Raw genomic sequence first — 72,089 nt, forward strand, 5'->3', positions numbered from 1 at the left:
GTCGTTGTTGATTCTATAAGCTTATCATCACAAAATTATTCGCATTTTTTTAATAATGTTTTAATTGATATACTCTAATTAATGCTAATAAAAATTATATTTAACTATAAATCTATGTGAAAATGATGTTATTGTTTTGATTTTAATTTATAACATCAATTATTGTGAAAAATAGCTTGCTCCTAGGGGCAGAACCACTCCCAAGTGTGAGGGGCCGTGTCCCCCACAATATTTTGAATTTTATTTATTTATTTATAGTATGTAAAACTATTGAGCATTTTAAAGATATAGCTTATAAAAATTAGAGTCGGTCCACCAAATATTTGAGTTATTGCAATGGTGCTTTAAAAAAAATATGTTTTGCACCTTATAATTTAAGATGGGTAACAAATTGAACCATGTAATTTCATAACTAATAAATTAAACATTGAAATTTCAAAAAAAAAAAAAAAACCCTATAATTTCAAAAGTAAAAAATTAAATCTCAAGTTTTCAAAAAGTAACATCAACCCATTGTGTTTGAGGTTTAATTTGCTACTTTTTGGAACCCTTAAGATTATCATGACTAAAATGTTAGTATCATAACTTGGTCTTTTTAAATAAAAATTCTCGATTCTGCCCTTGCTTGTTCCTAATATTATTCTAAATTAATATTATGTATACGTCTATTCCACGTCATTGGTGGACAACTGGCCAACACATGGAAAGTATATTGATATAGCTATTTTATTTTCTGCAACCCAAAAATAAATAAATAAATAGTTTTAGAGCCTTCTAAGAAGGTCACTAAACTTAAATTTCCACTAGGATCTAAACATGTGCAAGTCTCGCACAAGAAGATGCTTACATATGCACCATTTTATTTTTTTCGAGTACAAGTGTACAACGCATGCATAGAACCTCTAAGTCAAAGCGCTATATTAATGGCCACAAAGAGTTTTCTTTTTCCAATGGAAGTAACAAAATGCAAATTTTCAAGCATTTGATCTATATAATATAACACTTTGTCTTCCACATTGAACGTGCATAGTTTTCTGGCATAAAAAATGGGCCGTCCTTTTCTTTATTTTGGCTAGATCACATATGCAATTTGTGATTGTAGTTCATGGTTGTGTTGTGTAAATCTCTACGTTAGTTTTCTCTATCTTCTCTTTACTTTCGCTAAAACTGTGTTTGGTTTGAGAAAAAGGGAGAGAATGGAGAATAAATAACCCATTGTCTTTTGTTTGGGTTGAAAAGAATAGAAGGGATAAATGAAATGAGCCGAGAAAAGATTTCTATAGTTCTATGGATTCCACCGATTTTTTATTTTTAGTTTTCTATCAAATCCATAAAATTACTCTTATATCTTAAAAAAAAAAATTTGACTTTTTTTGATGAAATTACATTTATATCCTTTTTTTTATATAAATTAAAAGAATAAAAGTGTAAAATACATTCCATTTCTTTTGTTTCTCATTTTCTTTTCTTTCTATTTTTCCTTTCTCCCTCTATACTTTGATTCTCTAGGTCCCATCGTTGCGTGGTTGTCCTGTAAGAGCCATTGCCAATTAGGTGACCACACAAGCTATAGAAAACAATCACCTACTACTGCCCCTTCCATCTGTCTTTGCACTCTCCAATTATCTTACTATATCATTAGTGGGTTCCTATGCTTCACATATTTCACAAAAATTACACTGTCTTATATGCAATTGTGAACACCATATCATGGTTCCACTAAATATTTATAAATTTTTTCATGTGCCCACAAATAATTTTGTCGGTTATGGTTTTTTTTTTTTTAGGAGTATAGTATGTAATCTATGAATAAAATAATTAAGTAAAGGTCATAAGATAAGACTAGCTAGTACAGTAGCCATTGTTTTTGTGGAAACTTCTATGGTGGGCTGAATTCTATTTGACATTTAATTGGTGATTCTGAGTAATTATTCAACATTCGTACAGCAACCTTTTTTTTTTTTTTTTTTTAACGAGGGTTACTAATTAAATTTATGGTTGACTGATATGATTCACTGTTAATGTGAGAATAGACAGTGTCACATTGCTACTTGGAGACAACTTTTTTTTTCTTTTTCTTTTTTTCTTTTTCTATATTCCTTGTACTACTAAGTTAATTTATTGTTGAGTGGTAATCTAATCCTTCATATACTATAACTTTCTTTTTCAAAACACTTGGTGCAACTAAATTATTAAGATTAACCCCTATTCCTTATAAAATTAACTAGTGGACTAAGCACTCTGATGCGTAACAATAAGATTAAACCTAATGAGTTGCATTTCAACATTGCTTGTGAAAGCATTACAATGGCCGATGGGCTAGTTCCTGATTATTATTTTGAAACAAGAAAAATTGAACTGAATGGGTTAATTTCCCCTGAATGAAAATAAGTAGTAGTTAGTGAGAATGTTAGAAACTTCACACATGAGACATTTTGACATAATCTTCATCGCCAAGAAATGTACTTGAAAAGTTGATACACAATCTTTTAATCAAATCTAAGATAGTACTTCTTATATTTTTGTTAAATTAATTGAAACCATAACTTTATGAAACTATAAGTGCATGATTCTTCTTACCTTTCTCTCCAACAAAAAAGAAAAAGAAGAAGCATGATACAACCATTGAGGAAAAGTACATGATCTTATGCTTCTTAAGTGTCTGCCACTAGGGTTTCCCAAATATATTTGTAATGTAAGTGCAACATATTAGCAAGACAATAGTGACATTCACTAGTTCCTTAAGACATAGAAGCTATATGTCATAATTGTTTATGCAACATATCAAACTTCTTGCCCCCACCATGTGAATTTCATCAAGACCACTCATTTCCAAGATGCTAACTTTGTTTGCTTCTTTTGTTTGTACTTTATTTTTCTTATTCCTCCTTTCCCTATTCCATGGTGTGATGCGTTGGACACCAACAAACTTAGGTTAAAATAGCAAGGTTAGAGCATTAAAGTGTAGATAATCAATCAATCAATATATATATATATATATAAAAGCAGAGATCTCATGTGGGAAAACATGAGATTCTGCCAAGTGGCACATTGTATGACATCCTTCTCATTTAGGCTTCCACCTCATCTAAATTTAGCATTTATGTTAAACTATTAAGTAACGGCAAATGCATTTATTTCAATGTATTAATAAAATTCAAAGAATTTGTATACATTTATAACTTTACATGCTTTGAATTGATATTGATGGATTCAAAAAGTCATGGGAAATGTAAGAATAAAATTTAAAGAGTTTTTATACATTTATAACTGTGTCATACCCATTGTCGAGGGGGCCATTATTGTGCTGAGGATGTCATATGCTCGGACAGTAAAGCCACGTCAGTGGCACCTTACCAGAGGAGGTCATACTGTAGAGAAAGAGCTTCAGGGAGGGGGTTAGCCTTGACATGACTAAAGGGATGGTGGCTGCCACCACATTTAATGCATTCCACCAAACCTCCTAGCTGCATTTATGTGAAGAAGACCCCTGAATAGTGTTGTCTTAGCTGCCCCAACTCACAAGGGGTTTGGGAAGGTGTCTGATGGGACAAGCACTCAAGTAAAGACTTGGACGATCAACAAATGGAGGGCCAAGATCATCTAAAGGGAGCTATATGATGTAAGAGACCCTCTCAAGGGAGAGGGGATTAGAAAATCTGTAGAGAACACATTGTAGAAACAAGAACTGAAATTGTATCCAAGTTCAAAAGAACTATATTCAAGAATCATTCTCTTTGGACTTCGCCAAGGAAGGATTTCCTTGCTTAGAACTTGTCTTTCTTTGTTTTCTCAATATCTTTAATCCATTGTGCGTGTTGCCTGATCTATTAAAGCCTAGCTTTTAAGTTTACTTTTTACAAATTTATTGTGTTGGCCTCTTTGGGCCTGAATCCTTCTACCATTTGGGCTTAGAAACCAAAACGCCGCCCTTACAATAACTTTACATGCTTTGAATCTATAGGGATGAATCTAAAAAGTCATGGGAAATGTAGGAATCAAAAAAACTTTTCAATTTTCTGCGTAAGACTAATTTCAATGTGGAATTGCAAGAGTTGAATTCAATGAATTGGGCAAATATTATTTGTCTCCACATTTGTCCAATATAAATCAAGTCATGGGAAATGTAGGAATAAAATTCAAAGAATTTGTATACATTTATAACTTTACATGCTTTGAATTGATACGGATGGATCTAAAAAGCCATGGAAAATGTAGGAATCAAAAACACTTTTCAATTTTCTACATAAGACTAACTTCAATGTAGAATTGCAAGAGTTGAATTCAATGAATTGGGCAAATATTATTTGTCTCCACAATTGTCTAATATAAATCAAGTCATGGAAAATTTAGGAATAAAATTCAAAGAATTTGTATACATTTATAACTTTACATGCTTTGAATTGATATGGATGGATCTAAAAAATCATGGAAAATGTAGGAATCAAAAAAACTTTTCAATTTTCTGCATAAGACTAACTTCAATGTAGAATTGCAAGAGTTGAATTCAATGAATTGGGAAAATATTATTTGTCTCCACATTTTTCCAATATAAATCCTCATTTCCATTGGACTTAAAAATTAAACTTCCATAATTTTCTCACAATATCTTTGTTTTTCTTTCTGAGAGATATTTTAATTTTCATCAATATATATATAAAAGTAGAGACCTTATGTGGGAAAGCATGAGGTTCTGCCAAGTGGTATATTGTATAACATCCTTCTCATTTAGGCTTCCACCTCATCTAAATTTAGCATTTATCTCAAACTATTAAGTAATGGCAAATGCATTTATTTCAATGTATTAATAAAATTCAAAGACTTTGTATATATTTATAACTTTACGTGCTTTGAATTGATACGGATGGATTTAAAAAGTCATGGGAAATGTAATAATAAAATTCAAAGAATTTGTATACATTTAAAATTTTACATGCTTTGAATTGATAGCGATGAATCTAAAAAGTCATGGGAAATGTAGGAATCAAAAAAACTTTTCAATTTTCTGCATAAGACTAACTTCAATGTAGAATTCACTACAACAAAATGTATTTTTAGTGACGAAAAAATTCATCACTAAAAGTCTAGTTTTTCGTCACTAAGAACCTTTAGTGACTAAATCGGACTTTTAGTGATAAAACTCATTTTGTCGTTGAAACCCTGTCACTAAAAGTCCTGGTGACGAAAAATTTCGTCACTAAAAGTCCAATTTGTTTAAAAAAAAAAAATTAGCGACAAAAACGTTTCATCGCTAAATGTTTTCCTCGCTAAAAACACTATTATTCAGTAACGAAAATATTTTGTCACTAAAAATACCTTAGTTTATTAAATCATATTTAGTTACAAATAATTTCGTCACTAAAACTATGTTCGGGTACATATAGTGACGAAAAAGTTTGTTACTAAAACTATTTTTAAGAAAATCCAGGCATATATAACGATGAAAATTTTTGTCACTAAAACCATTTCTTACAAAATTTTGCTACATTTAGCGACGAAATATTTCGTCACTAAAACAATTTTTTGTTGCTATATTTGTAACGAAAAAATTCGTCACTAAAACTTTTTTCTGTTTTTACTTTTTTCATAGCTTTATATTAACCTGTAACTTGTCATTACACTATTAAAACCTCACATTTGAATAACACATTTATTTTAACAACACATTTATAAAAAACAATCCATACATTCCATAAGTAAAAAATAAAACTTAAGTATCTAATTCAAACTCCTTCAATACAATAATTGTTTGCAACACATACAATAACTCAAGATATTTTATAACAATACAAAAAGTGTAGCATAATATAATTAGAACTAACAAAAGATGTCCTTATATGTCTTCAAGGCCTGCAGAAATCTTTTATACAATTCTCACCAAGATTCCTAACACTTAGGAATTAAGCAGAAAGCTCACCAAAATGGCTTTGGCTCGTTTGGCTTTGAAGAGTTTGCAACAAAGAGTGTTGGCTTCCCCTTCTTCTGCTTATTCTTTGCTGGGTGAAGGTATTTGTGCAAAGGCAAAGGTGGAGAAATGAGATTGTTAGGAGGTTTACTACAATAGCTAGTGATAAGGTAGCTATTGAGAAGACTTCAGATGGCAAAGATGTTGCTATTTCTGAAGGTAATAAAGTCCAAGTTATTCCCAAGGAAGCAACGCAGGAGGTGGCTTTGGAAAAACGACGACCTTGACTTTGTTCCTGCCATTTACTTTTATCTACTTTCTAGGAAACCCAACACTAAAAAGAGCTAACTTCATTTAGCTACCTCAAAATCCAGTTTCCCTTATCAATTTTCTAAAGAAGCAAAGGGAATTCCAGTAGAGCATTTCGTCAAACACTTTATGTGCATTCACACAATACATGTGAATCACATAAAGACAAAACCATATCTAAATTTAAAATAAACCTAGTTGGCTCCTTCATGGCTCTTCCAAAAAAAAAAACAGCACAATCACATATTCACGCAAACTATAAATGTATAACGTGAAGAAAAAGCATCAGAGAAATATCATATCAAATTTTCTCATCCTGTTTTATCGAAAACCAAACTTCGTTTTAGCAAAAGAAAACTCCTTGTTTCTCGACAACTTCCAAACAAAATTTAAACAAATGAAAAAAGAGCAGAATATATGATACAAAGAAAGAGAGTACCTAGACAACGGTGGTGAAGGAAGAGAGATGAACAGCGGTGGCTAGGGAAAAGTGAGCTTGATGGCAGCTAAGGGACTCGACGATGGCAACGGCTTAGAGGCTCAACAACGGTGGTGGCGGCTTAAGGACTCGACGGAGAACGATGGAAAGACCGAGAGAGTGAGAGTGAACAACGAAGAGAAAGAAAGAGTGAGAGTGAACGGCTGATGAAAAAAAGCTAGGGCCAGACTAAAAAAACTGAAGCAGCATATTTCTAGTCACATCTTTAGCGACGAAATATTTTCATCGCTATTGCCTACTTATTGGTCGCAAAAGGTATCAAGATTTTTTACACTTTTAGTGATGAATTTAATTTCGTCACTGTAACATACTTTTAGCAACAAAGTTCAATTTCGTCACTAAAGAACCCAGATTTTGTCAAGATTTTTAGAGACGGAATTCAGATTTCATTGCTACAGTATACTTTTAGTGACGAATTGTGATTTCGTCGCTAAAACAATGAAATGAAAAACCATGATTATTTTTAGCGACGATTATTTTCCATCGCTAATTCTTCCTTATAGCGACGAAATGATTTTCGTCGCTAATACTATCCAAAGCAATACCTACAGTGACGAAATATTTTGTCACTAAAAATTTCAACTTTTAGTGATGAAATATTTTGTTGCCATAGATTAATTAAATTCCCGCCAAAGTTTTCCTTGTGGCGCCCATTTTTCAGATCATAATAGCAATGAAAATTATTTTTCGTCGCTAAATGTTATCATTTTTTTCATTATTAGTGACAAAATTTATATTTTGTCGCTAAATCTGTATTTTTAGCAACGAAAAATATTTCCTCACTAATTTTCGTTGCTAAAAATACATTTTGTTGTAGTGATTGCAAGAGTTGAATTCAATGAATTGGGCAAATATTATTTGTCTCCACATTTGTCTAATATAAATCAAGTCATGGGAAATGTAGGAATAAAATTCAAAGAATTTGTATACATTTATAACTTTGCATGCTTTCAATTGATACGGATGGATATTCAAACGAAATACATTGGGGGAAAAATTCCTCTAATTCATGCAACCAAGAAATGTCAATTAGCTATAAAAACTTCTAGAATTTCATGATACAACAATAGAAAATAATGCCATAGTGATGCAATAATGGGTCCGTTTGGATTGAGCTTATTGTTGCTGAAGCTGAAAACTGAAAACTGAAAACACTGTAGCAAAATAATTTTTAAATGTGTAAATAGTGTCGTGGGACCCATAAATAGTGCGTGAACAGTGCATAAACAGTGCGTGAACAGTATTTTTTGTCCCCTGCACAGTACTTTTACTGTTCACGTGCAGAGGAAAAAAAAAAAAAAAGTAGGAAAACGTAGAGCTGAAACGCAAGTTTCAGCTCTACCCAAACGGGCACAATATCACATTTTAACCTCCAAATTTTAATTGAACTAAAAGTAGCCAAAAATAGATCCTTACCAAGTATACGCATCATAATAAAAACCAAAAATATAAATTGGCACATAATATGAATATATAAGCCTAAATAAATTACAATGCTACATAAGTAAAACCGTATACATAAAATCTAAGCAAAATATTTAAGACGAACATAATATTTTGAAAATTAAAAAAATCTCTCAGAAAGAAAAACAAAGATATTGTGAGAAAATTATGGAAGTTTAATTTTTAAGTCCAATGGAAATGGGGATTTATATTGGAAAAATGTGAAGACAAATAATATTTGCCCAATTCATTGAATTCAATTCTTGCAATTCTACATTGAAATTAGTCTTATGCAGTGCATGAAGTTCTACCATGTGGCGTTCTAATTTTGCATTTAGCATTTTTTTGCTTCTTTCTTTAACTTTTTTTTACCATTACCCAAAAGTTCACATTAACTTATTTTTACTATTATCTCTTTAATTGTCTAACCTTATACCACACCTTTTTTTATTTTTCATGTCTTTTAGTATACCCACTATTTTAGTATTTTTTTTTATAAAAAAAAAATAAAATAAGTAAAAACTAATAGTAATAACTAACCAGATAAGACCCTAAAGAGAAATAGAGAGACACGAAAGTGTTGTGGATTGTTAAATAAAATGCACTATTTCACTATATATTACCAAAATAAAAGACATAAAACTAAACAAAATATTTGAAAGAAAGAGAAAGAAGAATCTAAAGGGTCACCACCTTTGTTATACTGGCCTCCCACTACCATCAAGAGGCCAAACCCCCTACGAGTATTTTTTTTTTCTTTTTTCTTTTTAAATTAGGGGTTTAAATATGATTTAGGTTTAGGTAATTTGGTTGGATAGTTTTTGTTTTGGGTATATAAGTAGAGATAATATTTGGTGTGCAATGTAAAGTCATATTCTACCATGGTTTAATTTTAAATCAACTATAAGACACATGCATACACACTTGTCCACACCATATCTTAGTGTCGCACTATCAATAAGTGGAAGACAATTAGAGAGTTAGGCATACTTTTATTTCATGGTATGAAATATGTGAACACAACACACATTAGTTGATTTTCATGGTCCCATTACTCTTTTGCATTTATTTTTGGTTTTATGATTCTTTAAAAAATTAATATTACCTCAAGAAGGCTACAAATATACAATGAAACTACTAAACTAATTTTTAATATATCAAAATGTATATGTTTCTTTATTCTAATTTAGTTTACTTTTTCTTTATAGTATATATACAACATTATCTAAAACCGTCTTACATAAAATATCACAAAATTATCTGTGCATCGCACTGATAACTTACTAGTTACACTAAAGGCTATTCACATTTGGTCGAGGTTATATCTAGCTAAAACATAAAATAATACACCCAAATTTTTGAATTTGTCATTCCTTTATGTTTTAAAATTAGATTAAATTAGAGAAATTTAGATAACTCTCATGATTATTGACATATGATCAAGTTTATATCTAGCTAAAACATAAAATAATATACCTAAATGAGTTTATTTGTGAATTGATTATTCCTTTATGTCTTAAAATTGGATTAAATTATCAAACGAAAATTGGATTACTCTCATAGTTATTGACATCTAGTCGAGTTTATATTTAACTAAGAACATAAAATGATACACCCAAATGAGTTTCTCTGTGAATTAATCATTCCTTTATGTCTTAAAATTGGATTAAATTAGAGAAAACTGGATTAAATTGAATGGTAGGTGGTAAATGATTTTATTAGTCTGCAGTAATAACAATAAAATAAAAACTGAAGAAGAATCAAAACTGTTCACTATGGGCAACAAGTTGACTTATTGGGATCAAACAAATCTCCGCCAACAAATCATGGGACCCATACAACACCTAGGCACGAATTTTAGGAACCATTTATTTATTTGAGAATTCAAATCCAAAACTGAATTAACGTTCCAGATCCATCCCTCTAAGTCTCTGAGGAGCGACAGTCACCTGCGGCGCAAGCTAGTGTTGCCCACAAGAAGCCCTACCCTCCCAAGCCATGCAATTCTCAGATCCATCTCCTTTCTATTCTCTTCTAGTCTTCTAGAGGAGATTCTCAAAAAAAAATAATACTAATAAATATTAAATAATACAAAATCTAGAGGAAAATAAAAAGCTAATAATTAGAGATTTCAATATTTATAATTCAAAATTATATATAACCAATATTAGCTTTATAACTTTTTTTCAACTTGTGCTACGGTGATAAATTTTGGTTCAAATAATAGGCCTAACAGTAATAATATTTTTTATAATGTTCTATACTTGTGGTTTGAATTTCACATTCTCTCTCCTCCCATTATTTAATAATAAATAATAAAAAGGTTTGTATGTATCAACTTATTAATTATATATTAGACAACCTCAATTAAATATTATTTCATTAGATAATAGATAATAACTAATTTGATTATATATTTTCAACTTTCAAAACTTGAAATTTACACCATTGAATATTACAAATAATATCAATGTGCCCTTCTGTCACGACCCATCACATTTTTGTCATTAACCCGCTTAAAAATGTCAATTTTCTTTTCTTTTTATCCAAAATAACGTTATTTTTGTTAGGGTTAATGGCATGATCCTAATGGATGTTAATAGAAAAGACAAATTAATATTATTATAATACTAGAAGATGTAAATTGTAAGTTTTTATAGGTAAATAATTGATTCAGTAAATAGAAAATATGTGTTAAAAATTAGATTTAACTATAAAAATATATTGTATTTATTTTAGAGGAAAACTTAATTATAATTCTTTAGTTAATGTAACTTTTTTTTAGAATCTAATTAATTTAACTTAGTTTTCTTAGTTTTTTGATTAAATTCAATTATGTGATTGTATTTACCAACAAACCACATGATTAAATTTAATTGTATTTATAGAAATGTGTTAAATTGATTAATATAAGCACATGATTGAATTTAATTTGAGAATCCATACAAAACTTAGAGAACACTATCTTTTCTTATCAATAGCTAAAAAAGAAAAGAAACAAAAATGTTTTCTAATTTTAACATTTATTTAGTAAAAAGTTTTCCTCTAATCATAATTTTGTGTCACGACTTTAATATAACAAACTGTAAGTGACTATTAATTACTTTTATATGAATTCATTACATTTTTTTCATTAATCATAATTAACCAAATCAAAGATGTGAAAAATTATTGTATAGTTTGAAGGTATACTCCCTCCTTCAAGGAGGGAATATAATCCCAAACTATTCAATAATAACTCATATATGTAACAAAAGTTGTGGCTATTCTCCGTTTAGCAAACGAGTAGGATGATGTGATGATGTTATGTTGTGATGCAATTACATTAAAAATTACCAAAAACTCACCCAAGAAATTCGAATCAAGAGGGCATTTTCACAATTTCAAAACCAGAGAACCAATATAAAAGCCGGTAGGCTCACCTCTCTCAACTTTAGCTGCAAAAAACACCCAGAAGTGACCCAAAAAAAAGAGTGCAACAGCAAACCCATTTCCCTCACCGGAATCTCAAGAGCTCCGGTGACCACTGTTTCCACTTTCCGGCCACCCAAGTATCTTATACTCTCTTCCTCTCCATCTCACTAGCTCAATCTTTCTGACCCCCCCCATATTTCAAAGCCAAAAACCTTGACCTTTTGTTTTGTTTGCTTTGCTTTCTAAAGCTTTAAACTAAACTCTCTCACTCACTACTCCCAGCTCCACAAAGTGAAACACAAGTGGCTTGGACAAGCAAGACGAGCTGGGGAAGACAGGAGCCTCAGGTGTGATGGGATTTTGTATATGTCCGTTGGAGACGCCGGCGAGGTTGCTTTGGAGCACCAGTTTTTTCCGTCACAAGATTATGATCTTCTAATCCTATATCATACATAATATATATTGAAAAAAAAAAAAAACAAAACCAAAACCAAATTCTACAACATCCTACTCCAAATCCATCATCACCAAAAACAAAAAAAAAAACCCAAACTTTTTAAGTACGTAGATATACCTTCCTACGTACTAAGCTCTTTTCTTCTTAATTTCTCCCTCTTTTTTGTGTGTGCCCCCGTGTCTGGTCGGAAAAACACACGTGTCAACACAGGATTGGATGATGGAATCCAGCCGCCTTTTCTTCGACCCTTCCGCCTGCCGTGGCAGCAACATGTTGTTCCTCGGGAATGGTGATAATACTTTTCGAGGTATTTTTTTTTTAATTCATTAATTATTATTACACATGTTTGTTTGTTTTAGACTTTCTGTTTGGTTAGTAAGAAAGCTAAGGAAAGTACGAGGAAGTGAATTTTAGACCGTAAAAGTAGATTAGGACATGTTTTGTGTATTTTTCCTTGGATTCTAAATCATAGTGTTCTTTCTGGTCCCGGAAAATGAAAAAAAAAAAAAAAAAATGGTCAAAATTCCTGATATTTCTATCTGTGATTCTCATAATAAAACAAATACTAATTATAAAGTTTGTTAGTTCAAATATCTTAAAATCCCAAAAAAAAAAAACCTCTTCATTCAAAATTCAACATGTAAAGAAAAATTAAACAGTTAAATTAGACCTAAAATTCTTATTTGTTTCCTATACTAGTTATGTTTTATTTTTTGATGATACTAATAATTAGGTTTATTTATTTATTTTGGGTTTGTGTTGGAAGGAGGAAGAGCAATAATGAGCATGGAGGAAAGCTCAAAGAGGCGATCCTTTTTCAGCTCACCGGATGAACTGTTCGACGAGGAATATTACGACGAGCAGTTGCCGGAGAAGAAGCGCCGCCTCAGCCCTGAGCAGGTTTGTGGATAGTAATCTTAGCTGACACGCCATCAGTCCCAATATGCTTGAGATCTTATTATACGTATCTACTTTCTTCCAAGAGCTTATATTCCTTTATGATATGACATGTTCGCATGTTATGTTATATTACTTATGTTCTCAAACCTTATCCGCATCACATTCACTTCGTAGGCAATTGAAATATGTGTGTCATGTGATTGAGGTGGCCTATATTTGACCAACTTTTGTGAAATATTTTTGGGATTAAAGATTATTCTTGTCGACATGTAAAGCTTGTGTCAAGAATATAGGATAAAAAATATTATAGTATTAGTTAAGAAGGAAGAAGCATAAGGTACTTGGACCTTAGAACCCTCTACTCAGAATTGATTCTGGATTTGGTTGCCAAGGAGGTAAATAAATGAAGGTAGTCAAAAAGTTGAGTACTGAATAATGAGAAGATATGCTAATTGGATGAGCTGAGTGATTTAGTGAGTATTCTTTGCTAACTTTATGAGAATGAACATGTTAAGGTGCATCTGCTGGAGAAGAGCTTTGAGACAGAGAACAAACTGGAGCCAGAGCGAAAGACCCAGCTGGCCAAGAAGCTGGGGCTGCAGCCAAGACAGGTGGCTGTATGGTTCCAGAACCGCCGGGCACGGTGGAAGACAAAGCAGCTCGAAAGGGACTATGATGTCCTCAAATCTTCTTATGACTCACTCTACTCTAATTATGACACTCTTGTCAAGGAGCATGAGAAGCTCAAATCTGAGGTATATATATAGATATATGCTCAGCATAAAGCTTACTTTTTAAAAATTAAAAATTAAAAAAAAAAAACATTTTTTTTATTTACCATTCATTGTGCATACTTTGAGATCTGTAAAATTATCTAAATTTCATATAGGTATCATTGTTACTGCTTATAATTGATTCTTATACTTGGGTTTTCTCTTCAATTTGAAGAATACTAACAGATAAAAGCAATTACATACTATTTGAATGTCAGTAAAACCATCTACTAGCATATGGAAAGCTAGAGGAACAGAACTTGGACAATTGTGTTTATTGGCCAAGTTCGATGCCTTCCTAATCAAAACTCCATCTTGTGATTGAGAAACCTTAGCTAGAATAGAAACATGATTGGAACCTGCTTGAAGAGGGTCCTACCAATGAGATTCTGCCCTGTAAACAAACATGTGTTTTCAACTATAGCATCTGTTCTAAACCCCACCTTGATTTTAATAGGCAATTATAGAGTGACTAAAGGAATATACTTTGGTAGCTTTATTTATATATGCCTTTAAGGCTCATTCTTTATGAAAAGAATGACCAGGTAAACTTGTTCAAAATGAACACAGTGACTAGTTTTTTGTTTTTTATGAAAGGAATATCAGGGTCAGTATTTTTCACATGCTAAGATTGTATATTATGATTGAAGTAACGTTATTTTTACATAAATTTATCACTGACGTTACTTTTATTACACACCAATTACTGTGAAAAATGTTGTGTCGCTGCTAAGTTTATGTAATGTGATTTGCATAATATGACAATTGGACTGCAGGTGGTTTCCTTAAATGAAAAACTTCAAGCTAAAGGGGTGGCTGGAGCAGATATTTCAGCTCAAAAAGCTGAGCCACTTCCGGGGGATATCACCAATGTTTCAGCCCTCCAATTCAATGTGAAGGTTGAGGACCGCCTGAGTTGTGGGAGTGCTGTGGTAGATGAGGATGGTCCACAGATTTTGGACACTGGTGATTCATACTTCCCAAGTGACAACTATCCTGCAGAGGATGATGGGAGTGATGATGGCCACAGTTACTTCGGCAATGTGTTTGTAGCTGCAGAACCTCAACACCAGGAGGATGAAGAGCCTTTGGAATGGTTGGAGTGGCCATAAAATGTGCTTAAAGTTAAACTACTAGTTGGGTGTGTTTTAGTCTCTTTGTAACATGTCGCATATTCCAATAGTTGCTTAGTAGAAAAGTATCTGCAAACTATTTGGACTAAAGAGAAAAAAAAAAAAAAAAAAAGGTGAGGAAGTAAACGCTTAGTTTAGTGGCTGAGATCCTGAGAATGGAGATCTACGGACTAAGTTAATTAATAAATAAAGTCAATGGCGTCTTGTATTATCCTTCTATGTGAATGAGAAGTAAATGACTTGTTCCTAGGTTTTATTCTTCTCTCTCTCTCTCTTTAAGAACTGGTTAATTGTGGATGCCTTTGTTGTTGAAGTATTAAGAAGAATTTTACAACTTTGTTTTCTAAATGTAGCAAAGAATAAATATATTTTCTTTTTATGAACCCACCACCATTAACATGAAATTTATTTTGTACCAATCATAATAGCATGATTGACAGTGAAATTTTTTTGTGCCACTAGATTTATTGCTAACTAGCATGTCCAGGGGTGAATCCCTTGAAATTTTTTTTTTTTTTTTTTTTAAATGAAAGAAAGGAAATTCTTACTCCCCTGCTTTATGGTGTGTGATTCTATGGTAGCAACTTCTGGATGTTACTAAGAAGAGATAAAGAAGCAGGGATGTTCCAATGCAAGAGGCTAAAAAGCTAGTTTACCACTAATTTTGTCCTACATTTGAAAATCAAGAATTTTCAAGGGTTAGAATGAATATGAAGATGTCTACTGCTTGAAATTGATTGCTTTATAAGAATAGCATTTTGGGTTCGAAGAGAGGTGAACTCTTCATTTCAATCCCCCAGAACAATATCATCCCAATTCCCAAAAGGTACAAATATAAAAGAGGATATAGCATTGGTGTTTGAGGATTCAATATTGGAGGTCATAAACTTACTATTTCAATTTTCCTAAAATAGGTTTTTAGAAATAAATTGAAAAAAAAAAAAAAAGTGTCCACTCAATACCTTACAGCCAATAATTAGGTTTAAGTCTTCTACTACTCTAGTATCGTGTTCTTATATGGTTGGATTCTCTAGTATCATGTTCTTATACGATTGGATCAGGTTATAGTCAAAAGCATGTTTAAGTGGTTACTATTTTTAAATTTGTAAAAAGTTTGTACAAGTTCAGAGGTTTTCATTCCCCCACCTCTAAATATTAAAAATAACTTAATCAATTCATAAGTGACTAAAAATGATAAAACATCAAATAACCCAATTAGTAGGTAGTGTCTCACAAGATTAATACAACTTACAATTCAAGCCAAATAATTTCAACAAATTACAACCCCAAAAAAAAAAAAAAAAAAAGATTTGAATTTAAACTTAGTTTTACTTGTTCTTACCGTATCAAAAGGCTAAAAAACAATTCATCCAAAAAAAAAAAAAATCAATATTTCCTAATTTGATAGATGATTGCTAATAGAACACCATTCCATTGGTTTTTGAAGACATGATACAATAACAGCCCTAACATTACTGTATAACAAGAGATTGGAGGGGACTGTTGAAAAAAATGCTTAAATTACTACAATTTTTACCCTAAAATACTTATAAATTAACGTGACAATATATGTGATTGGTCAACTTTAAAAATATAATAAATATATATTTAATTATGTTATGTTTAATTATGTTTTGTAATTGATGATACATTAAGTATGATTGGTCCTCCTCGCACGCAAGAATTTTTGGAACCTATAAGAGGGGTTTTCTCTTAGTGTATGTTAGTGCCGTGATCTCAACGTGTACTCAAGCTTGAATATGCACTCAAGCCATATTCCATGTTTTCTCTTTTTTTTATCAATAACTTTTTGTTGATTTCAGTATAATTTGTAATATCTCTGGCATTACTCGCACTTCTTTAGTTTCTTACTTTTAGAGTTTCTCAAGAAGCTTACTCCTTTGACTTTTTGCCTAGCCTAATAGGTCCTAAGATCGGTTGAGTCAATTCAAAATGAAGTGATTCTAAATTTGTGATGCATGTCTCTGTAGTTGGTGATTCATTTTTATATCTAATCAAAATTATAGAATATAGGAAACGCCACAGAAAGCAAATTTAGTAATTGATAGCAAGTACCAGAAGTTTTACAATCTCACATTATAACCATCAAGAAAGAACTAGGATAGGTTTTAGCATTTATAGTCAAGCGTGTTACTCGATAATAATAATCAAATGTACGTGTTAAAAAAAAAAATTTTTGAAAAGAGATGAGGTGGTGGGGGAAGAAAATATAATTCAGAATGACAAAGACACATCTGAGTGATGCTGATTCTTCTTTAGCAAGCAACATAAGCAGAGCACTATCTACGGCCATAAATATGTCATCCTAAACATTAATATATACATGTTGACAGTAAAATATTTCATTGACGTAATATCCAATTGACCAAATATGCAAATTTTGAAATGGGTATACATCAAAATCCAGAGAGAGGCCACTTCCATCACTTCACGGTGCCTCTTAGAAAGGTAGTAGAACACTATCTAGACACACCTACCGACTCTGATTTTTCTTCTTTTATTCCACCCACAAATAATAGATGCCTACGCAACCAAAAAAGAAAAGAAGAAATAGAAGTGGGAGGACAAGAGAAGAGGCAACTTTTATGTTGGATAGTATCATTCAAGAAATGGCCTCTCATGGATATACATTTATCTATATCTTTCAAGATTTTTCACTTTCTATAGGGGAACGAAGGCCATGGACGAAGTGTCAAATTCAATTGGACACTTTCATGTGAAGGGATTCAACACCACGTCACAAACCCACACCCACTTCCAACTTGCTATTTAACTTTTCTAGAATCAGTTCTTTCCTTTCCAACACACCCCAAAATAAGAACTTTTTATCATCTTGCCTTGTTCTTTCATCCAATAGCTTAGATTTACTGCTTTTTGACCATTTCCTCAAAATTTTATTGATAAGCTAACCATATTCAGGGCCTTGGGGGGCTGCCCGTGGCCTTGGCAGCATGCCCATGGGCATGACATGGCTTTGACAGCGTGCACACTAAGCTGCCATGGCCTAGGCAGCGTGCTCACCGGCATGACATGGCCTTGGTGGGCATACCACACACCGACTAGACTAAAATCCATCAGGGTGTGGGTGTGAAGGAGTGGAGCCAAGCATTGGGATTTTGCAAGCCATACCAACCCTTGGGTTTCCACACTTGAGGACACACCTGACCAACCCAAGTGCGTGAGCTTTTTAAGAGAACCAATGCTTGAGAACACGTCAAATACTAATTTTCAGTTGGATGTGTATTAGTCAGTGACAGGTGCTAGTGTGGTTAGACAGTGCGCCAGCAGTGCAGGATGGAAAGGAGAACTGCCTTCCTTTATCTCCCCCTTTCTAACCAAAAATCTCTGCTTCATAAAAAATGACCTCCAACCACTTACAATGATAAACCTGTTTTAGGTACTCAAGATACCTTTTGAAATTTAAGCATAGGCCTTACTAGTAACTCATTTTTTCCCCTTAAGTTGATACTATTATCATTTTGCATGTAGAACGTTTTAAGCTTTTCACCAATTCAGAAGTTCCATCCATAGAATTAGGTTTATAACTCCCGAAATTAAATCCCATAACGATTTATAGGTTGATTGGACCGATAAACTGATAACCTGAAGCATACTGTATGGCAAATCACGCATGGTTTGTTTGTTCCCAATGGAGTCGGTATGGCGAATCACCTACAGAGCCGTAGATTGGTCACTCAATTTTTAGTGAAATGCCAAAATCCGAGCACAATGGTGACTACTTTTACGCAACTTCTCTACCACACCCTCATTTAATTCAAAAATTTACAAAAGCAAGGTGGGATAGATAAAGAGATGAATAAAGAATGGAATATAACTACACCTGCTCAACTTTTGACTGTTCCTAATTTATCCTGCCCCACTCCCCAACCCCCCCCCCCCCTCCCCTTTTTTTTTTTTTACAAAAATTCCTCTGTATACGTATATGGATCCTGCTCAGTGAGAAAAATGTACTCCCAAATCTTCTTTCCAAGCAACAAATCTGAAAGCTGCAGCAGAATCAATCCAAAATTGGATATATCCTCGTGCATTACTGCTCAGTCTTTCAAAGTCCTCCGAGCAGAACTCAGCTTCCCAACCGAGCATCCTGAGTTAGCAAGTCAGCTTTTACCTCATATGTACATCCAAACGATTTGGCAGCAGCACAGCGACCTCAGTCACCTGTCCCCAGATTCTCTAGGACCCAGAAAAAACCACAAACTGGTCTCTGATCATATCTACTATGCATACAACAAATGGGCCACTGCTGCCCCATATCAAAATTGGTCTGGAATGAATTCCTCAGGAAATGAAAAGGTCAAGCATCCCAAGATTAACCCTCTGGTTCCTTCCTCTTCTTGTTAGACCTCCTGGTGACCTTGGATTTCTCTGCTAATTCCAAGCTTGGAAGCGGCTTTGGATCTGGTATGCTGCTTGGTTCCAAATTTTCAGTTGAATCTAAACAGGATGAGATCTTCTCATACACGATAGCAGCATCAAGGGAGAATATACGTAGGGCAAGGGAAGAGAGAGTAGAAGTTTTGGCAGCAGCTGAGAGTGAAGACCAATACCACCAATCATTCCTCAAGTATTCTGTCCTAATCATGTCCTCCAATACAATTGTTGCTTGAACCATCTGAAACAAACCAAGGAAGTTTAACTTTGCAACTACATAAAATATGTATTAAATATGCAACAATTATTAAATTGTAAATTGTAGAGATCAAATACAAGTTAAGTTCACTTAAAATTTTAAACTCCTTTCATTGCATAATATCTAATATTTCAGTTTAGAGAGAGAGAGTTAATGGCTAACAAACGAAAATCAACTGACAAGTTAAGCAGAGTCGTGAGACTATGCATTCACTTTCACTACATTCATTTATACCAAAGATTTGGATAATTTCATAGGAAGGCAAACTTTGTCCATGTAGTCCACACAGTGATTATCTTTCAGATGAATGCATAAGTGCACATGCACAAGCATCCCCTAAAATATATTTTCAGCCAAAAGGCAGTTCACCATAACATGCTTTCCTGGGCAGCAAAAGCATTAGCCTGTATGCCAGGTAGTAAGAACACAAGACCTAATGCATTCCACAAGGTAAAAAGAATTGATAACAGCAGACTGTATACTCAAAAACAAACCAGGTTGATACTCTTATAAAGACTAAATTTAGTCCAAAGTTCTCTACAATGTAGATCATTTTGAAATGCACTAGTACAGAATTGTGATAAACCAGTTTACCCTGAACGCAAAACAAAGGGGGATAGGCTTAAACTTCTATAACCGCACTGATTATAATTAAAAGGATTCTGTTAGGTTTTCTTTTGAAGTTGCTTTTCAAAATGGTAAATAAAGGGGGGGGGGGGGGGGGGGGGTGTGGAAACAAAATTTGGGATTGCTAAAATTTTTGTCTTGGATCAGAAATATCAGGTCCTAGTTCAATAAGGTATTGTGAATCAAAGAAACTCCAATCTATTCCTACCCTGAAGTACTCATTAAGGACATAATAAACAGTATAGATGGACTAACAATGATTGAAGCACTGTAAAATGTGGTTTGCTAGTGATATGTCAAACTGCTCCAATACCAAGAGATGAGACTGACCAACCCCAAGGGAATGATCTAGTGGTTTCCAGGTCTCTTGATCCATGAGGATCTGGAATCAAGCCACCTTGGGACCACCCCTAAGGCATTCCACTCTGTAATTATGATTTGTGTGTGGGACTGGCCCCCCGGGAGGAGGAGGAGGAGGGGGGTGGGGGGGGCCTACATGCATCAGGAAAACTAGTTAGATGCTCAGAGAGAGAAAGAGAGACGAGACTGACCTCATATATTGTCCCTGCAGATTTAACAAAAGCACGCCATGCCCATCTCCTTTCCACATGCGACTTTGATGGTCTAAGAGCTTCTTCAGGGAGGGCAGCATCCATATCTAGTAAGTTGATCTTGAGTCGCCTTGAAATCTGTGAAACTTTACCTACTAATGGCCTCAAGGAAGACACGGGCACCACACAACAGCGACCAACACCCGTTTCTAAAGAATGGCAGTCTAAAGAGGATATTTTCCCTCTTTTCTCCACACGTCCTAAAGCTGCCTTGTTGGTTTTCAGTACTTTTTGACTGACTTCATTTGCAGATCTTCTGGGAGAATTATCACATCTACCATCATGGCCAGCATTAGTTATGCTAGTATTTTCTTCTGAAACAGGTCTTTCAATAGCCTTAGACCCATCACCTGCAAGACCTACATCTTCCTGAGGAATTAAGACTACTGTAGAATCACTGAGGTAAGGAGATGTGGATGGGACAAGAGATGGGATTCCATTTGAACAAAGAAGTCCAATCTCCTGTACCAAATCCTTGTTCGAATCCTTTGTCACAAACTTGGAACTGATCTCATCAAAGTCATACGGGCATACTAATCCTTCATTCTGATATTTAATCAGCCTTGAGCTAGGCTGAGAACGTCCACCTTTTGAAGTTTCAACACCATCCATTTCTCCTGTGCACTCCTCCCGAACGACTTCACATTTTGGATTCCCTTTGCCTTTCTTTACATCAGTTATTTCCTTACCCTTCTCAAAGGCTGGTGCACCAAAACTGCACCTACCATCATTGTGCCCCTCAAGTTCCACATCAGTATAAAAGGATCTGTGACAAGAGTGGCAATGGTGTCTAGAAGGCCAAATGAGTTCTAAGCAATCGCATCTGTACATCTTCTCATCATTGACTACTCTTACCTTTTTCCCCCGCTTCTTCAAAATGTCAATTGTTTCCAACTCAAAGCAGGGACCATACTTCTCCTCAAGCAATGTGGCTGCCTTTGAGACAAGACAATTAGAAGATCCAGCTAGCTCCCTATTTCTGCTCAATGACAGATCTGCCTGGTGCTCATCCTGACCTTCATTTTCATTTTGAAAAGAGTCTTGAAATCTCAGCTTTTGCCACTGCAAAATGGACTCTTTCAATTCTCTCCCCTTTGGGTCATTAGTCTTCAACCAACCAGTCAGTTCATGAATTTCTGCATCAGTTTCATAACAAAACCATGATGAACAAAGGGCCATAGCATCATTCAGCTCAGATAGGAAAGGACAGGAAGCTTTTGATCCCTCATGATTATCTATGCCAGATAAAGCAGAATTCTGCAGAACAGAAAACTTGTCAGCAGCAGCTCCGTGATACATCATCTTCCTTCCATGCTGCATAGCTCTCCCACAAACAATAAACCGCGGATGCCCGCCCAGTGTGACAGAAGCCCAATAAAATCGACCCACAGAATCACTTCCCAAAAACTCCCTCCTCACAGAAAGCCTAAAAAGCTGCGACTCCACAGAAGTAATTGAGTCCTGCAGAAGCGCAATGTCATTCTTCACAGAGTTCAACTCAAGATGACAGGCCTGTGACTCATTTGCACCAACAGGAGCATGCTGAGCTGCATGACTGCTCACCTTGGTAGCAGTACTATGTCCTTGCCGATCAGAAGGTGACAAAGAAATCTCCCTTCCCTTGTATTCTTGCAAGTTATCCTGGAAATCGATGTCTCCAGCAGAGCCATTAATTTCTTGGGACGGTGAATTTGATATGGGCAACCCATTTGGTCTACTGGATTTGCCAGTCTCTTGAGAAGCACTATGGGAGAAAAGGTTGCCAGCTACTTTCCTGTCATCCACCACACCATTGACATCTTTTAAATGAACTTCAGTGTCTATGTAATTCATAATTTGGATGTTATTCTCTGAACCAGTGACAACAGGTGGGTGTTTATCAGCACCATTAAGCCCAGATTCATCTTGATCACCCTCTGGATGCAGCAGTTCATTAGAGAAGACTCCAAAATGGTTAGGAGTACCAGTTGAAATTTGCGTCCGTCCCAAACAATTTCCCTGGTTTGTAAGTTTATTAGCAACACCTTCTTTTACATTAACTTCCCCAACACCATTAAGCAAACTTGTATCAGCCTTCGCAGCTCGTGCAGCCAAGTTTTCTTCCTTGGCCTTAAGATTCTTCAATTCAACAGATAAAGAACGCAATTTCTGCTGCAATTCAGCTGATGACTCGGGGCACTGCTCAAGGTGCTGACGGATAAGAGCTGAGTTAAGTAACTCATCACATAAAAATTTGAGCAGGAATGTTCTCTGCAATTTCAATAAAAGGGAACATCATGTTTTTTTTATCATTAAAGGAACATAATAACCAAAGTGAGAAAAAGAAACAGAGACTCTAAAACATATTTTGAAAATATGAATAGCACATACAAGCTGTGTCCACATTTCGTCATCATAGCAAAAATTGTTGGTGCATGCCTGTAAAATGATTCCTCAAACAATATGTACAAGATACTTTTACTCTCACAGTAAGAAAAAAATAAGAAAATACATTTACCAGGTTATCAGTGACAAAGTAATAGACAAGACGTATAGAAATAGAGCATAATGCACATATAGGCCTTCTAGTCTAACTACAAGGGTCCATGTCTGGATCACTAAAATCAGGTTAAAACGCTGTATCATGATTTTGTCTAAAAAGCACAGCTAGTTCAGAAACGATACGTGCTTATGCTGTATCATAAGGCACACAGGACAGTTTATCTTGAACAGCACCATTCAGGCTGCTAAAGATAAGCAAGGTGAAAATGGACATTAATTACCACCAAAGGGTATAACAAGTTTTTCCATGCCAAGTTCCCTTGACACTGTTCTCTGTCCTGAACACGTCTTCCAATCTCCCAACACGCATAATCATCTAGTGTATATATAACTTGAATTTACAGGATTGCATGCCTATATGCACAAAAGAGCGCCTAAAGCTCGCAAAACCCTATTCAGACTAACTAATGATGTTAAGCCCCCCAATTCAGACTACCTAAAGAAGTAAGCCCAACCATTCAGACTACCTAAAGAAGTATGCCCAACCATTCAGTTGATAACCATATCAATTGAGTCCACATTTTTTTTACCTCCTACTTTCACCACTACAAAATCCTGAATCCAGAAGCAATTCTGGTCCACCATTCCCAGTCTCTCCACTTAAGACAATTCAACAATACATCCAAACCATACCTGTCCAACGATTATGCAGAGGAAAACTCCAATCACCCTTATTTTCATCTAGATTGATTTTTTTAGGTGGATAAATAGCAGAAATTGTGAATGTGACCTTTTAAATATATATAAGCAGACCAGTTTTATTAAGAAAGAGGAAGCAGTTTAAACACACAATATGTGTACACCTTAAGGATTGCAAACTAAAATCAAAGAGCCAATAAAACTATGTATATTAGCTTCTTTTTTTTCTTTTTTTCTTTTTTGATTGGTAAATAAAAACTTTGTTGAAAATATGAGAAAAGAAAAGAAGCAAATTCCTTTGTACACAGGAAGTGTACAAGGAAAGCAAAAGTCTACCAAAAATTACAAAAATCTACAAAATCTAAAACAGAGGGTAAGTCAAGACCACTCAAAGCAGTCCTCCATTCAAACAAAGAAAGAAGGAAAATGCGCTTCAACTCAATGATAGAACACTCCTCCCCTTTGAAGATTCTGATGTTCCATTCTCAACATATGTTCCACATAATAAACTGCAGAATCACACCCCAAACAGATGCCTTCCTATGTCGCCCAACACCTCTAAGCCAACAAGAAAGCAACTCAACCATCACCATGTCCAAGAAATACCAAACAAGCAACAAAAAGAAGTTTATTGCCAGACATCACCGTGTCTGAGAAAGACATTATAATTTGTTCTCATTTTACAAACATGAACAAGTCAAGCTTTAGCCTGTAGTTTTATAAGAAAAACTTCAAAATGTAGTATTTATTATCCATTTGCATGTTGGAAACCTCAATGTCAAATACACCAGCAGTTCTTAATTTCTCCATTACACAGAAGTATACAATAAGATATAAGGATACAGACAAAATGCAACCAAGATAAGAATAAGATAACAAATCCAACCCAAAAAAAAAAAAAAAGCAGAGGAAAGGTTTAATGCCACCAAATAAAGAGAGGGAGGAGGAGGGGGGGGGTGCGGGAGAGAGAGAGAAATAAAACCACAGATGAAGGAAAACAGACAGTGCATCATAATATCAATGCTGCAATGGCATGGCCATATAGTGCCAATATGCCATTTATCCATTGAAATTGCACAAAATAATAACTACCACTCACACAAAAATTATTTCCAAGTTAAATTAAATTAGCAGGGATTAAAACAAATAAACACTAAACTGCCTATTAAAGGCCAAAATAACATCAACTGATGCAAACTTCCACAGAACACAATCAATATCAGCACAGCTAGCAAGGCAATATTTAAGTATAGTTCCATAGACAAACCTCGCCTACACTGAACTCCCAGTACTCTTTCTCTTCCATTACAGATGATAATTGTGTAAGTGCCTCCAAGTAAACACGGGTAAATTCTCCCTGATACTTTTTACTCTGGCGTCGGTTAATGACCTGGATGTGTTCTGAGGCATCTTGGACCATGCGTTTACCAGCACAAGTAGGGCAATACCAGTTTCCTTCAGGAATCCTTGCAAGTGGAGGATCCAAGCAATAAGTATGATACTCAGCATCACAAGTATCACATAGTAGGACACTGTCATCATCTCTATCAATGCCACATACTCTGCAAACTTCCTCATCCCAAGGGGCTTTGGGAATCTCATTTGTGGAAGCAAGAAACTCGTCAATTTCCTTCCTTGTTTCAGCACTAAATCTTTCCAATTTAGTGTACTCCCCAAATTTCTGGACAACAGTAGCAACCTGCATCAAAAGAAAACAAACTCAACACTGGTGCTAAAATATTATGCAAAAGATGGTGTGGAAAAGCACGTGCATATGAGAGAGAGAGAGAGAGAGAGAGAGAGAGAGAGAGAGAGCAATATTATTATTAGTATGGGAGGAGGAATCTTGCGAAGATTTTTTACTTATATGATTGCAGTGGTTATTTAGAGTATATGATTATTATACTATAGTCTTTCACATCTTTCTAAACCAATCACATAAATCAATCCAGAAAATCCACCATGGTCCCTTCCAAAATGCCAGTTTGACAATCTTGAAATTCTTTTTTTTAATTGGTAAGTTACACAACCAATTAGTGGATCTTGAAAGATCTTGAAATCATAAACTCACCCTACATGGCTACATCCAATTAATATGGGAGGAGGAAGTACCAATTGAGCTATAGCTCATTAGTGGCAACCTTGAACTTCATAGTAGCTTTTTTTTAATGATGAATAAAATGTCACAGCAAGTGTGGTCGGGAATTTTTTTTTTATAGGTAGATAATGGAGGAGGTAGGAACTTCATAGTAGCATTAATCATGGTATCTTTCAGATGGTGACTTTAGACAAAGTTCGGCAACAAAAAATATATGATAATAATAAAATAAATACCAGATTAATTGCATAACCAAATTTTATTTTATGGAATTCTAAACAAGCTGAACTATATTCAGTCTTCCACAATTGAAAAGCTAAGTCATGAATAACCGGTCAAATAGGCTGTTACATATATAAAAACACTGAGAGAAAAAGAGAGACTACGAACCTCCTTTTCATACAATAATTCAAAGTTCTGAGATAATGTATCAGCCAATTCAACCAAATCAGGCTGATCCCCATAAGCAGTGCGAATAGTATTCCATAACTGCAAGTTGAAAGTTTTCGTTTATTACATTTGAAAGGTTAAATAAATAAATAAATTATGTGTCAGTGAAAACTGAAACCTGAATAACCACAATGATGAGAAATAAAATATTCCAGTCTTGTGTTAAGAAACATGTCAATCCTCATCTGCAGGATGTACATTTCATAACCATCATAGCCCGATCAGTTTTTTTTTTTTTTTTTTTGGGGGGGGGGGGGGGTGTGGAGGATCTGACCTCTGAGATCACATAATTAATAATATTCCAAATAGTCAATCCCACTCATAAATGCTATAAAAATACACTAAAGTTTAAATTACACTTTTGGCCACTCAAGATTTGGCCCTCCATGTTTCATATTGGCCCTACCGTCCATTTTGTTAAGAATCTGACCAATCAGTGCCGGATAAGTAATGTCCATTAAGACATGTCACCCATACAACACCAAGTGTCACCTGATTACTAACAGATATGTACAACATGACCAATATGAAAACGGAACCAAACATAATAGGCCGGAATGAAAATTTTGAAACCTTAGGGGCCAAAAGCGTACTTTACTCATTAAAATAGGTACATTAAGAAATTTATCAACCTCCACACGTTTAAGGAACTTCATGGACAGAACCTTTTTTAATGACTTAAGGGAAAGAACATTGTGAGGAAAAACCAGAGGCAAAACAGTTAGGCCAAGCAAAAAATTTCGCTAGAAAACAGACCTCCCGAATGTCCTCAAGAAACGCTTCATGAGATCCACCATAGGCCCCAGTTGCCAATCTCAAATCAATGGTCCTGAAGTCCAAAGGACGAGATACCATGGCAGGAGATCCAAGAAATCCCTCATCATCATTATCGCTTGAATTTATTGGTTTTCTCCCCAGCAGAGTGCAGAAAACTTTTGTATCATCTGCAGCAGCAGCATGACGTAACACAATACGGCATCGCTTCATGATGATGTCGGATATAGAGATAAAAGTCTTCTGTTTTGCCCCCTTCACAGATTTTTGTTGCACTTTGTCACCACATACATCAGCTAGCACTGAAAGAACAGCTTTCTGCATTCAACCAATCAGAGCATTCATTTCAGCATCAATCTTGCTGCAATGTTCGTTATAAAAAAAAAAAGACACTAAGCTTGACTAGTTACACAGTAAAAAATAGAGGAAGACAAACAATTCATAAAGTTCATCTCAGATTTTTAACTATAAGGTTTGACCTTTGCAAGGTTGCATGGTTGATCTTTCTACTTACATTTTTTTTTTCCAGTAGGTTAATAGATCAGACCAAAATAAATACCTTGAAAGCTTATGTGACATAAAACAATAAAATAAGAAATCAAATTCTAAATATTTATGGAAATACAAAACAAATTCTGGGAGGTTTTATTGACTTCTTAATAAAAATTGTATTACTTATCAAAAGAAAATGAAGCACAACAAATTCTGCTAACATGTTCAATCAAATATTCAAGTTTCCTTTTTCACAGTAGGACAATCATATGACCCATTGCACCCAGCCTCCAACCCGAAGTCAGTCAATTTATAGTAAGTTGTATTAAGCAGAGCAAATGGATTAAGCTTGAGTCAGCATTGTAGATTAGCACAGGTTTTGACACTGCTACTTACAAGGAACATTCAATTGAACAAAGAGAGAAAACATATGATCATTGCTTTCCTGAACAGGATGAGAAACTACTAAACAAACCAATATTTCAAAAAAAGAAAAACAACAATAAAGATACCTTATAGGTGGTAAATACTTTTTAGGACCCAGGTAGAGAGAGAGAGAGCACAACGTATGGATAGTACTAAAAAATTGTTAATTTAATAAAATTGAACTCATGACTACAACGTGAACTCAAGGATACCTATGTATAATCCATCAGATTGTCGTAAAAAGGAAGAAAATAGCAGTTACAGGTTAAAGGCATCTAGAATTTGCAGGTTTTGTTAAATTCTTAAGATATAATGGTCAAATGATTTTTTTTTGATAAGTAGATATAATGGTCAAATGATGACACATTCCCTACACTATTCAATCCCCTTGCAGAGCCTTGCATGTCTCAAGATGCGACAATTCAAATTCTGCATTAAAGATTTAGTGCTTTTGTCTAATCATTTAAAGAAAATAATTATTAAATTTTTGCTAACATGAATTATTGCTTTAACTTAACTTCAAGTAAAGAAAATGGACAGATATGAACTAGAAATTTAAAAAAAAAAAAAGAGAGAGATGATAGGATACAATATGAAACATACATTTTGCTTAGGGTTTTAATATCTACAAAGATTTCATTAAAGAAAGTAGAAGAAACAAGTTATTGCAAATAGCACCTTTGTAGGTCCTGATGCATTGCCCTTGTACACTTCTTTACTGATTGAATGTTCCAATATCTTCTTTGCCCACTCCGGTGGACCTTTATCCAAAGCTTCATAAACACACTTTCTGATCCTTGTTCCCACATTTGTGGGTAGTTTTCTAACAGGTTCCAGCACCTTTGCCCACTCAGGTATATTATCACCATTCACACAATTCTTCTCGGAAGCACCAGTTGCATTTGCATCAGAAGTTTCATCTTCTATGGCAAGAACATCATTTTCTCTGTTCAAAGGACCAAAAATTTGCTTTGTAGCCTCTGCAAGCAACTGAAGGTTAAGGAAGAAAAGCAATTAGCATGCATCCTATTTTTTCTTTTCCGTTTTTCAACTGCACCATGAGTTACAGCAACTACAGACACTGGAAAATATATGTACTTTGCATAAATCAGAGATCTGGACCAAAATTTTTATATAACTAAAATTAAAAGGGAAAAATATCACACAGCAGTGAAGCCATTGTAGTATATCAGGAAAGTCAAGTAACTAAAAGGCACTACAAAATCATTTTCTTGAATCACAAAACCAAGAATCAAAGGAACAAATATTGGAATTAGATAATGCAGCAGGGAAAGCACAACTAATAAATAAATAAAAATGAGGCACATATCATGGAACCAAGAAACATACACATGAAAATGTAGAGATTGAAAAAATTAAAAAAATAAAAACAAGTCAAACAACTGACATAAAATGCACTTAGCTATTACCTTTTATACTCAGAATTTTTCAAAGACAGCCATAACAAAGGGAAACTTTTATGTAGTGTCAATGTACAGATCATATAAGAAGAGTTACACAACAATTCCCACAATGACACAGGCAAGTTCACTATGGATCACACAAAAATTCCATGAAAAGCTCAACATGCTCTCCAATAATCTCTTTCATTCCTTTAGAGGCCACAGAAACAATTTTGCAATTTCTGTATGGCAACAAGAACAAAACTAAACCACATGAAAAGAATGCAAATTATTTGAAACCATGATGATCACAATCAAGGGCACAAGGTTCAAAGTTAGAGTGACAAAGTTTAGCTACAAAATTAGTTATAGCCTAAAGCTACAAAATTAGTTATAGCCTAAAGCTACAACCTTATGCAATATCTGTTTATTGGAGGTGAATTTTGACAAATCCACCATTGGATTACATCTTCTTCTTATATTCTCCATGCTTGCAAAATTTCTTGAAAATTAAATATTAATAGTTATGTCATCAATAAATTGTTTAAATTACAAATTTTGTAGTTTAAAATTATGTATAAAATATAAGTTTATAGATTATATAGTAAATAACATCTGATTAACACAAAATTTGACATGTGTATTAAAAGCATAAAGAACATACAAATTAACGGTTAAATTTTGAAAATATGTAGTAATATTTATTTTATTGAGTAAAGTTGTAGTCTTAGGCTACAACCAATTTTGTAGCTAAATTTTGTCCTTTTTTACATGTCCCCGCATGAAATATTGAAGGCAATTGTTCTCAACATTTTACTTCAAAGATGCGTACCAATCAAAATGATTTTCTTTATTTGGTGGATAAGTACCAATCAAAATGATGTTGATGCACATCTAAATCATTGAATTAGGAAGGTTCAGTAAATAATGGCCATTAAAAGTAAGAGACTTACAAGGGCATCAGCTTCCATTCCAGCCACTCCAGTAAGTGAGCCACAAAGCACCCCACCATCACCTTTCAAACAGCGAAAGACCTTGCCACTTTCACGAGCAGTAATCTCTGCAGAGTCAAGATTACCATCCATGGATAAGACAGCCAAGATGTATCTTCGAGCTAATTCTGGCCAAGTTAGTTCATTAATAGGCAGCATATTGATCTTAGTTATTTTAGCAGGAATACCGCTATCCACATCTTTCTTCCTTCCCCGTTTTGATTTTGACTCTCCGGAATCAAAATTTGGATCAACTAGTGCAGCAACCTTGGATTGCAGCTCACCTATCAGCACTCTTAGCAGAGATTTATGAGCCTTAGTTAAGGCTACACCAGAGCTTCTACTGTAAGTAAGAGATGCAAGTTTAGCTTGAGCTGCCTCCTTTGTCGCCCCTGTTTCCATTTGTATAAACACATGCGGATTTTCTGCATCTGGTGAAGGAGAAGATTTACAGCTGGGGGATAAGATTGATCCACCAGTACCATCAATTCTATGTGACTGTACACCACGACTCCCCTGGGTCTCCTTTTCAAATTTCTCTAGAAGATTTGTGCCATCTGACCATGGATTGATGAGTTCTTCTTCAAGTTCCTCCAATGACAAAGGTTCTTTCAGACTCAAAATTTCATGAAAACGCCACAGTAACTCCCAAGCCTAGAAAGATAACAGAAAACCAGTAAGACCTCAGAATAGTAGCTATTGAATCATATGCCACAAAGTACAATTATGATAATTAAATCAATCAACTGTGACACTTGCAAGAGTATGGACATACCTGATAAACATCACCAACAAGTTCATGGGGAACCCTCGAGCACAAAGGCTTACCAGGAGGAGGACAGTCATAAATGACGTGGTTTTCAACCAACCTGGCTTTTTTGGATCTCCTAAATAATCCATCCAATGCTTCTTCTTCAATGCAATGTAAAGCACCTTTCAATTTGACCATCAGGAGCCCATTTCCAACTGTTGGTGAAGCAGAATAATTACCTCTATTTATCAGAAACTCATAGCGTGAACAGGCTTGTACCCCAGGAAGCTGTTCTATGATTTCCTGCACAAATTCCGCATCTAATCCAAATCTATCCTGCTCCAACCATTTTTCCAGTACGTTAAATGAAGTCTCCAGCTCATTGTCAGCCTGAAATACAGATGGGATGCTGAGGGAAGCCTGTGAACTGCAGAATTTAGATAATAATGTCCAATTCACTTGGCTTTTATCAGATGCTACATAACTATTAGGTATGCCTATTTCATTTTCAACATGCTTGCAGAAGAACTTTAAAGTGCCTTTCCGTTCACAGATTTCAGAGCATGCAGTAATGATTTTTTTAGCCACCTTTTTCCATGCAGAAGATGACGAGCGATCTTCTACTAAAATCTCGCCAATTTCATCTCTCAAACCTAAATCGCCTAATGTCTGAACATCACAAGCTCGATTTGAACAACTCCGAAGACAGGACAAAATATCATTTTCTGAAGGCGGGCAGGGGTCTGAAAGAATAGTCTGAATTCCACTATCATTATCACAATCCATATCATGGGAAGTAATATCATTGATTTCTTCATTAATTTGATCAACAAACTGCCCAAGGTTTTGCCTGCAGATGACAGTTACCCCATTTGGAATGGACAACACAGAGCATGAACACCTTCTGACCCTAAAGATAGGTCCAGAATCACCACCGTCTGACACTTCACACATAAAAAGAGAACCAGTAATCTTATCGTGCCAACAGGATCTATATCCTACAGGCCAGATCTGGCTAACATCATGATATGAAGCCCTAGCATCAAGCTCTCCAAGTGAAAGAACAAAAAAATCTTCAAACTGCACAGGAAACCCATCCTGAAAATGTAGAAAATAAACAAAAATGAGGCAAGAAGAACTAGCTGAAAGTAATTACATCCAGTTTTTTAAATCAAATAGCTTACATATCATTCCGTAAGCAGAGAAAGAAAAACTAGTTCAATAACATGTAAGATGTAAACTTACTTTAGACTGCTGAGACCCAGAGTAAGCATTCTCTTCTGTCCCAGTTTCTGTAACTTTTACATTATTCCCAACAGTATTTGAACAGACTTCCATAGTCAGGCCATTTGATGAGAGCTCTTTATGATTATCGCTGGTCAAAATTTCCTTATTTTCAGCAAAACCATTAGCAATTGAAATTCTTGATGACTTCCTTTTCCTTGATAGATGAGACCTTCCAGACATTGACTGAGAACCCTCACTTCTTACTTCAGGTTCCAAAGTGTTGAAGTTAGGCTTCAGCCCAAGATAACAAGCAACTTCATACACTGAATCAAATATCTTCCCATCTGGAGCACAGTAAACAGCACACAGTTCACAATTGCCCATTGATTGTCTAAATTCCACGCGCCAACCTTCCTCCAGTACACCATGCCTTTCAGAAACAAAATCTCTAAGAGCTTGCAAAAAAATCTCGCTAGGATTCGGAGATGATCGTCTAATAACTGTATTATTACTACTCTTACACCTTCCTAGTGGGAAACCCAAATCTACCTCCTCATATTTTCTATTAGTACTCTGTGAATGTTGCAATATATCTTCAAAACCCAATTTGACAGTGTGTGTCAAAATCCCAGAAGCTTTTGGAAATCCAAAGCCATTTCCCGCGTACAAAAAGTTAGGGAATGTCACTGGAGCACCAAATGGATTGCGACCAAAAGAATTATCACCTGGAGTGTGTTTTCTAAAACCAAAATAAATGTAACCAGTAACTACTTATGACAAGTTGCATTTCAAGGTATTTGCTAAATATATTAACAAACAAGTATGGATGACATAAATGAAAAGAAAATTCAATAAATTATGAAATAAGATAAACTCACTCACAAAGAAACAAAATGGCAGCTAAACCCTACAAGCTATTAAATGCTTTAGCAAGCACAAGAATGACCTAAAAGCAGTAAGGAACAAGCTTATGTTCAAATGGATTCCACCAAGCTTGATTATCAATTTGCTTCAATGGTGAAGTTTGCAAATGACACTGACATAAGACCGCAATGATGGTCTCTTACGCTAGCTTGGAGAAAGGTTTTCAGAGCCCAACAGTAAGAAATATATGTGCGATTACATATAATGGCTGGAAAGACCGATTTGAGCTAAGAAGTCCAAATCTTGACGGGTTTAGGTTGTTGGAAAACAAGAACTTTTGTTGCATTAATTTATTTATTTATTATAAGTAACAATTCATCATAGAGCACAAAGGAGCGCAACCCATGTACATGGTAAGCATACAAGAGTACAACAACAACTTTTGTCTAAATTTACAAAGATCTATCATCTCAAATATATTAGAAAATGTCAGCTATCATGAAGCTGATAAACACTCATTACTCATATAAGAACCTAATTAACATATATTTCACTTCTAAAACCAAGATTTCATAACCTTCAAAAGACCAAGTGTTTCTTTCCTTCCAAATACAAAGTAATAGTGCCCTAAAATCCAATTTGAATGAAATTTTTCACTAATAAGTGTTATTTTCTGAAATTATATCAACATTGGACATTATGAACTCGTTTGATGAATAGTCCATGAGTTACATTAACTTATGTATGTAATTTAGGTGTGTTAATGAGATTAACATATGGAAAATCTAAGTCACAATGCCCTCTTGACTCAAAAACTTTAATTGTTAGGCAGTGATGAAATTGGGTATTGCATCTGATTAGACAACATATCAAAATAATGATGGTCTATCTTGATCAAGGAAATGGGGTAAACCTCTTATTGATATGTTGATGTATTTAAATTACATTGAACAGGTTTGTTGTGGGTTATTATTCTATAAATTACTGTCACTTGAATAATTAAACTCGTGACTGCTAAGAGCATTCACTCTCAATCTTGAGAACACGGTGCATTCAAACATAAAATGTAGGGTGTTTTATGTATATAAAAGTGAAATCATGAATGGTAAAAATCTCAATATATTGGGTAATCACATTCCTCAAGATAAAATCCATAATCTCGACACCAGACAAGATATATCCCCCTTAGGTAGATTTAATGGGAATTAATTATTCAAAGTATCAGGCCTGATCAAACTAATCAAGATATTAAATTAGGAACTCAAAGATTGAAGATATAGTGATAACAAACAACAGCAACAACAACAAAGCCTTGGTCCTAAATTTTTTAAGGTCGGCTAAAAAAAATTTGGGACTAAGGCTTTTTTTTTTTTGTTGTTTATCATCACAATATCTTCAATCCTTGAGTTCCTAATTTAATATATTGATAATAAAGTGACAATAAATTATTTTTATTTCCCATTTCACTACGGATATTTCACGGATGGGTCAAATGCAATTTTAAGTAGTCAAGGGATATCAAAAATAATTAAACGAATCCAACAGTGAAATTATTTTTTAAAGTGGAGAAAAATATAATTAACAGTAATGTTGGGCTACTTATGAGATAACATAACTCCAAAATCCACTGGAGCTAAGTTTTATTTTTCCTTTGGTCCCACCTAAGTTATGTACTTAAAACACCCATGGGATGGCAAACCAACACATTGATTGTGATAGGGGAAAAAAAAGAAATTTTGGTGAGAAAGAACTCCCTAGAGTGTCAGCTAAAGCACATAAAAGACAAAAATCTGCTCACATTTTTCTACATCTCCCTACAAGCATACATGGTTTCTAGGAGTTTCAACGAAGGAAGAGCTCACTCTCATGGCCAAACACAGTTATTGAGGTGACCAAAGTGTTTCAAGATTTTTTACTGGGTTTCTTATTTGGAGCATCTAAACTGTGTGACTTTTTATCTAAATTTCAAGATTCGCGAAAAATGTTGATTTGTGAAAGACTAGATATAGATAGTGGTTTTTAGTCCGCAATGCTTGATATGTATGAGATATATATGCTTTTTCAACATACACCACATAAGGCAGGATTTTCTTTCACGTCAACAGTTTATAGGATTTTGGAATAGTTAGGCCTGGGCTGCACTTTTCTTTTCTTTTTTTTTTGGGGGGGGGGGGGGAGAGAGAGAGAGAGGAGAGGTAGGAAAATATTAGGGAATATCAGGCTTCTAATGGTGCTAAGAGGAGAATAGTATTTCAAAATGAAATACGGACAAAAACTTATACATGCTTGTTTTGCGCTTGAATAATAACCTGATTTGCTCTATGCAACGTCCAGAAGTTGGTAATTTCATTCTTAAATAAATAAGAAAGTAACAAGTGGGTGATACAATTACAAGTTCTGATATAAGGGGAGCCTACAAAGCTACATAGAAAAAATAATGCAGCAATTATAAACTATACCTCTGCCAGAACCAAGAACTTCTAAGCTTGCCTATGAAACCATATGAAAAGCAGTTTCAGATTCCAGAAACTGCAATAGAGCCAAAAAAAAAAGGCTAACTATTTCAAAGGGATAAATTACAGTGGTGACATAATAGGTATTTGACTACCTCAAAATCTTGCATAGAATAAAAGTTAAAACAGGAAGTCTAAAAATAGCCACAAGACAAGCACCATAAAGGCAAATACCATTGCAAGGCCATGGGCCACATTCACATAGACCAAGTTCTAACTTCCAATAGATGGCATTTCTAGGAGTTGGATGCTAGACATGGTATCAAATGCTTGCCAACACAAGTTGTGGTCCACAAATATAAAAAGCCGAGGTTTCAAACTAAGACCCCTAAAGCATCATTTTTGGCAGTGATGTGTCTACCTCACAAAAATGCTGGCACGAAGCAACGCATGGCAGTCATGGGACGCCAAACCTTCATCTTGGCGCCATATATTGGACTACCACAGACACACATTAGCCACCGGGGACTGTTTGATGCATCAACCGCTAGGAAAACACAGCATTGCACATCTCAATTCATCTAACCCAAACCCCAAGTCCAAGACAAACTACACCATAATAATAAAGTACCAAACTTTGAAAACTAGATTGCAAACTAACTAACCCTCTAACCCATTGTCTAACACTAAGTTGTAAACTAGTTAACTACCAATATGAAGCAAAAACTAAAATTTTAGCCTCTAAAACACAAATTTTTACTACTAACCAACAAAACGTTACACCAATTTCACTCAATTCAATAACTACTAGAGCAATTCTCAAACTTCAAATGTAAAAATTCTAACTTGAATGAATGAACTCGAGCCGCCGCACTTACCTCGAACCCAATAACTCCACCGTGGCCTCACCGTCGGCATCGGCGTCGCTCGGCGGCGAAGAGTTGATGTCCAAAATCCGCTTGGACTTAACCCCAAGAGGCCAACGCTTGCTTTTCACACCGCTGCGCTCGCACTCCGTACAAATCCACTCGTCGTGGCTCAAAACCTGGCGGCCTCTCGCTCCTGCGCAGCCGATGTGGAAGCCGCGCTCGCAGCCGTCGCAGACGACAACTTGGCCTTTAACCTCAGGCCCCCCGCACGCACCACAAGCGCCAGAGGAGCGGCGCGCGTGGTTGATATTGCCGGCGCCGGCATCGTTCTCTGCACCAGGGAGTTCCGCAGGGCCTCCTAGCGGCGGCGGAGGGTTGTCGTGGAAGTTCCGGACAACTTCGAACGAATCGGGTAGGGTTTCGTGGAGCGAAGGCGAGGGGATCTCATTGAGATCGATTCCGAGGCCGAGTCCAATTCCGATACCGGACCGAGTCTCCTCGGCCGAGTTCCTAGACTCGTCCCTAACCCTACTGAGTTCGTCGCTTGAATCGGTGAGTTCCATCATCCGAGTCTCGGCTCCGAGTTCCATGTCGGCGAGTTACGATGTGGCTCTCCTACCATTGCTCGCTTCGGCTTCCAAGATTTAGATATGATCAAATCCAACGGCTCAGATTATTTTAAGAGAGAGTCTTGTTTTTGGGTTTGGTTTTGGTTTTTTTATTTTGGGTTTGGATGGAAAGACGGAAACGGAAGGGTCGGTTTTGAACAGCGTGTGGGGTTTGGGTTTGGGTTTGGTGTGAAGAATGAAAGGAAATTGGATATGAGGGAAATAGGTGAGAGTGTGGCGTGCGAGGTTGGGGTTTTTTTTTTTAATATATTTTGGGTACTCGCTCTGTGGGAGTGACACATGGGCAAAAGTGGAACCGGTTCTAACTTCTAACAGTTTCACACACTCTCTCTCTTATGTGCTTTTGTCTCCAAGTTGGCAAGTACACACATGGTTTCCTATGTACTCACTCTATGTGAATGTCAATAGGGCTGCTGCTTTGGTGGGTTTGAACTTTGAAGGAAAACCATCGTTTGGTTGACCCTGAATTTTCCACCTACCATTAGGTAATTTCAAGGCTAAAGTGAGTAAAGTTACAGTGAAGATATTAGAGTATTTGTGGTTTATGGGATAGTCTAATAGTAAGGACATGTTTATGGTTCAAACTCAACCTAAAATAGTATTAGGGTATTCATTTGAGATAAGACCTTAACTCATCCCTTTGTTTCCTTGGTTTACCTGCATAGAAGAAAAAATCTTCTACCTTCTAGTTTTTTGAAACAAAAAAATAAAAAAATAAAATGCTAGAGAGATGAAAACCGCCCTATAATTTAATCGTTGCTATAGGGAATGAGAGAATTAAACTCTTGATGTTATAGATACACCAAGGTGTGTCAATCAATTGAGTTACAAAAATCCTAGCTCAAGTTGCGTAAACTTACATTTGGTTATTATGATTGGCTAGTTGCCTTTTAGTTAAGGATTATGAAGGTCATCCAAGTTATGATTAACTTTGAGCAGTTTAATGCTTTACTTTTTTACTATTACCAAATTTGACAATTTTTAATCCCATATATTCAAACATTTCTATGATATGGGAAAATTATTAAATATTTCGAAATTACACAATAATTTCTCTTATGATATGTGTAAAGCACAATTATTTTTGCATTGTTACTTTAACCAAGTATGTGTTGGAGATTCCATAAAAATAAAATTAAAAAAAGTATGCATTGGAGATGGTTTATTTTCATTTATTTAAAAAATAAATTAAATAAAAATAAAATTATACTTTTTATTTTCAATGAAAAAAAAAAGAAAAAAAAAGCCTTTTAAAAGTTATATATATACTAACTCAAACATAAGATAGCTTCTTTTTTTTTTTGCTAAAAAAAAAAAAAAATCCTAATATCTGAATTTCACAAATCTAAGCTTAAAGAAAGAAAACTCAATATCTGAAATGTACAGCATCAATCTAGAACCTGTTTAAAAAGGTGGCATGATATCTAGGGAACTGTAAGTCGGATTTGCATTGCCATGGTCAAACTAATTAGAGGTACCATGACAAGTGTCAGACAAAGTAAAGCGTGTCATTGGTGGAGTTCACGCAAAAAGACTAGACGCTTCTTCTTCTATGCACGGCTAAGAAAAGTGCGATTTCATTGGTGAAAGCGGTAACATAAATAATTGCACATGCTGAAATTACTGTAAATTTTTTTTTTTTTTTGGTTTTTCGGTCATGCTGTAAAATTAATTGTAGGAGATGGATTTAATTTGTCATGATTATATACAAGCAATCATAACATTCACACCGATTTGGTGGCTAACAGTGGAAAAGTCATAAAGACTCAGTACCAATCTTTTTTTTTTTGAGAATGGACTCAGTACCAATCTAAACAGGGAAATTGGGCTTATTTGTACGTAATTGGAAATCTAGACTCCTCCAAATTTGACAGATCCAGTTTTATTAGATTGTGTTCATTTTGCTTTGAATTTCATCCTAGCAAACACAAAGCCAACAACTAAACCAGGTTATTTTATTATTTAATTGGTGAAACCTCTGATAGTTAAATAAGAAATAGGAATTCAATTCCTCCTCAATAGGTTGAAACTATATATATATATATATATATATATAAGATTATTTCATTGATAGCAAACACCCATGTTAGGTTTGGGGTTTTTTTTTTTTTTTTTTGGTTAAATGAAAAAAGAGTGTGAGCTAATTGGTAAAGTCTCTAATAGTTAAATAAGAGATCTGGAATTCAATTCCTGCCTACACCAAAAACTAATTGATATTTTAGTTTGATAATAAAGAGTTATTATCAGAAGTGAACACTATAAATTAAAACTCTCTCAAAAATAAAAGAAAAAATAGTATATTCGATATGAACTTATTGACTCTATGTCGAATGGGTAATAATTTAATGCAACATGGAATCTGGGCCATGTCTACTAAAAATCCAAAAAAAAAGCTTAGAAGGGTTTCTTAACTCTACGCAGGCTAGGCCTTGTCCAAAAAGATTTCAGTCTTTACCTATGAAATTCTGGGCCCAAAAAGATATCAAATCTAGATGTTCCAAACTATTTCTAACCTATTGTCAAAAAAATCTAGCTGTTCTAACCAATTTCTCATTATTTAATGCGAGTCAACATCATTCTTACGTAAAGAAAATATATAAAGATCAATCCTCGATGATAGAATTAAACAATAAAAAAACAGAATTCCGTATTTGTCTCTTATATGATTTTATGCAAAAATTTAAATTAATAATGTATGAACATCTAGATAAACATGAAATTCTAATTACCCCAAATTTTAATCATGTTACAGCATATGCTCAGAGGCTAATTCTAATTAAAGATATGTTCATATGAATACAGCAAAACGTGATCATAGCATTTAACATGAGATGCACAGATTTAAAATTATCATAACAAAAACATTAAAAATAACATGAAAGATCTATCCCAATGAATGTTTCTTGCTTTGTTTTGTTTTGTTTTGGTTTTTTAATTGTATATTAAAGCGTAGTGAAAACCTAATCAAAATGTTATAAAAACAAAAGGGATCATCAAATAATAAAAGATTACCTAAATGTACTTTGGGTTTCGAACGGCTGATGGCCACAGGGTGTACCGATTCTTCGTGCTCCTTTATTAATCTTGGATTGTTTCCTTTAGGTCTCCACCTTGCTAAATGGGTTCTCCAAAAAAATTGATGCTTCTTGTTGATGAAAGCAGTTCCCTATAAACTATGTAAACTGGCGTGCATAGGTGAATCCTAGGGGAACTATAGTGATTTGTGTATATTGTGAGAAGGTGTGTGAGTGGCGAAAATATGCCCAAAAGAATACAAATTCGTGGGTTTTACTGGGTTTGGTAAACTAGCTTTAAAGGTTTCCTAAGATTATCTTAAGTGATAATCTGGACCCCTTGGGTCACCACTCACCTGTAGACCTTTGAGACCTGAGAATCCTATTTTATATATAATAGATAGAAGTGTTTTAGTCTTACCCTGAAAAAAAAAAAATCTCTGAATCAACAATTGAGGAATTCTGTTTTTTTTTTCTTTTTTTCTTTTTTTTGAATAACAATTGAGGAATTCTTATCACAATAAGTGTTTGAGTCCATATGGGATTAGGATTAGTTTCTTGAAAGATGGACTCCCAAAAGACTTGGGCTCTTTCCTGATTGTATTTGTCCACTATTACAACTCTAATTAATTAATCAAGATAAATACATTTTATTGAAGATAAATATAATTAATTATCTTAAAGTAATTAAAAAGATAACATTAACCACATTGAATTGTTTAGTGCTTGCATGTTTACTATAATTAGATTCATCAACCAATAGGATATCATCTTTCAACTCAATTTTTTTTTTTTTTTTTTTTTTTTTTTTTGAGAATCAGGCCTGACCGACCAAGCCAAAAAAAAAATCATTTCATTACTGGAATGTCAGATATAAAGAACCGATAAATATCCGCAGGAACGGAGTTCATCCAAACTAAAGTAAGAAAAGACAATCTCGCTCGTTTGGCCAACGCATGTGCTAAAACATTGTCTTGCCAACGTGTGTGCAAGAAAGAATAGTACTGAAACGTACTGACTGAAGACACAATGTCTTTAACTAAATGGCCCACCACTGGGTGCTGGAAACTCTGCTTCTTAATAGCTGAAATAGCCTCTTTAGAATCTCCTTCCAAAATTGTGCCACTGAAACCAAGCTCACGGACAAACAGGATAGCCCGCCTTGCTGCAATTGTTTCCAGTGCAACAATGGATGAAGGCAGAGGAATAATTTCGGACAGTGCAGCCAAAACTTCACCGGAAGAATTACGCACCACCGCTCCAATTCCTGCAGCTCCCAAATCTTCAAAAACCACACCGTCAAAGTTTGTTTTCAACAGACCTGCATCGGGTGGCTTCCAAATGACTTTCCTTGGCAGCTTCTTTGATTCAGGTTTCGTACAAAACTATTGGAAGTCCGGTAGATGCTTCTGCGCCAACTCCGGGATCTTCTCAAGGGATGCAACGGCCTCATTGACTCTGATTTTGTTTTGCCGATTCCAAATAAACCAGCAAATCATGATAAAACCTTCAGCTCCACAGGGATTCTACAGCGCCAACCTGAAAAGATCAACAAAAAATAAATTTTGATTTGTTACACTCCGCAACTCATCAAAGTTAGTACCCAGGCCCCCTTCACCTTCTCACAACCCCATAAAGCACGAATCACAGACTCAGGCTCTCTGTTACAGCTTGTGCAGCTGTTTAAGAGCACCACCCTTCGCCTTGCCAAATTCACCATCGTAGGAAAAGACTCGGAACAAGCCCGCCACGCAAATGTCTTAACTTTGTTAGGCACCTTCAACCTCCAAAGGCCTGACCACATCCTCTGATTCACCTCATTTGAAGATCCCAATGTTGAACCACTAAGCTCTTTAGCACATAACAATTGATAACCAAGCTTCACGGAATACTAACCATCTTTAGTTTTTGGCCAAACCAAAGTGTCTTCCTGTGGAATTAGACATAGAGGGATGGACTTTATTTTTTGTGCCTCAAACGGCAGAAAAACTCTTTCCAATAGATACACATTCCACCAACCCAAATCAACATCAATGATGTCTGCTACTCTCGCATCAGCAGATAGCAAAGAGGGGGGAGAGATCACCTTGCCTGACCCGTCACCTAGCAGCCAGCGATCTTGATAAATCCGGACTGTTTGGCCATTACCCACTTTATATCTAGCACCTTTAGCAATTAAGTATCGAGTCTTAAGAATACTCCGCCAAACATAGGACCCCGATTTGACTTAAGCTGAAAAAATATCATCCGAAGGGGAAAAACTTAGCCTTGAAAACTCGGTAAAAGAGAGACTCTTTATCATGAACCAGCTGCCATACTTGTTTAGCTAACATGGCATCATTGAACTTCCTAAGCTCTTTAAAACCCATCCCACCTTCATTTTTTGGCAAACACAAAGACTCCAAAATTTTCTAATGAATCTTCCGTCTCTCACCACGTTGACCCCAAAATTTTTTTTTTTTATCATAACCTTAATCTCATGGCAAAGGTTCATAGGTAGTTAGAAACAACTCATGGCTTTCAATAACACCTCCCTTCCGGCTTGTGACAAAAGTTTCTCCTTCCACCCTTGAAGTTTCCCCCAAATCCTCTCCTTTATATAGATAAAGCTTTCCTTTTTTTTTCTACCCACCATAGCCGGCAACCCAAGATACTTTTCATACTCCTTAATCTCCGGTACACCTAGGAAATTCTTCAAATCTGATTCGGTGCTCTCAAGGACAGATTTACCAAAAAAAAAGGTTTGTTTTAGTACCATTTATTTTTTGCCCGAATGCTCTCTCATATAGGGCTAAAGCTGATTGAATTGTTTGCACATCACCCATCTTCACATGACAAAAAATCAGACTGTCATCGGCGAAGAATAGATGCGAGATTTGTGGACCATTCTTACAAAGTGAGAAACCCCTTAAATCACCCCTAGCCACGGCTTTTTTGAGTAGCCCATTTAAACCCTCCGAGCACAACAAAAAAAGATAAAGAGATAGGGGATCGCCTTGAAGAATCCCCCTTGTTGGCTTAATGAAACCTCAAGGAACTCCATTGATCAAAAAGGAATAAGAAACAGATTTAATTGTAGCCATTACCAAATCTACTCATCTCCCATGGAAACCCATCCTCCGCATCAATTGCTCCAAAAAAATCCACTCAACTCTATCGTAAGCCTTACTCACATCCAATTTCATAGCCATAAACCCCTCTTTCCTCGTTTTTTTAATCTTCATGTGATGTAGCGTTTCTAAAGCTACCAAAATATTATTCAAGATAGAATTGTCAGATTTAAAAGCACTCTGAGATCCTGATACAACATAAGGTAACAGACTTTTCAAACGGTTAGCTAACACCTTGGAAATTAGCTTGTACAAAATGTTACATAAGGATATAGGCCTAAAATCAGAAACTCTTTCCAAATTTTATAATTTGGGAATAAGGGTGATATAAGTATGATTGAGACTAGCTGGGATAGAACCTGAATTGAGACAAGAAAGTACAGCACAAGACACGTCATCACCCATGGAATCCCAATAGTGTTGATAGAAGATGGGGGGCATGCCATCTGGACTCAGTGCTTTCAAAGGTGCCATCTGTTTTAGAGCCATATCCACCTCTTGCTTCACAAAAGATTTCACCAAATCCGCATTCATTGAATCTGGTACAACTTGAGAAATAGTGACCAACACTTCCTCCAATTGATTTGGATTTGAGGTTGAGAAAAGCTCACTATAGTAGTCAATAAACAATTAAGCTATTCGATCATCACCTTCAACCCACTCCCCATTTGGATTTCTTAGGCGTTTGATGCAATTTTTCCTACACCTCTGATAAGCTTTACCATGAAAGTAACGTGTGTTTTGGTCCCCTTCTTTAAGCCAATGCAGCTTTGAACGTTGCTGCCAATGCTTCTCTTCCTTGGTAAGGAGTTCTCTTAATTCTGCCTTCAAAACATGCAACAGGTCACCATTACCACTTTTTACCACTTCCCTTTCCACCACTTTGATCTGCTTTTTCTTTTCAGCTAGAGTCCGAGAGATATTACCAAAAGAAACCCTACTCCACTCTTTCAATATCCTCTGACAGTTGTTCACATTAGCCTCAACCACTGACATCGGATTAGAAGAGAAAAAAGGGCTCTCCCAAGCTGCTTCTACCGTAGTACAACAAGACTCATCATTTAACCATACTTGTTCAAACCTCCAAGGTCTTTGATTTCGGATTGGCAGCCCCTCCATATGAATACTTAAAGGCTTATGATCCGAGAAAGCCGTATCAAGATGAGTTACTGAATAACTTGGAAACAGAGAAATCCTTTCATGATTAGCTACAGATCTGTCAAGGCGCTCCCATACTGTAACACCACCTGTCAATCTTTTACACCAAGTGAATTTTTGTCCAATAAACCCCCAGTCGACAAAAACACATTCATATAATGTTTCACGGAAATCCCTCATCTGAACCTCCGGTCTTGCTCTACCACCTTTCTTTTCATGAGACCTTAAAATCTCGTTAAAATCACCTGCATATAACCATGGCAAAGAAAATTTTCGATTAAGATTTTTTAGAATAGCCTAAGATTTGTGGTGCTTGTGAGTATCGGGGTTGCCATAGAAACCGGTAAATCTCCAAGAGTTTTCCTTACCTGAATTAATCACTGCATCAATATGGTTGAGTGAAGAAGAGACCACCTTAACATCAAAATCAGACCTCCACAGAAGAGCTAGTCCGCCCCCCTGATTTATTTTTGAAACAACAAACATCTGGTCATAAACAAAATTCTGCAAAAGAGACTTTAGCCTAACTTCATCCAGCCATGTCTCAGCCAAGAACATGATCGCAGGATCTTGTGCCCAAACAAAATTCCTGAGCTCTCAAATTATCTGTGGGTTCCTAAGCCCACGACAATTCCAAACTAGGACACTCATGGCTCCTGGCAGAACTGGATATCAGTCTTTGCCAATAGAATAGTACTTCCTGACTCCACCTAGGAAACCAAACGTCTTTTACTAGGTAACTCATTTGAATCTTGAAGTAGAGAAGAAGGCCGTTTTGAGGAAGAGTGCTTTGCTTGAGAGAAAGCAGCCTCATGACTAAGGTGAGGAATTCTTTTCCAGGTACTTGGGTAGGGCACAGAGATATCAGTCAAGATTGGAACTTTAGTCAACGTAGAATTCTGGAACTAGATGGAAACAGGCTGCTTAAGTGAATCACGTGCTTGGGGTTGAGGGATGGAGCACCACGGATTGTATGGCTGCATGGAGAAGCCCCCACAACACTGACGTGGCCAGGAGAATTGAATTTAAAAATCCCGTATCAATCTCCTTTAATGTGTCCGAATATACATCCCTGACATTACTAGGATTCTAATCTCGTTTGGATTACCAAATCTGATTGGGATATTGCCTCTGAAATACTAGGAATAGATTTCGTGGTTCATCATGCGTAACTCCCTCCATGCCAGCCGGGGAATTTGAAATTGAAACGGACACTGCATTAATGATCCCCTCCTGTTGCACCTTTTCCTTATCAAGTTGCTCCATTGGTGCCTCCAAGTTAACACCCTCCTCCACCATCGTTTCAATCACCGGGGCTTGTGAAAGTTTATTCTGCCTCGACTACCGGTCCTCATAGTACCCCGGAACGTAGATGACATCTTTACCGGCAGAGGTGTATGGTGCGGCTCTTAAGCATGACCCAAATTGTTGATTTTTAGCCTTAAGAGTACCCTTACTGTTAATCCATAAATCATAGTTTTTGTCGTCGTGGCTTAGACGACCACACCAGTAACACAAATTTGGAAGGTGCTTATACTTGAAAGAGACCCAAGACTAATCCCCTCCTTCAAGAGTGATAACACAACCCCAACACAACGGCAAGTTTAAGTCGAGAGTTACTCGAACCCTCATGAATTGACCCCTATCATCATCGACAGCCCCGGAGCATTTTTGCACTTCACCAATAATATCACATAAACATTCGCCCATATGCTTCGTCATGTACTTGTAAGGTATGTTGTGAACCTGCACCTAAAATGTAGCCTTATTAAAGATTAATTCATGAGCAGGGGATTCACCATCATACCTTTGAATAACGACTGAGTATTTGTCAAAACTCCAGGGCTGATTTTTGATAATATGGTCCACATCAGGAAGATTATCGAAGACAAATAGGCACTTGTGGTCTCCAATACGCCTAATCTTGAAGTTGTTTGTTGACCTTCACAACTGCTTGAACGTTCTAGCCATCGCCTCCATTAGCAAGAAACGTGGAGTTAGAAATTTGGCAGCCAACATGTACTCCCCTATACGATGATTAGCTTGCAGTGTACCCAGTTTGTTCTTTTTAGGACAGAGATAGGTTATCCCAAATGGTTGCTAGATCTTCCATGATGAGAAAAAAGGTGCAGAAAAAGAAGAGAGGAAAAACTGTTTCCCAAATACCCTAGAATGTAAGGGAAGTCAAGAAAAAAAAAAAAAACAGCACAAAGAGATTAAACAAGAGAAGAAACAAAACACTCCTCACTACCGTAAGGGACAAAACTCTTCTACTGCCTAAAGGGAGAATGGGGGACCATCCTTCCTAAGAGATAGAGAGACAACTATGACTAGTCAAAATTAATTCATTTTGTTAGCCTTAGCCTATTAGGACCAATCAAAATATTTGGTTAGTTTGCACTTTACATTTGCACAAATAAAAATAATAACCCTATCACCTCAATCAATGGTATTAGAACCACCATGAAACAGGCCTACACCAAAACCAAGACTCAGTGTGTTCGATAATTCACTTGCCTTTTACCCTGTTGATTGTCACCACTAGTAAATGTGACGAATCAAATGACAATGTCTTCTATTCGTGCTTGGCTGCCAATGCTTTAGTTCACCTCCTCCAATGTTGAACCGTCATGAACCCATAAGGGAGTAGAAGGCTCTGGTGATGTTTGAAACTTTGAACCACTAATCACTAGAGCCAAACTTGGTTGTTCCCATCACAATGGACTAAAGCCAAAACCTAGGTTGTGCAATCCATGACTTAGAGTCCGTTTGGATACCGCTTGTTTTGCTAAAAACTGAAAACACTGTAACAAAATAATTTTTAAATGTGTGAATAGTGCCGTGAGACCTATTTTTATGAAAAAGTAGTTGGAAAAAAAAGTTTGTGGGTCCCGTAAATAGTGCACGAGACCCTAAACAATGCCATTCCAGTGCAAATTTGGTTGTCAACAAGGTAGTGTGCATGGGACCCACTAGTAGGTCTATGTTCATGTGCTTCTCAATTAAAAAAAGAAAAAGGCGTGAAATGCCAGAAACGCAGATGCAGGGTCAAATAATTTCTACCCAAATGCATACTTGGTTGAATATTTGTATGTGTATATATATATATATATATATATATATATTAAACAATAAATAATTTGATATGGAATTTTATTATTCTATCAACATTAAAGATAATTTGACATCGTTTATATTGAGAAACATTAAGATGCACTAATGCACTGGATGCCCCAATGTGTTCAGTACACTAATGCACTGGTACAAGCTATGTCTATTTATACTAACTTTGGTAAATTGGCTACATGAATTATTTAATTAAGGAATCTAGGAACTATTGTCTCAAAAAAAAAAAAAAAAAAAAAGAATCTAGGAACTAACACTGATCTTACTTGAATTTTGTCTTATATCAATAATAATGTAAGTACAAATAATATCAACAGTTATGTAATGAATATCATCCGCTCATTTAAAATTCACATGATAAAACTTAAAAAGAATTCTATTTTCTACCAAAAGAAATTACTCCAAAAAATGAAAAGAATCTTGATCCACACAAACTCAAAACAAAAAGCAGCTTATGTCACCTCCACAATAATGGGAAGGTATGGCCATATGGGCGCACCGACATTAGCGGTTTGGAACCCCATGTGGTGCTGTTACAACATTCTTGTATGTAAAAAGGGGGCCCAAAATTCCTGATTTTTTAAAAAAAAAAGTTAAAGAAGGGCAAAGCAAGCCTTCTATTCTATTCCACCTTTATTAGCTACAATTCTACAATCTAATCACCCATAAATTTTACCAAGTTTTAAAAAAAAGAAACCCAATTACAGATAAACATCACCTTTGGCGTAATTAGACCTTTGATCTTTTGATTAACCAACCTTAGATTCACAATTAGAGAGGAATCCAACGGTTGTGATCAATCACATGGTCGAATTAATCAACCTTTGGCGTTTACAGAATAACAAATCCCTTTCCCCCCCAACTCAATTAATTGAGTAATCCTTTTCCAATCATAAGTCATCATTACAGAAATTTCATTTTCTTGTGTTGAAGCGTCAGTTCAAAACCCCAAACCTTTTTCTTCTCTTTATTAAAATTAACAAATTTAACGTTATTAAGCAAAGTAAGTAATTCAGCAAAAAAAAGAAAAAGAAAAGCAAAGTAAGTAGTAGATTTTTTTTTTTTTTTTTTTTTTTTTTTTTTTTTTAAATATTCGCAAAGTAAGTAGTAGAAACAAAAAGTCAGATCCCACCGATTAATTATTATAAAAGAAAAATAATTTTTACAAATATAACCATCGAATTTTAATTTAAGTATCAAATTGGTCATTAAATTTTCAATATAGGAATAATTAACCACGCATTCAGGTCTGTAACAAATTTTATAAGTAGTATTTTGTAATTAAAAACTAATGCATTTAATCATGTAATGTTTTGTTCACATTATTAATATAAATTTAGTAATGTTATAGCACCATCGCGCACCCTTGGTGTGGTGATCACTCTACAATTATAAGTACTTGTAGGGTGTTAGAGGCAAGGGCTAAGGTTCAAGTCTCCAGGAGGGAGTTTCACACATATATACACTTAGATTATTTTAAAGTATAATTTCTATCTTGTATATAAAAAAAAGTAATGTTACAGCCATAAACTATTTTACAATTTTTTTTGCAAACTGTTAATGTGACCAACTTTTTATTGGTTTTCATCTAGATCCACCATTAACATCATTTTTTTTAATTAATAACCACTCACCACATTATTAGTTTTAAAATTCTTTGTAAAATAATTTGTGTCTATAGCATTACTCATATAAATTTTCAAATTTTTAATTTAAAAGTAAAAGAATCAAAGAAAAAAAATTGTATCTGTAGCATAACTCATATAAATTTTCAAAATTTCAATTTAAAAGTAAAAGAACCAAAGAGTAATGCTATAGATACAAACTATTTACAACATTTTTACAAATTATTAATGTGACAAATTCTTACTAGTTTTAATATGGATCCACCGCTAACATCACATTTTTATTTATCAATAATTATTAGAAAATGCTAAAACCACATCAACAATTTATAAAAATATTGTAAAATAGTTTGTATTTATAACATTACTTGAAAATCAAATCATTATTCACATTAAATCCATAGAATAAGATTCATAAAGGTTGAAAAAAAAGTATGATATTAGGAATACAACAAATTTTTGTTTATAGGTCTCACAAACTCAGCATCAAATTTTAACAACATAATAAAAAAAATATTTAACAAAAATATTTATTTTTATTAGTGCTGCGATATTAATTACATTTATTATCACTTAAATTTGTCAAATTGCCATTTAAAAAAAAAAACCAGTATGACCAAGGTCAAAGCCGTAGTGGTGTTATTTTAGGTAAATTGATGAAAAACCAGGGGCGTTTCCAAAGCCAAAACCGACAAAAAAAAAAAAAAAAAATGCCACGGCTGTAGTAAGTGGCATTTTAGATAATACGTTAAAAAACCACAGGCATTTACGAACCCAAAAATCCCGTGCTTGCCGGCCTAGTCGGGGTTTTTACCATAAGCAGCATCGTCTCATTTCATTTGACTGCAATTGTTTTTATTTTTTTTTCTCTCTCGCTCGCCGGTTACAATACATTTCACAATTTTTTACATCTTTCTTATAAGAGTCCGCCACATTTTTCACACACAGAGAGAGAGTGGACTCAAGAGTCACGCTGTTTTCTCTTAACCACTATTTCGCCGATTACTCTCTGCGCATTTCTCTGGTACTCTCTCTCTCTCTCTTTCTCTTTCTCTTTCTCTTTCTCTTTCCATTTTGATAATGGTGAAGAATTGGATTGAAATGCGTGGTTTTCCGAACAAAGATTTTGCGATCCTGATGCTTGAGATCTTGTTGTTTGCTCGGTTTTTATTTTTTTTTTAAGCGCGCTAGATCTTCGTCTGTTTTTAGTTTTTTTGTTGAATCCGTTTGTGTATCTGAGGGTTTTTTAGTTAGATGCTAGTAAATGTGATTTCTATGTTTTGTAATTCACACAATTTGCTTGTTTTACTTGTAATTTGAATTTGAATTTGACTGTTTTTGACTGGATTGGGGGTTTGTTTTGTAGTGAGATTTCTAATTAGTAATTTTAGGGATTTGCAAATGCTTGTGCACTAGTTTGTTTGTTTTTTTTAATTTTTATTTTTATTTATTACTAATACATATTTCATTTCAGATTTTTCACTATGAGAGTGATAAGATCAAGCATTATGTTATGTTCTAGTTGACACTTATTTAGATTAGTCTTTTGAATAAGATGAAAGATAAATTTGATTAGGCAGGAGATTCTGAACTCTCCGTGTCAGTGTTTAGTGTAATACATTTTTCTCACGGTTCGGGAAAAAGGAGGAGGGTTGTGGTTTTTAATAATATAGCGTTTGATGAATACATGTGGCTGGTCCTGATTAGTCTATTGAGGATCCATGGTTGAATCCAAAATTTTGGGAGCTTTCAGATTGTTTGGTAAGTGGTTGTCGATCTCTTATTATGTGATTAAGAGTTGATGGTAATGTGGTGGAATTTGAAAGGAGCGATTTAGCGTTAAAGATATCAGGTTTGAAGTTCCATTGAAAATACTAATGCTAGGATTTTAAATCTTTAAACGAATTGGAGTCAATTGGGCCTTGAAAAATGTGAAATCTGATCATAGAGAGAGACTTAAAGTTATAAATGAAGCGAAATGGCAAGCTTTTATGATGTAGCTATATGGAAACTAGAAATTTGAGGATTGGATTCACCGAGGGGAAATATTTTAAGAGCACTAGTAAACGGCTTGCATTCAAAGGAGAAAGGGTTGGTTTGAAAATCGCTAAATTACGAATGCATGTGGTGCTTGATGAGATCTATGATGTGATATTTGTTTGATGTGTATAGCCAAAAGATGATGTTGTGGGGCTTGTGGCATCGATAAAGTCAGGAGAGGCTTTCGTTAATACTTGTGTTTAATTTGAGTTGCAAATATGGTCCAAAAAATATGGCATTGGTAAAGTCAGGAGAGGCTATCTGTTTACTGGATGTTTTTGTCTACAATTTTTTTAGATCCTTACATGGGAAGCACCATGAGGTGCACATATAGACTGACATGTCAGATGCTTCAACAACTATCAAGGCATTTAAATACTATTTTCACATGTGATTGTTGGAAATGGTGATGGGAGTACATGGATTATAAAACTTAAGTTGGTTTATCTTCTAGGGTAGGAAATGAGGGTGAACGTGTGAATCTTCTTATATTGATTGAAATCTGGTTTTTATTTGTATTCACTTGCCTTTCTGTTCATGCTAAAATTTTATTTGAGCATATCAACAACCATTTGCATCCTATTTGTTCTATAGCATTGTTTATGATGAAAAATTGAAAATGATTTCTGTTCTGTTCAGACTTCTATGCAGGAAGTGATGTCAGAGAATGCTCTTCGAGATCTGAATACAATACCTGGATCTGAGAAGAAGAATGAAAGCTCCAGCAAAGGGAGTTTTACAAAGCCTTATATTGGGGCTGCAACTGAAAATCTTGAAGAATTCCAGAAGAAAAACTCTGTCTCCTTGGTTTCACCTCCAATGAATGGCAATGAGACTGCTAATACTGTATTAGAAACTGGAATTCCAGAAGTAGAATACATTGAATCTGAGAACTTGAATGATCTAGAAGACGTTGATACAAGTCTTAAGGTATTATTCCTTCTTTTTTAAAATTATTCTGCTGGGCGGGGGTTCTTATTATCTTTTATGGTGTTTGGTTTTGACTTTTAACCTCAGATGATTATGCGTGAATATTCTGATATATGGTGTTTAACTTTTTGTGTGATGTCTGTATTGTTTTGTTTAATATTTCAGACACTCTTAGCTGGACTGGAGTCTAAAGATTGGGTTTTGGTGTGTGAAGCACTCAATAATGTACGCCGAATATCAATATTTCACAAGGATGCAATGCTCGATATACTGTAAGTTGCAAAATTTTACTGGATGATCTAATTGAATTGTGTAACAGAGATGTATGGTTAAATGTTTCTATAAATATCATTTATTTTGGGCAAATTTATTCATGTTGACCATGTACTGGTGAATAGGGGAGATGTGATTTTACTGGTGGTGAAGTCCCTGAAGAATCCAAGAAGTGCTGTTTGCAAAACTGCAATCATGACATCTGCAGACATTTTCAATGCATATAATGATCATATAATTGATTCATTGGACCCTATGGTAACTCGTGTTTTTTATACTTTATTGCCATTTTAGGTTACCTAGCTTTTTAGTGAAAGACTACTGCCATTGACATGTGAATTTATTCGTTTTTTCAATGTGATCAAATGTGATGGGTGCAGCTATTACAGCTTCTTCTCAAGTCTTCACAAGACAAACGTTTTGTATGTGAGGCAGCTGAGAGGGCTTTAGTAGCAATGACGAAATGGGTTTCCCCTGTTCTTTTGTTACCTAAACTGCAACCGTATCTTAAGCACAAGAATCCTCGAATTCGAGCAAAGACTTCAACGTGCTTCTGTCGAAGTGTTCCCCGACTGGTAAGAAAAAGACAATAGATATGCTCGTTTGCTGATTTGTGTGTTTAATAAAATTTCATATCTGCATCCAATTTTTTTGTTGATAACATTTCATTTTATTTTAGACCTCTCTTTTATATCGTTTACTTTGTTTCATATCTTTCAATGTTATTACTCTTTTTAAAGAAAGGAAAAAGGCAATGCTAAATGGGATTTATCAAAACAATGTAAAGAACTTTCACTTATCAGTATGGTTAAGACCCCATATATTGCTTCTCTCTCTCTCTCCCTTACATCTGATTGAACTTTAGATGATCCAATTCTTTTGTTAAACACTTAATGTGGTTAATCCAAATAGTTAAATGCTTTTTGTGATTTCAGTGTTAATAATTTGTATGTATATATCCTATTAAAGATTATTTGAGCACTCTGTGTGGATGTATAGATATTGCTACATAGTTTGCATCGGCTGCTGGTGCTGCTTGTTTCCTGCTCTGCTGTCAATGTAATTACCTTATGTGCATCCTGGCATTATGGGTCTAGGCACCCTTTCCTTGTGTTACATATGTGACAAATGTTTTGTGCACCTACTTATTGTTGGTGTCACTTTTCTGCTATATTGACTCTGTAATCTTTTCATTGACCTTTGAGAAAAAAAGTTTTAAGGGTTCCTTTGGAGTTTGGATATACCAATCCATACACCCACTTTAATTAGAACCTCATGCTCCATTCCCCTCTATTTTTGTGTGTGTTTGTGTTCAGGAACAGTATCATTGTACACAGCAGAACTGTATTCTGATGCCCCCCCCCCCCCCCCTTTTTTCCTTTCTTTTTAGTGTATTTGCCCCATTTCTTCCTATCAATTTTTTTTTCCTGAGCTAGGGAAAAAGGAAAATTAAAATTTCACATTCATCTAATTGGTTTTTATACTGCTATAATATTCTTTTGATCTTTCTTTTTGGGGAGAGGTCCCTGGATCTACTGAACGTTTTGTTTTTCACAGCGTGTAAACCTATAGTTAAGTGGTTGTTGCTTATATCTGTAATATTTGGTGAGGCTGATAAAAGGAAAGAATTTTAGAAATTACTGTGTAAAAAAAAGTAGCTGTAACTTCAAATATATAATTATATTGACCGCATGGTGTACCTGGGTTTTCAGGGATGGGTAAGCTGTTACACATTAGGTTTTGAGGAGTTCTTATCTCTAGTTAGTCCTTTTTATAGAGAAAAAAAACTTATGAAGAATTAGTTGCAATATTAGCCATCAATAGACATGGTATCTTACTGTGACTAGACACCTACTTTATATTTGCCTTTATTTCCCTAATATCCTTATGTTGTTTATGTCAACAGGGTGTTGATGGAATTAAAGCATATGGTATTGACAAATTGATCCAAATAGCTGCATCCCAGCTGAGTGACCAACTTCCAGAGTCCAGGGAGGCTGCTCGTATCCTTCTACTTGAGCTACAGACTGTATATGAGAAATTTCATGACCTCACGCCCACTGTGTCAGAGCATCCGGATATGGGCTCTTGGGAGCACTTTTGTCAATCAAAACTCTCTCCTCTAAGTGCACAAGCTGTCCTTCGTGTGACCAATATTGCTCGGGAGGGTCTTGTTTTGGGTTCCTGACACTATAGAGAACATATAAGCTTTAGGGAGCACTGTCCCCATTTACCAACATATATGAGCTTTAGCAAGCCTAGTCTACAATTACATTTTTCCTTGCTTTTGGTTTGCGTCATAGTCCTCTTTTGTAAATACTACGAAACATTGAGATGTTTGGAATTGCGGTTGAAGCTTGTAGTCAAGCAGGAAAATTTTTATGGTATTTCCCGAGTATTGTTTACTGCTAGTCAGAATTTTCTTGAGATTTGTGCTACGTTTTAGGAGTTACATTGCCTTCTAATAAAATTCAATTTAAGGAACCTAATTAAAAGCTTGCTTTTCTTCTGATTGTAATCTTAAGAAGGTGAGGGTTTTCTATTTTCACTCTTTTTTTTCCTGGTTATTGTAGTTATGTGGGTTGCAACGTTGGTGTTGCGGAGACTAGATGTAGATTATGCCTTATCAGGAATTTGAAAGTCACTGTCTTTGCAGGATCAAACACTAGGGGTTGTTTGATTGCCCCACAAATTTGATGGCTTCTTTACATTTTATATAGTTCTTAATAAGCTAACATTGTGAATGAGGTAATTCAATAATCACAAATATCTAGTTGGATCGTTGGAATGTTCTCTTCCCTCTCCCATTGTACCAAAAGCTGGATAAAATTATTTAATTGATGCGTGAATTTTTTTATAAATATTTTTTTAGGGAAATGACTTATTCACGATAGCAATGGTTGTATTTGTTTAGGTCTAGTTTAAGATTATGGACTTGTTATTTGTGCATTAAATGTTTGATTAAATGTAAATGGGCCTACCAAATTCATGGAACAACCAAACAGGTCTTAGTGATTTGTTGATAAGAATGGGCTTTTTACATTAAGATTATCGGTAACAGCTGGAAGGAAAATGGAAAATCCTTTAAAATATAAGAAAAACGCATCGGTCTCATTCTCTAAAGTCTAATCTCTACGCTGATAGGGTGCTGCGATCTGTGGACGTAGGAGTTTTTTCTTAAAATAATGATGTTCAGGGAAAAAAAACTATTTCCAAACAATGCCTTCTCATTTTGTTTTCCAAAATCCTTCAATAATTCTAGGGGTAAATGACTAAGTGGAGCTCTATGTGAGTGATTGTTTTAAAAAATCTGTGAATTTTCTGGTGTCTGTGGTGTAGAGTGTAGACTGTAGTAGAACTCAAATACCCTTTATGTCACATAGATACCACATTGGCAAGAAAAGAGTAATAAATATCAACTGAGACAAACAAAGGTTACTAAAGCAATTATGCTATCCCTAACTAATGGATATGAAAATGTGTAAAAATTTGATATGTTGTTTAGAGTTAGATATTTAGGTTCATATTTTTCATATGTTATCCAACATGTTAAATTTACACACACACATATATTGAATGTGTTTGGTTTTAGTGAGGTAAACTTTTAGGCATTATTTTAGTTTGTCAAAATATTGTCCTAAGAATGGATATCTATTAAAGCTTTATAACTCAACTAGTACTTCTTGATGTTTCCAACAGAAATGTCCAAGACTCAAATATTTTCTTCCCTTTTTTATTTTTTATTTTTTTATAACTATTGAATTATAAAAAATTAAATAAAAAAAGTGGATATGTAAAAAAAATATATGAAAAAAACTTTTGCCATTGCTATACAACCAAACAAAAAGGGATGTTAAATTTGAAGATTTATCGAGTCCATCTGCATCCCCTTAAAAGAGCTATATCGTTTGGCCATTACAATTAGTATTTTGTAATGCGCTTCTTCCAAAGACTTTCAAAATTTAAATAGTTTATTAACCGTTAAGCCTATTTAGGTTATCAATTTTTTCTTTTATCATTTTAGTTTATTAGTTTTTACACAACCTTTTAAGGTCTCAAATTTCTAAGTACAATTCTACTTTAATAATCTTTCAATAAATAAAATAACAGTAAAATGTTGCATCCAAATACGTACGGAGGCATGCAGGACTTATTTTTACCCACTAAATACCTTTAGTTGTCTTAATAACCATCTTTAAGTGACATGTTGACTAGACGAAAATGATGTAAAATCATTCTATTGGAGACTTATTGTGATTGGGCGCATAATCCCTTAAAAAAATGGATACAAAATCATTAACTAAGGGGATTTTGCGCTTGAAAGAATTTTCAGCAGTTTCTTCAAATTTTACCAAATTTTAAGGAGAATTTTTTTTCCCCTTTTACCGAACCACTTTTTTAACACACCTTCCAACAATCTCTCAATTATTATTATTTTTTAATAATTTTATTAAACTAAAATTTTTTTAAATATTTTTATCCATAACTTTGAGAGAGAGAGAGAGAATATTTGATTAAAATGTTTTATTGATTTGCAATAACTCTCCATATCAAGAGAGTCACTGTAAATCTCTAAATTCTAAAAATCGAGAGTCATTGTAAATCTTTAAATTCTAAAAATCTTTCTCCATAATAGAAAAGATGTTGGAGCCCCATTTTGTGGTTTCACTCTCCAAGTTAGCTCAAAAATTGGTTTGAAGAGCTTGTTAGAGTCTTAGAGATGCTCTTCATAATTGTGATTTACCTCAATAGCTAAATTTAATTGACATCTATCTTACTTTGTAACCATTTTTCTTCCATTTCATTACTTGTCCTTTTCTTTGCTATGCACCAGATTAAGAAAAGGAAAAAAAATTGAATGAATATAATCTTATTTTTTTTTCCCTTTTATTATTTTTTTTTTTGAGAAGAACCCTTCTTATTAATTAAGTTTACAAGTACAATATTTTCATAAAAAAAATTCACAACACATGTCCTATCACCTTACACATATCTGTTCACCAAAATCAAAACACATGCAAACTCAATGAATAATATTACCATCATAACTCGCTAAAATTACAAGTTGTAATTGATTTTCACATGGTCCATTATATATTAAAATTAATTTATTGTCTACAATTAACGCTTTCTACCTCAACAATTTATAAAAAAATTTGTATATTATGTAGAGTTATTGAAAAATCAAATCATGGAGACATGAACCCAGATTTCGTGAAATTCTGTGTTTGAAGACTATACTGTTTTCTTTTTGCTGCATTCTATGTATTCATGTACCCCTTTTTTCACTCAAAAAAAAAAAAAAACTGCCCTTTTTCTTTATAGGCAAAATAAAGTTTGAACTTTGAACAACGAAAGAAGATAATTCTGAGATAATTTTTTTTTTGCTTTATTGGGCTCTTCATCTAAAACAACATCACAACTAATGATAGAGCGATCCAACCACCGCGGCTATAATGTGTGATGTATGACAGAATGATAAGTCAGGTGGATCTAAAAAAATTTGATTAAAATAAAGCTTGTTTCTATATATTAGTTAGGGTAGGTATTTATGTTGGACTTATATAGTCCACAAACTTTATTCCATTTTGGACGTCTTAATCACACATTAATAATTTATCTACTTTTTCTTTGAATCAAATCTTGTATTTTGGCACATAATCTAAGAATTATTACATGACACTGACTTGAGAAATAAAGAACCATCTTATATGTTGTCATGAAATAACCTTAATCAATGGACCTGGCCAGCTACGATACATCACACATGTGACATGAGCTTTATTTATTTATTTTTTGAGGAACTGTGACATGAACTTTTCCTTAATCGGCTGGGCATATGACATGGACCTAGCTATGTGATCTATATTTTTGCTAACAACGATGTAGTTGATTCTTTTTTTCTTGATTGAGGATGATACATAATAGAATGTTAATGTAATATTATATTTTTCTCTTTAAAATAATTTGGAAAAAAAAAATCATTTAAACTTCTCCAATTTCTTTTTTATTGAATGTGGAGTTTGAAAATCTAACCGTTAGATTGTATGTTCTTATTATATAAACCTTTACACTTGCAAAGTTTCAAGAAAACCAAAGATTAATGGTTATGTTATCAATAACATGTTTACATTTTGTGGTAAAAAATTATGCATAAAAAATAAGTTGATTAATCGAATAGTAAATAACACCAAATTTGAATGAAATTTGACATGCGTATTAAGAATATAAAGAACATGTAATCTAATGGTTAGATTTTCAAAATTCACATTCATATATATATATATATATATATTGAAAGTTCAATCTGCATCCTTGCACAATCTTGAGCATTTCTTCACACTCTCTCACTCACTATCCTTACATGATTCCCACCTAAATACATGGTCACTAATTGCTAAAATACAAGTAAATTTGTTACGGAATAAAGCCAATAAGATGGTTGATAAAATTCAACCTTACATATATAAACAGTTGTAATTTAGAGAGAAACCTTGTTCATATTTTACTCTCAAATTAGGTATCTAGGATTAAATCTTGTGCACACAAAAAAAAAAAAAAAAGAAAGAAGAAGAAGAAACTTAATACAGGGGTTTGTTTCTTTTTCAGTTTCAAATGTTGTTTATTCTAATTAATCAATTAGATTTTCACCAACCCTTATTGGCGCCTATGCAAATGCAGTGGTTTCTCAAATCATTAGATGACCTGTTATAGAGTGGTCCAGCTTGTATGTTTGGTGACCGACCAACGTGGATTTTATGAGAGGTTAATTATTGTTCCACTTCTACTAGGAGAGAATCAGAAAAATACATTGTATACAACATGTTTAAATCAAGTGAAATTATATATCATATAAATATTTGACGATATAGGAGAAAAAGAATGTTTATCAATGGGTTAAAATTTCAAATAAATTGATCAATTGGAGGGCTTCTCAATTCTCAACCAATCTCAATGAGGTTGGCAATTCAAAACACTCGAATGTGAAAGCATTAAAAATGTATACAAGTAACCAAAGCGCCTTCTAGTATGCTTTTTTTGTCCATATTTGTATATGATAATTAAGTTTATTTAAATTTAGTCTAAGCTTGTTTCTCAAAAAAGAAAAAAAAAGTCTAAGCTAAATTTTGTTTGTTTAGGACCCGGAAATAATGCATCAAATAAGATAAGAGTGAATCTACTAAAGGAAAATGTGAACACTAAAAAAAAGTACCTTTCTTATCATGATTTAGGCAGCTCTTGTCTTGATCAATGATCATGATTCATGGGGTCACCCTATTAATGATAGGGCAGTGACATGAAGCTTTGAAAGTTTACAATTACTACTTCCATTTAGTAGTTGTATAAAAATAAAGATAGCAGAGTTGCCATTGACTGATGCTATATCTATAGAAAGGAGTTGCTTTATCTGCCAAAACCATATGAAAATTGAAAAGAGAGAGCTAGAAAGTTTGGGGGAAAGGTCTACATTCATCATCAGCCTTGTTTGTAGCTTAATGTTAATGGTACTTCCAGTCCAGTCTACCTTTGATAGGTCTTAGCTAGTCTTGGGTTTGATTGATTCATTATAGTTACTGGGTATTAGTACGAAACTATATATTGAAAGTTCATTTATTGGTAGGTGCAACTAGAAAAGAAAAAGGAAGAATAAATAAATTGCTTGATTTTGTTAATAAGTGTTCTAAAGCTTCAAGTTAAGAGATATATTTAACATTTTACTATTCAGTTTTAATGCTTTATTATTTAATTTTTTTACAAATTTTTTTATTTAAAAAATGTCAAATTTTACATAAATATTACTGTGGGGCCCAAGAAATTGAGGCCCTGACCCATTTTTGCATTGGGGCCTAAGGCCCGAGTCGAGGAGGGGTATAGCTGAGGACGTGTAATAAAAGTCCAAGTAGTCTTGAGACATAGCCGAGGATAATTCTGTCCTCGGCATATCCGAGGTCCCGCTGAAAGAAATGGCAAGAACGGTATAGGAACCGTTTTGGGAAAAACCTAAAATATCTATGTCAATAGAGAAGGGGACGCTGGATAGTATAACGACCAAGGACAAAGGGAAAGCTGCCATTATTGCCATTGAATACTCTGCACCTGACAGAGCTATACTCTTCAACTTTTACAACCACCCTCAACCACTTTGGGTATGGGCTGATGAGACAAGTATCAGTCCTGAAAAGTCGATCCTACATGTGGACGTAGGATAAGGAATACAGACTAATATAAAAGGAGAAACAAGCAATCCGGAAAAGGGGCTGGGAAAAAAGGCCAAGAACCAGAGCCTCCCAGACCGCCTCAAGGAGAAAGACTCCTTAAGCGAACACGGTTTAATTCTGTATAAACACCTCGACTAACCACTGTCCGGTGACCAAGGCCTAGCCTTTCAAACCCACGCTCTACAAATGATATTGTTTGGGTCTTTTTACGTGCGAATCTAGTATCATTTTGGGTCGTTACAAATTGAGTCCTTACAATTGGCGCCGTCTGTGGGAAAGGCTTGTGTGTTGGCACAGGCGGTGGGTTGAGACAGTCCCCCCGTCATTTCCAACAGCCGGTTGTAGTGTTCTAGCGTAAAGTTCTACTAGGGGCTACGTTTCTTCACTAAGGGCTGCGCTTCGTGGTGTCAGCAGCACGGATGGTTTTAGGGGCTTGGCCGAGAAGGTAATCCCCCTAAATCAAGGTCCCACGCCACAGCTGAGGGGTTAATTCCCCCAACTACTTAAAAATCAAGTTTTGGACAGAACCAAGGTATTGCATGGTCCTCGGACTCAAACCTATGGGGAAACCAACTACTTAAAAATCAAGTTTTGGACAGAACTAAGGTATTGCATGGTCCTCGGACTCAAACCTATGGGGAAACCAACTACTTAAAAAGCTAAGTTTTGAACAGAACCAAGGTATTGCATGGTCCTTGGACTCAAACCTACGGGGAAACCAACTACTTAAAAAGCTAAGTTTTGGACAGAACCAAGGTATTGCATGGTCCTCGGACTCAAACCTATGGGGAAACCAACTACTTAAAAATCAAATTTTGGACAAAACCAAGGTATTGCATGGTCCTCGGACTCAAACCTATGGGGAAACCAACTACTTAAAAAGCTAAGTTTTGGACAGAATCAAGGTATTGCATGGTCCTCGGACTCAAACCTATGGGGAAACCAACTACTTAAAAAGCTAAGTTTTGGACAGAACCAAGGTATTGCATGGTCCTCGGACTCAAACCTATGGGGAAACCAACTACTTAAAAATCAAGTTTTGGACAGAACCAAGGTATTGCGTGGTCCTCGGACTCAAACCTATGGGGAAACCAACTACTTAAAAAGCTAAGTTTTGGGCAGAACCAAGGTATTGCCTGGTCCTCGGACTCAAACCTATGGGGAAACCAACTACTTAAAAAGCTAAGTTTTGGACAGAACCAAGGTATTGCATGGTCCTTGGACTCAAACCTATGGGGAAACCAATTACTTAAAAAGCTGAGTTTTTGACAGAACCAAGGTACTGCATGGTCCTCGGATTCAAACTTATGGAAAAATCAACCATTTAAGGAGAATTCTAAGTCGCTCAGTCCTCGGACCAAATACCAGAGAAGACTAAGGCTATGGAGGTCATTAGGAAGATGGCGAAACGGCTTATTTCTCAACGACCCGCAGGGGCTGTTCATTTTGGGTTACATATCCTCGGATGATTACTTCCTACCCAGCACCGAGCATTCAGCCATCATCTCGTTCAGTCTGGGGTATACAACCCTTTTTCAGGTCGGTCTTATTGTGCAAGATAGCTTCAATAAGTTCATAATAACATCTTTTATAAGGGTTTCGGCCCTAAGTATCGTTTTCTCAAGTCGGCATTATTATGCCGAGCAGCTCTAATAAGTTCGTAATAACATCTTTTTTTCATCTTGTTCAGTCTGGGGTATACAACCCTTTTTCAGGTCTGTCTTATTGTGCAAGATAGCTTCAATAAGTTCATAATAACATCTTTTATAAGGACTTCGGCCCTAAGTATCGTTTTCTCAAGTCGGCATTATTATGCCGAGCAGCTCTAATAAGTTCATAATAACATCTTTTTTTTCTTAGTAAGGGTTTTGACCCTAAGTATCATTTGTTCAAATTGGCATTATAGTGCTGGATAGTTTCAATAAGCGCAGAATAAGGTCTTTTTATTAACGGGGATTTCGGCTCTAAGCATCGTTCAGAATATAAAAATGAAAAGAAATCATACGGTAGTATGTCCATTCACGGCATAACCATTGCAGGAAAGAAAGAATGCATAGAATGAAACAATGGCAACTTTTATTAATGTAAAGAAATAGTACAGCGTACAATGAAGGGCTTAAACAAGCCTATATAGGAAACAAGTTACAAAAACAAGAATAAAAAAAAATACAACAAAACAAACAACAAAAAGAAGTCTTTCTAAATTCTGTTCCAGTAGCTACCATATTGAGAGGAGGACCCCTTTTGATGGAAGAGGAGAAGAAGAGGAAGAAGTAAAAGCACCAGGATGGATCTGGTGATGAGAAAGAAGAAGAAGGGGAAGCAAAAGGAGGCACTATTGAAGGAACAGAGGAGGAAGTAGGGACACTTAGTCCCTGCGTCAGCCCTGACTCCTAACACGCTGGTGCTATATTAGCTATGCTTATAAGAGAGCGGCTGGTACTGATAATGGGTAACCCCAGCTCAATCGCACCAAAAGCTTGGTGCGAGTAGCACTTGCTTCGGATTTTGGCTGAAGGAGGATGGGAAGCATCTTGAGTCTCTGCCAACCCTGCCCTGACCGAGCCATCTTAAGTTTCGAAGGGACATAACGCTTTTGAGAAGGATGTGATTTTTTCATCCCCGCTTCTACTTCAAATGTGTCGCACTATAAGATTTGGCTATGCTGATAAGGAAGACTTTGAGCACAGCTTGAGGTTTAAGACTTTAGAAAGGTCAAAGAGTCTGTACGCGAAGGGAATACCCTCTCGTTTGGCTTCTTATATGGAAGGTAAATTCAGTGGCATTTAATCCGTATAGATTTCCAAAAAGATCTGCAAATGAGGTAGCGTCCATTCAACTCCCCAATGTCATCTATAACCGTCAGATTTGATCGGTCTTGTAGTGTAAATCTATTAAAGGTGCGCCTCGTAGACTGAAACGGCAGGAACGCCTCGTGTGAAAATCTAGACGAATGTCTCGTAACCCGGCGCATTTACTAAATAAATGAAGGGACACCAACACTAATGAAGGTTAGAGCTAAACGGACTGTAATAAAGGCTTGGCATCACCAAAACCCTCCTCTCCGATTGAGAGGTAGGACAGCAGGATTTTGAGGGGCTATTGTGGGGCCCAAGAAATTGAGGCCCTGGCCCATTTTTGCATTGGGGCCCAAGGCCCGAGCCGAGGAGGGGTATAGCTGAGGACGTGTAATAAAAGTCCAAGTAGTCTTGAGACATAGCCGAGGATAATTCTGTCCTCGGCATATATGGGGTCCCCCTGAAAGAAAGGCCAAGAACGGTATAGGAACCATTTTGGGAAAAACCTAAAATATCTATGTCAATAGAGAAGGGGACGCTGGATAGTATAACGACCAAGGACAAAGGGAAAGCTGCCATTACTGCCATTGAATACTCTGCACCTGACAGAGCCATACTCTTCAACTTTTACAACCACCCCCAACCACTTTGGGTATGGGCTGATGGGACAAGTATCAGTCCTGAAAAGTCGATCCTACATGTGGACGTAGGATAAGGAATACAGACTAATATAAAAGGAGAAACAAGCAATTCGGAAAAGGGACTGGGAAAAAAGGCCAAGAACCAGAACCTCCCAGACCGCCTCAAGGAGAAAGACTCCTTGAGCGAATACGGTTTAATTCTGTATAAACACCTTGACTAACCACTGTCCGGTGACCAAGGCCTAGCCTTTCAAACCTACGCTCTACAAATGATATTGTTTGGGCCTTTTTACGTGCGAACCCAGTATCATTTTGAGTCGTTATAAATTGAGTCCTTACAATTACAAAAGCCCACGACTCAATCTTGAATTTGTAGGCATGAAGTATGCAACTATAATTGTCTCTATTTTTAAAAAAAAATTAATAATATAATACTGTTAATATTAAATATTTTTTTAATTTTATCAGATATTTTTTTTGGCCTAGATTTGTAACTTTGGTTCTTTCCCTACCGACTCTAGATTGACCCAACCCCCCCACTAAACATTTAATACACTTGTTGACATATATAAATGAATTTCTTTCTCTTTTTAAAACAGAACCAACCCACTAGGCCACATGTTTCTAATTAATATAATATTCTCTTTCTACTCATCAAATTTCTCTTACACCAGAAACATTTCTTCACATTTTCAGTTTTTGGAAGTTGTGAGTTTCTTGATGTATGGCAAAATATGTTGTGTTGGCTTGAATAATGTTTTTCTTTGAAGAAAAGAAACTATAAGTTGGCTATGGTTTTTACTTTTCAAGGAAGTAGATATAGGGCAAAGGATACTAAGCTTTTGAATGAGATTCAAGAGATACCTTCAGAAAGATTTTGATGAATAATGAACTCTTGAGTTTGGCAACAAAGGTCTTTGTAATGGCAATTATCCTATCTGTCACACTTTTATTTGGTGGAATTTTGGTCTTGGTCTTAATCCATGTTTGTATTGTTGGAAGGTCCTTTAGAAGAGGATTCCCTAATGGAAATATCGATGAGAGAGGCAGCACTGGAAGCACAAGCATGTCCAGGGATGACTTAGAGAAGCTTCCTTGCTTTGATTACATAGCCAAAGATGAGAGAAGTAGCCCTGTGGATTGTGCAGTTTGCTTGGAGAACTTCAAGATGGGTGATAAGTGCAGATTATTGCCCATATGCAAGCACAGTTTTCATGCTCAGTGTGTGGATGCATGGCTTTTGAAGACACCTATTTGTCCACTTTGTAGAACCTGTGCTGACTTGAAGAAAGTCGGTTCAATTTTAGGTGAAGAAAGTAGTCATTTCAGTGATCTTAGTGTTGACTTGAGAGGGAGCCAAACTACAGAAAGTAGTCACCTAAGTGATATTAGGATTGATTTGGGAGAGAGCTTGGCCATAGAAAGTGACCATTATAGTACTACTAGCATAGAACTTGGAGGGAGCCAGGCAGTGGAAAACACCCATTTGAATGATGTTGGCATTGAATCACAAGAGAGCCATGTAAATATGGTTGGGAGTCAGTTGAGTTCCAACCACTCTCCTTTGCCCCAGATTGCCTTGGCAAACTGATGTATGAGATTCCTATAATAGTTGAAGTGTATATTTCATAAGGTTTATTTGTTAAGCTATGATGAACAGACCAAGTTATGCTACTTTCCTTTTTCCTTGTTTAGATCTATCTCTAGAATTTGAATACACACGTCTCCTATTTGTTTGCTTTGTAGATTTAGCTGATCTGCTGATGGGTTCCTGTTTCTTTTTTGAGAAATGTTACTCTACAATATTTTAATAATAAATATTTTTTTTAGAGAGTTTCAACATGTGACGTTTACTTCTGATGATAGTTCTTTATCATTAGACCAAGACACCAATCAGTTTTTGGTGTAGGCAAGGATTGAACCCTAGGTCTCTTATTCAATCATTAGAGACTTTACCAGTTGAACTAACTGAAACCCACTAATTATAAATCTTAAATAGCAAGTTGTTACCGGCTCTTATTGGTGAACAAAAAAGTAATTTTAGTGGTAGATTTAAATTTGAACTAATAACAACTTCATACTTAGTTTTTGTTGTGAAAGTATTATAAAAATGTTGTGAACATAACTCTTTTCTTTTATGTAGCTGTGATGGCATTACGTGATTGCCTCGTCTTTAGCTCATGTGAGTGACAATTTTGTTAGTAAATGAGAGAAAAAGTTTGCCCACCCTAAAGATAGTTTGTGTATTTGAAATAAGGTATAGAATCCCAAAATAATGCTTTCTCAAAAAAGAAAAAAGAAAAGAAAAAAAGAACACCAAAATAATTTAGGTTAAATTGCATTTTTGTCCTCAATTTATTTCATAAACTTCCCTGTTTCTCCAAAAAAAAAAAAAAATAAAGCCATAATCTTCCTTAATTTTAAAATGTTTCAAAAAGTATTTATTATCATTTGAAAAATAAAAAATATTGATATGACAAACGAAATTCATAATTCAAAGATTACTTTGATAACCTGGAGGCCATGATATGGTATGGATTTTGTTTATTAGGTCAGTATTTTTCATCATCATATAATCGTAAGGAATTTTTTGAAATGATTTTAGAAGTATTGAAGTGAAACATTTTAAAGTCTAAGGAACCTTTTGAAATAAAAATCAAAGTTAAAAGACCAAATATGCATTTTAAGGTTGCAAAATATAGGTTGGATACAAATCATGTCGGTGGGTCCATATAGGTCAAAAGAGCATTTTTAAGTGTAAAAAAAACAGGCCCAATTTGTACTCAAGAGCTAAAAAGAAAAGTTAACAATGACAGCAAACTGAACTTCTCAGGGTTGACTTATAGATTCACGAGGCCCAATTAAAGTGCCTCATGGAATCAAATTAGAGATAATTCAAAGAATGGACCTCTGTAACACTATTATATTAAATATGCATTGGGCTCCACAAGACAATAAGAAGATAATATTAAGTCCAATTAGAGGACCTCTGTTGCATGTATTGGCTTGGGCAGTTGGGCTCTATAAGAAAAGCATTAGATCCAGTGGATGGGCTAGTATTGCATCTATAGATTGGGCTTTGAGATCTTTGTTTCCCAAAAGCAGTGCATAAGGTTTCAACCTGCAATTAATGCGGTGAGAGATCAAAAGACGTCACTATAGGAATAGGACGCATAAAACTAAGTTTAAGTTGTAGCATTTGTATTTGTACATGGAGCCAAAGACCTTGTACCTGAATTGACACCTCTCAATGTATAAAGTGCTTAGGAGTCTAGGGAAGAAAGGGTTCAAGTTGCAGGGTTAGCAGCACTTTGTAATTATTTATCAAAAAAAAAAAAAAAAGTATTTGTACATGGAAAAAACTTAGGTAGAATTCTTTAACTGCAAAATTTTTTTGCACGAACTGATACTAATGTCCTAATATTAGCTTTTCAGGACCTAACTGCTAGACATGGTCCATTTTCAAGTTCATTGCTGGGTCCATAATAACGATTGGGATTGTGCGCTCAAAATTTTGTGGAGATGCACTATGCAGGACCAACTCAACAAAGTGAGACAAATCAACAATGATGTTAACTGAACATTAGATCTCACGTGAAGTCGTGAACAGTCCTTTCCGATTCTGAACCATCAATTAATTTTATTTACTTGTTTCTGACTTGTTCCAAGTTTAGAATTTAAGAGATTCCATGAACATTTATTATTTCCTCGATAAACTAGGCCATAAATTTTATTACATAACACTTACAAATTAGCATAACAATATATGTGATTAGTGGATTTAACTATCTAATAAAATCTAAGCTGGATAATTTTTCTCTCCTCTTGAGTAGGAGCTCTCTCTCTCTCTCGTTCTAGCATCTCCCTCCCTTAGGTCAGTCCTAAGGGTACTATTTTCCTTTCCTTTTTTCTCAACCATCGAATATGGCGGACGAGGTGATTTACTGCTTGGAGAACATGAGGTTAACAGCGGATGAAGAAGAAGTTATTGCAATCTCAGACGAAGGAAGAGAGGCTGAAATAGAGAGTTGCAATTTGAGCCTTATAGGAAAATTTCTTACGTGCAAAACCTTCAATAAAAAGGCAGCTAAGGGCACTTTAAGGAAAGCTTGGGGTTTAGAAGACAGTTTGCAGATTTTAGAGGTTGGTTTAAACCTATTTCAATTCAAGTTCCAGTCAGAGTTTGATATGATACGAATCCTGAGAGGTGGCCCATGGACTTTCGATAATCAACTGCTGATGCTTATGAAGTGGCAAAAAGGAATGAGTGCGGCGAATGTGAAACTTGATCATGCATCTTTATGGGTCCAAATATGGGGGACTCCCTTTGACATGGCAACCCCTCAGGTAGCAACGGAAGTAGGGAGTCGGTTGGGAATAGTCGAGGAAGTAGAGATGAGGAAGAGACCAGATGACCTTAATCTCTTTCTAAGAGTCCGTGTATCTCTACCTATCACCAAGCCGCTACGTCGAGGTGGATTCATAGCAGGTTCGGATGGTCAGCGCACTTGGGTGAAGTTTAAGTATGAAAGGCTCCCAATGTTTTGCCATTTTTGTGGGCTTCTTGGACATGACCTGCGCCACTGTGCAAGCCACTTTGCACTAGAGAAGAATGGAGGGAAGGTGGAGTATCAATATGGTGACTGGTTAAAAGCTATGGGTGGTCGTCCAAAGGCATCAGCTACAAGGGAGTCGAACCCAGCATCTTTTTCAAGCAACGATCTGGGGGACAACTTGAGGAATGTACCGAGTATGCAACCGGAGATGGGGAAACAGGTGGCGGCGGCAGCACAGCAAGGAGAAAACCCTACTGTAACTGATCACGGTATTTTTGGAAAGTTCGTGAATGCTGGTACAATCAATGACTCTCAGCCATTTGAATCCGTTGATGACAGAATTAATGATACAAACAAGGAAAGTAATGGAGCTAAACTTACGATAACGGATAAGGAGGATTTAAATTCAAATTCGGAAGCAAGTGCAGAGCAATTATTGGATGAAGGTGGGCAGGCCATGGTGTGGAGTGGGCCTAACTTAACAAGGCCTAAGTCAACGTGGGTACGAATTAAAAGAATGGACTGTGGGTCCAGTTTGCATGAGAAGCCCAGCAACTCAACTACGTTAGGAAAGAGAGGTAATATGCAGTCTGAGGAGTCTGTAACGTGTGGGGACGATGAAGTGCAGAATTTCAAGCGTGGGAAGATGGAAGCACAGGCAAGCTCTGATGGTCAGATATCGGCGGGGGTGGTGAACCACCCTTGCCGGAAGCAATGAAGCTTCTAAGCTGGAACTGCCAAGAGCTTGGGAACCCTTGGACAGGTCGGAGCCTTTGCAAAATTGTGAGGGAACAAGCTCCCACGGTGTGTTTTCTGATGGAAACTAGACTAGATAAAGAAGGGTTTGAAAATCTTTATGGTGACTTACCTTTTCCAAATAGGATTGTGGTGAAATATCCCAACTCCGGAGGAGGTTTGGCGCTTATTTGGAAGAGAGATGTACAGGTGGACGTTTTTAATTTTACTGCAAACCATATTCTAGCCAAGATGGTGGAGGACGGCGGATTTGTGTGGTGGCTAACTTGTTTTTATGGCTGGCCAGAAGCTGCACAACGAGCTAAGTCATGGGCGCTTCTAACTCATCTTCGATCTTTTGTAGACGGACCGTGGCTCTGTATCGGCGATTTCAACGCAATTTTATAATCATCGGAGAAATTAAGTAGAAGACCAGCCCAATGGAGTCAAGTAAATGATTTTCGTGCTGCGTTGGAAGAATGTGAACTGGAGGACTTGGGCTTCAGGGGATACCCATATACCTGGAATAATAAGAGACCCGGTACCGCAAACACGAGGCAGAGATTGGATAGAGCGGTTGCTACTAGGTCCTGGAGAGATAAGTTTCAATTCAGCACGGTAAACCATCTGACATCCCATGCCTCTGACCATTTGCCCATAATTCTTCATTACCATATTTGCAAGAAGCATGAAATAAAGGGAAGCCGAGGTTTTAAATTTGAGGAATCCTAGCTACTGTGGGATGATTGTGAAGAGGTGATTAAAGAAGCATGGGCTAAGGGTGGTGAGGGTGCAACGGGGTTAGCTCTTGCAAAGGAGAAGATCAAAGTCTGTGGGACAGAATTATTAGCGTGGGGTTCTTCAAAAACTAACCCAGACACTGAAGAGATCAAACTCTTACAACAACGGATTGAAGCACTGAACTCGGCAGAGGCTACAATTGAGAACATAGCAGAATTTCTAGAAGTTAGTAAGAAAATGGATGATTTATTGAGGAAGCAAGAGATTTTTTGGGCTCAGAGGGCAAGGATTCCTTGGCTTAAACATGGGGATAGAAATACAAAGTTTTTTCATGCAAAGGCATCTCAGAGGAGGCGAAAGAATTACATACAGAGAATTAAAAATGCTAACAATGAATGGGTTAAGGGTTTGGATGGTATAGCACAGGTTGCCAATGATTATTTTGAGAATTTATTTTTGGCAGGAAGGTGTGACCAGAAGGAAGAATGTCTGAGTGCAGTACCTCACAAGGTGACTCTTGAAATGCAAGTAGCTTTGTCCAGTTATTTTAGTGCTGAAGAAGTAAAGACGGCATTGTTCCAAATGGGACCCACCAAGGCTCCTGGACCTAACGGTATGAATGCGCTATTCTACCAAAAATTTTGGCATGTTGTGAGTAATAATGTAGTTAATGCTGTGTTGGATTTTCTGAATTCTGGTAATATGGTGCCTGATGTTAATCACACTAATATTGTCCTTATCCCCAAGATTAAGTCCCATGAAAAAATGTCTGATTTTCGGCCTATTAGTCTTTGCAATGTGATATATAAAATAATATCTAAGGTTTTGGCGAACCGTTTAAAGCAGATTCTTCCCCAAATAATTTCCCCAACTCAAAGTGCCTTTGTCCCTGGGCGGCTTATTACAGATAATGTATTGGTGTCCTATGAGACCTTACATGCTATGCATTGCCGGAATAAGGGCAAAAAAGGCTTACTTGCTTTGAAATTGGATATAAGTAAAGCCTATGATCGAGTGGAATGGCCTTTCTTACATGGGATCATGTCTAAACTGGGCTTCCTTGAGAGGTGGATCAGTAGGGTGATGGATTGTGTCACTACACCGTCTTTCTCCATTCTTATTAATGGCAAACCCTATGGTAATATTTCTCTATCTAGAGGTCTCCGGCAAGGAGATCCTTTTTCACCTTATTTGTTTCTCTTGTGTGCAAAGGGTTTTACTTCAGTATTGACAAGAGCAGAAATGGAGGGAAGCATTACTGGAGTATCTATTTGTAGGAGAGCACCCACAATCTCCAACTTACTTTTTGCATATGACTCTTTGCTCTTTTGGAAAACCGCCCAAAGAGAAGTTGAAGAAATTACTAAAATCCTCCAGGTTTATGTAGGTGTTTCAGGCCAAAGCATTAACATGGATAAGTCATCAGTCTACTTTAGTAGCAATACCCCAGAAACACAGAGGGCTTGGGTTAAGTCGACATTAGGGGTGAAGGAGGTGGAGAAATTTGAATCCTACTTGGGCCTTCCTACTTTGATTGGGAGAGCAAAAACCCAAACTTTTTCCTTTCTGAAGGATAGGGTTTAGAAAAAATTGCAAGGTTGGAAGGGTTTGATGCTCTCTAGAGCGGGAAAGGAAGTACTTATAAAAGCAATGGCCCAATCAATCCCAACTTACACGATGGGTGTGTTTCAATTGCCCAAGTCTCTGTGTGATGATCTTGAAGCCATGTGTGCAAAGTTTTGGTGGGGACAAGTGGGGAATGAGAGGAAGAT

At 35.6% G+C, this 72,089-nt stretch overlaps 4 protein-coding genes across 5 annotated transcripts; 3 read left to right on the forward strand and 1 right to left on the reverse strand.

Moving 5' to 3' along the window:
• The first annotated feature begins 11,566 nt into the window (after positions 1-11,566).
• LOC115976680 (homeobox-leucine zipper protein HAT5) lies at positions 11,567-15,089 on the forward strand. 2 transcript variants are annotated; one of them, XM_031098126.1, is made up of 4 exons: positions 11,567-12,334; positions 12,794-12,927; positions 13,443-13,682; positions 14,477-15,089. In XM_031098126.1, exons 1-4 carry the CDS (start codon positions 12,244-12,246, stop codon positions 14,810-14,812), a joined length of 801 nt encoding a protein of 266 aa, XP_030953986.1. In that variant the 5' UTR covers positions 11,567-12,243; the 3' UTR covers positions 14,813-15,089. The 2 variants fall into 2 exon arrangements, with proteins under 2 accessions (XP_030953986.1, XP_030953987.1); XM_031098127.1 differs by having other exon boundaries at positions 11,577-12,316.
• Positions 15,090-18,780: 3,691 nt separating this feature from the next.
• LOC115976681 (methyl-CpG-binding domain-containing protein 9) lies at positions 18,781-37,542 on the reverse strand. Its single transcript, XM_031098128.1, has 10 exons — positions 36,732-37,542; positions 32,555-33,275; positions 31,334-32,407; positions 30,520-31,212; positions 28,842-29,153; positions 27,228-27,563; positions 26,412-26,510; positions 25,191-25,622; positions 20,684-22,993; positions 18,781-19,487 (listed from the first exon to the last, which is right to left on the reverse strand). The coding sequence occupies exons 1-10, from the start codon at positions 37,310-37,312 to the stop codon at positions 19,185-19,187; spliced, it is 6,861 nt and encodes a 2,286-aa protein (XP_030953988.1). The 5' UTR covers positions 37,313-37,542; the 3' UTR covers positions 18,781-19,184.
• Positions 37,543-50,166: 12,624 nt separating this feature from the next.
• LOC115976682 (TOG array regulator of axonemal microtubules protein 1-like) lies at positions 50,167-55,116 on the forward strand. The gene is made up of 6 exons (XM_031098130.1): positions 50,167-50,408; positions 52,064-52,354; positions 52,520-52,626; positions 52,753-52,885; positions 53,008-53,202; positions 54,534-55,116. The coding sequence occupies exons 2-6, from the start codon at positions 52,070-52,072 to the stop codon at positions 54,813-54,815; spliced, it is 1,002 nt and encodes a 333-aa protein (XP_030953990.1). The 5' UTR covers positions 50,167-50,408; positions 52,064-52,069; the 3' UTR covers positions 54,816-55,116.
• A 9,771-nt stretch (positions 55,117-64,887) lies between these two features.
• On the forward strand, positions 64,888-65,959 carry LOC115978282 (E3 ubiquitin-protein ligase ATL4-like). Its single transcript, XM_031100307.1, has one exon. The coding sequence runs from the start codon at positions 65,166-65,168 to the stop codon at positions 65,874-65,876; it is 711 nt and encodes a 236-aa protein (XP_030956167.1). The 5' UTR covers positions 64,888-65,165; the 3' UTR covers positions 65,877-65,959.
• Positions 65,960-72,089: the final 6,130 nt, after the last annotated feature.

The sequence above is a fragment of the Quercus lobata genome, chromosome 2 (genome assembly GCF_001633185.2).
Source record: "Quercus lobata isolate SW786 chromosome 2, ValleyOak3.0 Primary Assembly, whole genome shotgun sequence".
NCBI lineage: Eukaryota > Viridiplantae > Streptophyta > Magnoliopsida > Fagales > Fagaceae > Quercus > Quercus lobata.

Excerpts from the sequence above, each read along its gene's own strand:
- LOC115976680 (XM_031098126.1), top strand. The coding sequence starts at position 12,244 with ATGATGGAATCCAGCCGCCTTTTCTTCGACCCTTCCGCCTGCCGTGGC. Across the intron at positions 12,335-12,793 it reads TGGTGATAATACTTTTCGAG|GAGGAAGAGCAATAATGAGC; the intron begins GTATTTTTTTTT and ends TTGTGTTGGAAG. Across the intron at positions 13,683-14,476 it reads ATGAGAAGCTCAAATCTGAG|GTGGTTTCCTTAAATGAAAA; the intron begins GTATATATATAG and ends ATTGGACTGCAG.
- LOC115976681 (XM_031098128.1), bottom strand. The coding sequence starts at position 37,312 with ATGGAACTCGGAGCCGAGACTCGGATGATGGAACTCACCGATTCAAGC. Across the intron at positions 33,276-36,731 it reads GTGGAGTTATTGGGTTCGAG|AAAACACACTCCAGGTGATA; the intron begins GTAAGTGCGGCG and ends TTTTGGTTTTAG. Across the intron at positions 31,213-31,333 it reads TTGTTGGTGATGTTTATCAG|GCTTGGGAGTTACTGTGGCG; the intron begins GTATGTCCATAC and ends TTATCTTTCTAG.
- LOC115976682 (XM_031098130.1), top strand. The coding sequence starts at position 52,070 with ATGCAGGAAGTGATGTCAGAGAATGCTCTTCGAGATCTGAATACAATA. Across the intron at positions 52,355-52,519 it reads ACGTTGATACAAGTCTTAAG|ACACTCTTAGCTGGACTGGA; the intron begins GTATTATTCCTT and ends TTAATATTTCAG. Across the intron at positions 52,886-53,007 it reads TTGATTCATTGGACCCTATG|CTATTACAGCTTCTTCTCAA; the intron begins GTAACTCGTGTT and ends TGATGGGTGCAG.
- LOC115978282 (XM_031100307.1), top strand. The coding sequence starts at position 65,166 with ATGAATAATGAACTCTTGAGTTTGGCAACAAAGGTCTTTGTAATGGCA.